Genomic DNA, 72,089 nt, shown 5'->3' with positions numbered 1-72,089 from the left:
CAAGCTATGTATGAATTTATCTGTAATACAAGAAGAACAAAGTATTTATGTTGTTAAATTGGTGATGATGATGTTTCCCTAAAAGAGCACTATGCTCCGTTTTCTTGGTAAATTTAGAATGAGATATTATATAATCGGAAGAAAAGATATAATGAATAATGGTCAGGTTTAAAGTCAAAAATTGAAATTTTAAGGGGAAAAATTGTTTTCCTAGTACAAAGATCTTAGTAGATTCAGAAACAGTATATTGCAAAGGATTCAATTTAGTCACATAAATTGATATCTCTGAACAGAAAACAGCCCTTTTTCAAAAATCTGTGTCAAACTTACTACTGTAATTCACTTAAATATGATGTCTAACCTCATCCTGATAAGGCCAGAAGCAAGTAATATTTGATTTCTAGGTGCCTTATCCCTTATTTTGTTATGTTTAATTATTATTATTTCAATTAATAATTTTATTAATTTGTCTCTCTAATTACCTTCCCAATGGGAAAAAAAGAAGAAAGCCCTCAATATATACCTTAAAAAAAAAAGGTTTAATTGACATCAGCTGATGGAAAGTTGCCAGGTGGCTAGCAACTCCCTAGAACAGAGGGAGATATAAACACATATAAGGTTTTACACAGCTTTAGGACAGACAGAAAAAGGTTCAGTAATAGGGACCGGTTTTCAGGTCATTTGGTGGGTGGAAGGAAAGAATGCCTTAATTTTGGAGTAACCTTGGTGTCAACCAAGATCAGATCTATTCTGGGTAGGGATGTTTCCCTATCATTAATCTCCTTAGAACATCTGAATGTCTATGTGGAACCAGAGGTCTAAAATAGTTGTAGCCTACCTTTGAGATGGAATCAGGCTGGCTATATTTCTTTGATCTGTAAGGTACCATTTGGGTAAAGATGTCTCCCTCAAACTCATAGCACACAGGTTTGTGCATTTTCTTCACACAGTCCAAACTCCTGAATTTAATAGGTGAAAAACCTGAGGTCCACAGTGGGTTAAATGACTTGTTCATGGTTACATAAGTAGCAAAGGACAAAGGCAGGATTTGAACTCAAGATATCTAACCTCATCCACCGGGTTAGTGATAATAGAGCCATATATTTAGAGATTGGACAGGTAGATGGTACAGTGGTTAGAGTGCTGGTCCTAAAGTCAGTAAGACTTGTTTTCCTGAGTTCAAATCTGGCCTCAGACACTTACTAGCTGTGTGACCCTAGACAGGTCATGTAACCCTATTTGCCTCAGTTTCCTCATGTATAAAATGAACTGCAGAAGGAAATGGCAAACTGCCCCGATATCATTGCCAAGAAAATCCCAAATGGGGTCACGAAGAGTCAGAAATGACTGAAAAACATTTTACGTATAGATAGATATTCCTGACTGAAATTTCCATGTTAGGCCCTAAACTTAATAAAGGCAATAGAAGCAGGGTAAAAACTCAAGTGTAAAATCCAAAAGCCATTATCGACCATTAACATTATAGCGCAGATCAGAAGAGTTCAGTAGTACCCTAAGGGAATTGGGCACAGGACAAATGTGATTTAATCATAAATTTATAGACTCATAGATTTTTGCAGCTGGCAGGGAAGGAAGTAGCTTACAGATCATCAAATCCAAGCCCCAATCATGCAGATGAGGACACTGAGGACCCTAACAGGGAACTGATGCCCAGGAACACTGAGAAAGTCAATAATAGAGCCAAGAGCCTCCCTCCAGTAACATGACTCACAATCTAGATTTCTGTCTCTCATGTTGCCTGAGGAAAGATTTTGAACATAATAAACCAAGAAGGGAAGCCTTTAGTGGGAACCTGGAAATTCAGGGGAGAGCATAAAGACATTAGATGCTCTTAAGCAGGGACTATTAAAAAAAAAAGTAGGCAAGGGCTTGAGGGGGAGAAGGAGACATCAAAGACTGACATTCATGTCCTCTAAAACTTCTCTCAGGAGTAATAGTGTAGAGTCTGGGGATTCGGTATTAGGAGAGACAGAACATTCCTTTATTTATATCATGAGACACTTGTAAGGAAAGAACAGGGACTGACCTTCTTCATAGGGGGTTGTTCTCTCATCTTCTCACTGTTATCTTCCTACCAGCAGCAGATCAACAGCTCTATCTTTAGCCACAAACCATGTCCTGGAACATTTAAACCTTTCAGCTCCGGCACTTTGGAGGCCTGTTATATTTCATAAGGCCTGATATTTTTAGGTAGTCCCAACATCTCTTCATCTTTCATCCTGACTACCTTCTTATCTGTTCTATCTTCCCTCTCCCCACACAACCTCTCATTCCCCTTTGCTAGTTCTGAATCATAATCAAATAAGTATTGCCGTTGCTATTGGAATGGATATATCAGTCTACTCACATTTGACTCCACTAACTATTTCTGTGACTTTTTAGACCAAAGCATCCTATCACCACTCCCTACAGGTGCCCCAGTGAGTAGAGTCCTGGTTTCAGGAGGACCTGAGTTCAAATCCTGCCTCAGACACTTAGTACCTGTGTGACCCTGGGCAAGTCATTCAACCTTTGTTTACCTCAGTTTGATCATCTGTAAAATGGGGATAGTAATAGCACCTGTGTCCCAGAGTTGTTGTGAGGATCAACTGAGGTAATATTTGGAAAGCACTTACCACAATGCCTGGCACATAGTAGGTGCTATAAAAAGTTAGTTTATTGTTAATGTATTTGTTGACTGTGAGTTCCTTGAGATCAGGCACTGTTTTTTGCCTTCATATCCTCAATGCTTAGCACAGTGCCTGACACATAGTGGTTGATTAATAAAAGTTGCTAACTGATGGATTAACCCTATTTAGAATATATGTTCTTGGAGAGAAGAGACTGGCTTTGCTCGTATTAGTTCTTAACAAAAAAAAAAGTACTAGGTAACAGAATAGATACAGTTTTGGACTTAGAGTCAGGAAGACCTGAGTTCAAATCCTACTTCAGACATTTAGCTATGTTACCCTGGGTAAGTCACTTGACCTCTCAGTTTCCTCATTTGTAAAAGGAATGATAACAACACATATTTCATTAAGTTATTGTGAAGATCAAATGAGATAGCATATGTAAAGTCCTTTGAAAATCTTAAAATGCTATATATATAAATGCTACCTGTTATTTTTCATTCATCCTCTCTCTCCCTTTGTTTCATCCACTCATAACAGACTACAGAAAAGTATGTTACAGACATAAGAGTCCTAACTTTGGATGACCTGGGATGGAATACCATGCTCTGATGCTTATTATTAACTTTGTGACTTCAGGCAAGACATTGTTCTAGTTCTCTATTTCCTCAACTATAAAATGAAAGGGTTAGGCTAGAAATGACCTCAAAGGTCCTATTCAGCTCTAGATCTATGGTCCTGAGTCAATTCACCTCAGCCTTTCGATGCCATCCAATTCAAAAAAATTATCATCCTTTGTAAAATATGAGGATTGATATCTAAGAGATATCTAGGGTTACTTCCAATTTTATAATCAGGAATGTATTCCACCATTTTAGGAAAAGACTCCCTTGTTCATTATTCTCCTGACAGCACATAACAAGAAGGAGAAATTAATCAAATAGGATGTGGCCTCAGATAAAAGTACCTTCTATGTGGCTCTCAGTCACTCTTCATTCATTCATTCATTCATTCACTGAAGCAAGTAGCATTTTTCAGTGCTTGTGCATACCTAGAACTTTGGTTGTGGATAGGGGAAGATCATTTCCTTTCTTTATTGCTTAGTCATCGAGATAAGACTTGTTTTCATAAAAGAAGAGAATAAAGGCAACTGCTTTAATTCATACTATCTATCAAGTGTCAGCCTAAGGATGGGGTTGGGGCTGGGAAAAGGAGGAGGAGAGGAACCAACAGAAGGCTAAGAGATAAGAGTTCTTGTGTCTGCCCAGTAGCTGTATGACCTTGCTCATGTCTCTTAACCCTTGACCTCAATTGAATTAATTTCAACTATAAATCCCTTAAAGTCAGAGACGTGTTTTGTTTCATCTTAGAAACTCCAGTCATTAGTGTAGCATCCCCCATACCAAAGAAATAATATCATGTTAGTTTAATTCAACCAAATTTGTAAAGTGAGGGAACTGGTACAAAGAATCATTTCCATCCAAAACTTTATGATTTTTTGGATGGAAATAAAAATGATATCCACAACACAACCTTTCTGAAGCTCATCTAATTAGTTCATGGATGCTGAACATATTGTTTAAGCTTTTTGGCTCTCTAATTTTGCTTTAGAACCATAATCTTAATTCTAAGTTGGACTGGATTTGTGTCAAAGGACCTGGTTTGGACTTTTTATTGTGCCACTTAATACCTGTGTGACTCTGCGCAAGGCACTTAAACTTTCTGAGCTGCTTCCTCATCTGAAAAAAAAAAGAAAGAAAGAAACGAGCAGATTACACTAGATGACCCTTCAGCTGCTTTCTGGCTTTAAATTTAGGGGTACTAACCTTTTTGTGTTTTACTTGTAGATGCTATCGGATGCCATTGGAATCATGCTGAAGCTCCTTTTCATAATATCTGAAATGTATGAAATAAATATGCTTACAATGGAAATCAATAATATATAAATACAATTATTAAAATGTAAAAAACAAAACAGTGTACAGAATCCTGCACTAAATCTACAATCCCATAATCCCTAAGGTCCTTTCTGGCTCTAACATATTGGAGATTTCATGAATAAGGTTTATTAGGGGTGGAAATAGACGACCTCTGAGGCCTTTTCCAAAACCGAGACTCTATGAAGCTATCATTTTATTCAGGATGGGAAAATGTAGAGGGCCAACTTTGGGGAGTTGGAGGGCTTAGGCCAGACCGGGTCTTACCTGCAGCTTGTACTAAGCCTGACAGCTATGAAACTCAGGGTGTCGGCTCACCAACCCCCTGTTCCGTCTTTTGAGAACAGGATGCAGGAAGGGAGGAAACGGATGGGGTATAGGACAGGACGCAGGAAAGAATGTAACAGACAAGGTACAAGGAAGTAAGGAAATCACTTAATTAGATTTGTACTTTTCATGAATGTTACTATTGCTTCATCCAGTACTATATAAGCCTGAGCCCTCAGATCAATAAACAGCGTTTGTTCTCTGCTGTCACCTGGCCCGTGATTCTTTCTCTCTTCACACTCTGCCAGCATCAGACCACAGCCGGGGAAGCAGGTGCTCCCGGCAGGAAAACTTGAGCTATATCTCCAAGTAAGTAAGGGACACAGATCAGCAAAGAGGTGTGAGGAAGCTCTAATTCTTTCTTCACCCCACCAGTGCCCTTTCATTCAATTTGACAAGCATTTAATAAATAACTGCTATGTTCTGGGTGTTGGGTATTCAAAACCAAAATTGAAATATCCCCAGCCCTCAAAAAGTTTACATTCTACTGAAGGTGAAAGTGGGGGAAATTATGTAAAAATTGAATAAATATGTCTATGTGTATAATATAGGTATGTACACATTTTTGTTTATGTGAGTATGGAGAGAAGAACAGTGTCCTCCTTTTCCCCCATTGGTAAAAAACTGCTCTTCCTCCTATTGCATTAATTTTAGCTAGAAGAATGGTTATGCTACCCACCCTCAGAAAGACTGTGCCCTAGGAGAATGAATAGAGCCTCTCAAAAGAAAAGAAGCATTGTTGAACTTGAGGAAGGGCACTGTCTCTTCAGAAGAATAGGAGGCTCTTCATTAGGCGAGATTTAGCTGCCTTGGTACCTGTGTGCTAATAATGAAAGGAACTTCCCTACCAATGTACTTAAGCAGCACAATAAAGCATCTTTACTGACCAGCTTCACCACAGCTACTATTGATTCACTGGCATGTGCTCCCTCAATAGCAAAGTCTGCAGTATTTACTCCCAAAGCTTTCCCTTTCTCGAGGCTGTGATTATTCAATGTGAAATTCCTTTAACCTGGTGGAGTTTGTGCTGTTGCTAATATTGCAGTAGCAAATTATCAATCCAAATGATGATAACAGAAATCATTTCTCCTGTTGCATGATGTGTAATTGAATCTACATTCTGTCCTAGAAATTTTCTCTATATGTCTTTCAGAGGGACTACACAAATGGACCATAAAAGGGGGGGGGGAGCTGCCTGAGGTTGATGGTACAATTGAGCGGAATCCGAACCTTGTTGATGTTTCTTAGTTTCTATTTAAAAATTTGGTCTCATTTCTTATTAAGCCTTAATCACTGAATGGCTCTGCCTCAGTCAAACTGAGACCTGTTAAAGTCCTTAGCCTGAAAGAGTCAAGGTACACCACTTCGTACTGGGCCATCTCCAGTTGTCCTGATCCATATCTGGCCACTTGACCCAAACAGCTCCAGAGGAGAGAGTGAGGCTGATGATTTTATGCAGCCCTCCCTCACTTAAATCCAATTCACTTGCATGTCATGGCATCACCTCCCTGATGTCATGGTCTTCTTTGAGAATGAAAGACAAGGGGAGCTAGGTGACGCAGTGGATAGAGCACTGTCTCTGAAGTCAGGAGGACCTGAGTTCAAAGCCTCAGTAACACTTATCAATCCGGAAGTGACCCCGGACAAGTCACTTAACCCCAATTGCCTAAAAGAAAAGGAGAGAGAGGGAGAGAGAGAGAGAGAGAGAGAGAGAGAGAGAGAGAGAGAGAGAGAGAGAGAGAGAGAGAGAGAAAAGACAGCGAAGGACAAACAGCAATTTGAAAACTTACAAACAATGCTCTTTGGGACTTTATGGTTTCATTTGTTTTTTTATTGTTTTGTTTATTTTATTTTTATTTTCTTTCACTTTTAGAGAGAAAAGGAGGACACATTCATTTTTCCCCTCTCCTTTTTAACTTAAATTTAAGCTTACCAACATCTCAAGAGATCCTGACAAGGGCAACAAAAGTCAATGGCTCCCTGAGTAAAAATGAGAAAGAAAAAGATAATGTGGGATAATGGAAGTTGGTGGGTTTCAAGAAATCTGCACTTTGGATGAAAACCAAAGGGCATAATATCTTGAGAGGGAAGATCACATCAGTTTCCATCAAACTTTCATTCCTAATATTTTATTCTATCATATACTCATTAATACAATTATTTCAGCATCTGGCTGATTGGTTAATAAAAACTAGATACTACAGTATTTAGAATAAAGGAAGTTTTGTCCCACCATAGCCTGACTTCTACATTTTGGAACACTATGTTCAGAGATTGAGTCTCCCCTTTCAAGTGAGATATTGGCAAAGAAAATTAAGTAGGCTGATCACATAGCAAGAATGAGGGATAAGAGTTGGATTTTCTAGAAGGACTTGGAGAAAAAATATGTCCTATGAAAAAGCATAGATAGGTCATAATCTGGGCTACTTAGAAGAGAAGTGCCTACATCTGATGAAGCATAAAGATCCGTTAAAGTATGAAAGCAGCAGTATTGGAAAATTGGAATATTTCACCATGAAATGGGACTTGAGACAAGACCATATGAGGAAAAATTGAATGAACTGGAGTTGTGAGTCTAGAGAAGAGAAGATTTAAGAGTGATTGTGTTTGTTTTTAATGCATTAGTCCAGAGAGAAAAATTATGTGAGAATTGGAGGGAAGCATATTTCAATTAGAAAAAAGTCCTCAAAATCAAATATATCCAAAAAAAATAAGAGCTGCCTTGTTTGACAATGACTTCAGTATCATTAAAGATTCCCAAGCAGAGTTTTCATGACCACCTTCCAAGGGGGTGTTAGCAGATATTCTAGCAGGTATTTAGGGGTGTATGGATGTTATCTGCCAGATTTATATAAGGGAAGAATTTAAGGCCAAAGAAGATAAAAAGAGGATTACAAAATGCAAAATAATTTTGACTATGCAAAATTACAAAGGTTTTGCACAAACAAGACCAAGGCAACAAAAATTAAAAGTAAAGCAGAAAACTGGGGGAAATTTTTGCAACAAAGATCTCTGAGAAAGCCCTCATTTTTCAAATATATAGGGAACTGGGTCAAATTTATAAAAGTGAAAGTTATTCCTTAAATGATAAAGAATCAAAGGGTATTAACCAGCAGTTTTCAGACAAAGAAATCAAAGTCATATAAAAAAATGTTCCAAATCATTATGATTAGATAATTGCAAATTAAAACAACTTTGAGGTACTACCTCATGCTTATCAAATTGACTAATATTACAAAAAAAGGAAAATGATAAATGTTGGAGGAGATGTGGGGAAAACTGGCATACTAATGCATTGTTGGTGGAGTTGTGAACTTATCCAACCATTCTGGAGGGCAATGTGGAACTATGCCCAAGGGGCTATGAAACTGTGCATATTCTTTGATCCAGCAACATTGCTACTGGGTCTGTATCCCAAAGAGATTTTAAAAAATGGAAAGGACATATTTGTACAAAAATATTAATAGCAGCTTTCTGTGGTGGTTGAGTTGAAAATCAAAGGGATGTCCATCAATTGGGAAATGGCTGGACAAGCTGCAGTATATGATTGTGATGGAATATTATTGTACTATAAGAAATGACAAGCAATGTGATTTCAGAAAAAGCTGGACTTACATGAACTGATGCATAGTGAAGTGAACAGAAGGAGAATTTTGCAACAACAATATTGTTCAATGAAGAGCTATGAATGCTTTACCTATTCTCAGCAATACGATGATCCAAGACAATCTAAAAATCTATTTTGTTGCTTTAGGGAAAATAAAATGGAAGCTTCTAGAACTCCCTCTCTCCCAGCCCCCCACCAACATCTTTGCTTTCTTCTTTTAAAAAAAGATAGATAAAAAAGGAGAAAAACAGCCCTGTTGTATGTTTGTCCTGTGACTTTATGGAAGGAAGTCTAATCTAGATATGAAATCTCCTCATGTCTGTTGTGACCATTTAAAGACATAATAATGAACTGGACTGTTTACAAAATAAAAAATAATGGAGGAACAGTTTTCCAAAGTTTTTTGTTGTTGTTGTTGTTGTTGTTGTTGCTGTTGTTGTTGTTCAGTCCTGTGCCTGGCTCTTTGTGACCCTATTTGGGGTTTTCTTGGCAAAGATAGTGGAATTGTTTGCCATTTTCTTTTCCTATCATTGATAGGAGATCCTTAATATTGATCCATGGTTTTCCTTGATATTGATCCATAGTTTTCTTTCTCTGCTTTGTCTTTCTCTGGTTTAACTATCAAGACCATGTTTTCATTTTAGAAAAATATTGGAAGTGTGTTTTCTTATTATTGCACAACAGTTCATGTAGCACTGGAATAATTGTTCTTTGAATGTTTAGGAAAAAATTTACTTGTAAATTCATATGGTATTGGAGAGTTGTTTATTTTTTCCCTTTTGGAAATTTCTTAGTTCCTTATTCATTTTCATTTTCTGGTAATGAGTAGTTTAGATAATCCAACTTTTTTACTTTGTTAACTGTATCTCTTATATTATTGTAGATATCCATTTCCTTTAAATCATCAGATTTGTTAACATTCAGCAAATTTGAGTAAAATTGTTTCTAATAATTTGCTGTGATTCTGTGATGGAAAGTATTTGGCTTTCTTTTCTTTTTAAAAATTGGGTAAGCTAGCTACATATTTGTTTTTGTTTTTAAAAAAATCTGTTAGCTTTTCCAATTCAGTGGCCTTTTATCTTCACATTTTATTAATCTCTTTAGTTTTCACAATTTCTACTTTTTTATTTAGTTGGAGGTTTTTTTATTAGTTGTTGCAATTTATTTTTAATTATGTGTCCAATCAATTGATTTGTCCTTTGAAGTAACATTTTCATCCTTCAGAATTCCCTTAGCTGCATCTCTTAATTTTAAGAAGATTGTTGTATTTTTCTTATTTCTTTGATGACATTTTCTATTATTTCTATAATTTGTTCTTTGGCCCACCAGTTTTTGGAAATTTGTTCTTTAGATTCAAACTACTTTTTAATTCTTTCTTTAACGGCCCACTTTTGAAAATAATTTTATTGCATAGTGGTCAGTAAATAATGTTTAGTATTTCTGTTTTTCTACATATTTGGTAAAGTTTTTATAACTAAATGCATGGTCTTTTTTTTTGTAATAGTTATATGTATAACTGAGCATACTATGGATTCTTTTCCATTTCCATTTCCATTCAGTAATCAGCAGATACCTATCATTTTTAATTTATCTGAAATACTATTCAAGTCTTATTTCTTGTATATTTCTGGTTAAATATATAAGTTTGAAAGAGATACATTAAGGTTTCACACACAATAATGGTCATAACCTTGATTATGTCATAACCCATGAATATACCATCTCCATGTTCAAGAATATTGTCTTTTTACTTCTCCCTCTTCTTCCCTTAACATAATACTACTCCTCATCTACACTATGCCCTCCAATCCAATTGAAGGGTCAGCCTTCAATTCTCTCTTGAGTCATCCTCCCTACACTAGCCATTCTCTCCTACCTTCCTCATCTTAATTCCTTGGTGAACCAATTTAATTCTGTTTCCTCCTCTCTTAAATCCCTATTCTCTCCCTCCCTTATCATATCACCAATTACACCCAGCCAATCCTCAGCCTTGGATCACTTTCATTGTACATCATCTTCACCCCTATACATGTGTTGTTGAAAGATGGTGGTGAAAATCATGTAATCTTTCTGACAAGGTTCACTACAAATTTTCTGTCACATAAACTCAACTGGGCCCTTATTTCTGCTAGGCAATGTACTACCCTTATCAACTCACTATCCCACTTCTGTAAAGGCTCTTCCAAACCTCTTCATCCCTCCTCAAACCTCTTATGGTTCCTCTCTCCCATTCTCTCAGCTGAGAACCTTGCTTCATATTTTACAGGAAAAAAATGAAGCCATTTGCCATGAAATCCCTCTTCTCCCCTCTTCCTTACTTCCTACCACTCAGGTGCTTCCTGCCACTTTCTTCTCATTCCCTCCTATTTCACATGATGAAGTGACCTTACTGTTTACCAAAGCTAACCCCACTATCTGTTCAAGTGATTCCGTTTAATCCTGTCTGCTCCAACAGATTCTCCCCCTGTTATCCCCACTCTTTCACTTATTTTTAATCTCTCCCTCTCTACTGGTTCATTCCCCACTGCTTATACATGTTCATGTCTCCCCCATCCTGAAAAAAATAATCTTCATTTGAGCCTTCCATCTTTGCTATCATTCTATATCACTTTTGTCTTCTGTAGCTAAACTCTTCTTTTACAATAGGTGGCTTTGCTTTCTCACCTCTCACTCTCTTCTTAACCTCTTGCAATCTGGCTTACAAACATATCATTCAACTGAAACTGCTCTCTCCAAAGTAACAAATGATCTCTTAGTTGCCAAATCCAATGGCCTATTTTCAATCTTCATTCTCCTCAAAGTCATACTGTTGATCACTTATTCCTCTTTGATAGTCTCTTCTCTCTAGTGGGACACTGTTCTCTCCTGATTTTCCTCCTACTTATTTGATCACTCTTCCTTTTTCTCCTTTGTTTGATTCTCCTCCAGATCAGGTTCTCTAACTGTAGAAGTCCATCAGGGTTTTATCCTAGGCCCTTTTATTTTCTCCCTCTATGCCAATTCATATGGTAATCTCATAAGTTCCTATGGCTTTAATCACCATTTCTATATTGATGAATCACAATTTTACCTATCATGCCCTAACCTCTCTTCTGATCTTCAATCTCATACCTCCAACTGCCTTTCAAGAATCTTAAACTGGAAATTCAGTAAGCATCTTAAACCCAACGTATCCAAAATAGTACTCATTATCTTTCCCCAAAACCCTCTGCCCCACCTACCTTCCCTATCACTGTAGAGAGTACCTCAGCCTCACAACCAAAGAATCATCTTGTATTCCTTGCTACTCCTCACCTTCCATATTCAAGCTCTTGCCAAAGCCTGCTGATTTCACCTTGGCAACACCCGTCCAAAATATTTCCTTCTCTCCTCTGATGATGCCACCACTCTGGTGCAGCAGTTCATCATCTCATGCCTTGATTTTTGCAAAAGCCTGCTGGCGGGTCTATCTGCCTCAAGTCTCTCTCCACTCAAATCCATTCTCCATTCAGCTACTGAAGTAATTTTCTTAAAACATAAGCTCAATCATCATACCACACACACACACACACACACACACACACACACACACACTCACTCAATAAACTCTAGCATTTTCCTATTGCCTCCAGGAGTGTATACAAATGCTCTATTTGGCATTCAAAGTCCTTCATAACCTAGCCCCCTCCTACCTTTCCAGTCTTCTGATACCTTACTTCTTAACACATACTCTTTGATCCAGTGACACTGGCCTCCTTACTGTTTCACAAATATGACATTTCATCTCTCTGACTCTGGGCATTTTCTGTGATTGTACATCATGCCTGAAACACTCTCCCTCTACTCATACTAATCCCTGGTTTCTTTAATTCCCAGTTAAAATTCAACGTTTGACAGGAAGCCTCTTAATTCAAATCCTCTTAATTCCAGTGTTTTCCTTCCTTTTTCCTTCCTTAATTTTAATTATTTCCTATTTATCTTTTGTATAGCTTGTTTTGTATATATTTGTTTGCATGTTGTGTCCTCCATGAGACTGTAAGATCCCTCAGGCAGGGCCTATCTTTTGCCTCTTTTTTTCAATCCTCAGTGCTTAGCACAGTGCCTGGACATAGTAGGTGCTTAGTAATTATTGTAGTTTTATTATTTCTCCCTCAAATTTTATTAGTGTTTCCTTCACATATTTATAGATTGTTATTAAGTGAATATATATTATTGATATTTACTCTTTAGGTATTGTTCTTTTAAATATAGTGTAACTTACATTTTTTTATTCAAATTTATTGTGCCCTTATTTGAAATCATTACCACTAACCCTGTTTTTTTTAAAGAAACTAGTTCTTCATTTAATTCTGTTTGACTCTGTGTTTCAGATATGTTTCTTGCAAACAAAATATTATCAGATTTTGCTTTCTAATGTATTCTATTCTCTTCCATTTTCCTGGTGAGTTCCTCCAATTCATATTCACATTAATGATTTCTAATAGTATATTTCTCTTCATACTGTCCCTCTGGTATGGTTTTTTCTCTTTTTTTCCCAATTTCTTCTTCACAGGTAAGAAGGTGGTAGAAAAGAGGGAATTTGTCTGATACTTGTGATCTTCTAAGTAAAATGCTTGTATTTCACAGTTAAAACTTAAAAGGGAATTCTTCCCCTCTGTTGCAATATTTCTCTGTCCGTTCTCTCACCTGGGATCCCAGGTTTTACTCTTTACTTTTAATCCTACCTTGATACTCCTCCCTAAAATATTCAAGTTTCTTTTGATTATGACAATTCCCATAACCTACTCTGTCCTTCATTTTAGATCATTCTCTCCTATCTCTTTGTTCCCCTCCCCTTTGAGTTTAATGTGTGTATATAACAAAATCTTCATTGGTTTGTGGGAAGAAGTATGATGAAAATATAGGTATATGTCTAAATTTCTTCAATTTCTCTTTATCCAATTCAGTTGAGAATGACATCATGAAATGCCCATTCTTACACTCCCTTCTTTCACTGCTTAATCTTCATCTTAGGCATACATATTAGAAAACAATAATTTCCATCCTTTTCTTCCTCCATTCCTGCATTGTCTCACACTTTTTTTTTTATCCTATGGCCACTAAAGTACAACAATGCCACAGACCCTGTTATTTAACTTTTCTCTTTTTTAAAAAAGATTCATTAATTTATTTATTCTTAGTTTTCAACATTCACTTCCACAAGATTTTGAGTTCCAAATTCTCTCCCCAACTCATCCCTCACCCAACCCCAAGACAGCATGCATTCTGAATACCCTTGCCCCTAATCTGCCTGCTTTTCTATCTCCACCCCGCTTCTCTTATCCCCTACCTCTTCTATTTTCCTGTAGAGCAGGAAAGATTTCTATATCCCTTTGCCTGTGTATCTTGTTTCCCAGTTGTATGTGAAAACAATTTTTAACATTTGCTTTCAAAACTTTTGGTTCCTGGGGGTAGCTGGGTGGTGCAGTGGATAGAGCACCAGCCCTGAAGTCAAGAGGACCTGAGTTCAAATCTGGCCTCAGACCTAACACTTGACACTTACTAGCTGTGTGACCCTGGGCAAGTCATTTAACTCCAATTGCCTAAAAAAACAAAACAAAACTTTGGTTCCAAATATTCTCCCTTCCTCCCTCTCCACCTACCCTCATTAAGAAGGCAAGCAATTCAATACAGGTTATACTTGTGTAGTCATGAAAAACACTTCCATAGAAGTCATGATGTGAAAAACTAACTATATTTCCCTTCATCCTATCCTGCCCGCCATTTATTCTATTCTAACTTTTGACCCTCTCCCTCCTCAGAAGTGTTTGCTTCTGATTACCCCCCCAAATCTGCCCTCCCCTCTATTATATTCCTGCTCTCTTATCCCCTTCCCCTTTATTTTCCTGTAGGTTAATATAGCTTTCCATACCCAATTGAGTGTGTATGTTATTCCCTCCTTAAGCTAAATCTGGTAAGAATAAGATTCATTCATTCCTTCTCACTTTCCCCCACTTCCCCTCCACTGTAAAAGCCTTTTCTTGTTTGTTTTATGTGATGTAATTTACCCTATTCTACCTCTTCCTTTCTCCTTCTCCCAGTATAATCCTCTCTCACCCCCTTAATTTTATTCTACAGATATTACCCCTTCATCTTCAACTCACCCTGCACCCTCTATCTATCAATCCATCTATACATATAATTTTTCCCCTCCAACTACCCTAATATTGACAAAGTTCTCATGAGTTACAAATATCATCTTTCCATGTAGGAATGTAAATAGTTCAACCATAATGAATACCTTATGATTTCTCTTTCCTGTTTACCTCTTCATGCTTCTCTAGAGTCTTGTATTTGAAAGTCAAATTTGCTATTCAGCTCTGGTCTGTTCATCAAGAATGATAGAAAGTCCTCTATTTCACTGAATGTTCAATTTTCCTCTGAAGGATTATACTCAGTTTTGCTGGGTAGGTGATTCTTGGTTGTAATCCTATCTCCTTTGCCCTCCGGTATATTATATTCCATCCCCTGTGGTCTCTTACTGCAGAAGCTGCTAAATCCTGTGTTATCCTGATTGTGTTTCCACAACACTTAAATTGTTTCTTTCTGGCTGCTTGTAATATTTCCTCCTTGACTTGGGAACTCTGGAATTTGTCTACAATATTCCTAGAAGTTTTTTTGGGGGGATCTCTTTCAGGAGGTGATTGGTGGATTCTTTCCATTTCTATTTTACCATTTGGTTCTAGAATACCAAGGCAGTTTCCCTTGATAATTTCTCGAAAGATGATGTCTAGGCTCTTTTTGATTGTGGCTTTCAGATAGCCCAATAATTTTTAAATTATCTCTCCTGGATCTATTTTCCAGGTCAGTTGTTTTTTTTTTTTTCCAATGAGCTATTTCACATTGTCTTCTATTTTTTAATTCTTTTGGGTTTGTTTTACAGTGTCTTGATTTCTCATAAAGTCAGTAGCTTCCATTTGCTCCATTCTAATTTTTAAGGAAGTATTTTCTTCAGTGAGTTTTGGACTTCCCCTTCCATTGGCCAATTCTACTTTTGAAGGCATCCTTCTCCTCATTTGCTTTTTGGACCTCTTTTGTCATTTGGGTTAGGCTATTTTTTAAGGTGTTTTTTCTTCAGTATATTTTGGGGTCTGCTTTAGTAAGCTGTTGACTAGTTTTTTTCATGATTTTCTTACATCACTCTAATTTCTCTTCCCAGTATTTACTTCTCTTACTTGCTTCTCAAAATTGTTGTCAGAACAAAAAATATTTTTTAAACCAGAAACTTTGAATTTTGATTGATGTTTCTGGGAGATTTTACTTTTGGATTTCTTTCCAGAAGTGACTGGTAGATTTATTCTAGTTTTACTTTATTCTCTGGTTTTAAGAGTTTGGGGCAGCTTTTATTTATAATTTCTTCAAATATGATATCCAGACTTTTTTTTTAATCAGAGTTGTCAGATAGTCCAGTAATTTGTCACCTTGAGCAGGGTTTTCCACAGTTACGTGTGAGTTGTGTGTGTGTACATATAGCACGCTTTCTCTCTCTCTCTCTCTCTCTCTCTCTCTCTCTCTCTCTCTCTCTCTCTCTCTCTCTCTCTGTCTTTCTGTCTCTCTCTACATATATATATATATATATATATATATATATATAATCTCTTCCTTTTCTCCACTTTTATAGTTTTCTTTTCACATATCTTGTTGTCTTATTGAGTTGCTTTCTGTGTAGCCCATTCTAATTTTCAAAGAATTCTGTTTTGTGAGTGAGGTTTCCTTCCATCTGTTTCTACCATCTATCTATTTTGCTTGGCTTTCTTTCCTCCTTTCTGTATCTCTTATTTTGTTTTCTCCAAGTACTCCTACAGCCTTTGTAGCCAGCACATTTTTTTTTCCTTTGAGGCTTCACCTGGACTTGTGCAGTTGCTATCCTTTTGCAGATTTCTCCTGGGTATTTCTCAAACTAAAGTATTTCTTCATTTGGAATTTTCCTCGGTTTGCTTATCATCACAGACGTGTTCTAGAAGTGCTTCCCAAATGAATATTAATGGCAAGGACTGACTGGTCCTGAGCACAGTGGTCCAGACCCTCTCTTTTCACCAAGGGACTTGAGGCTGCTTGGTTGCTCACTTCTGCCTGGGTATTCCAAATTGTAATGGGGCTGCAGGACCTGGTGTAAGCTCTGCCTAGGGTCCTTTTTCCTCTTTCTTGGCTGAGAGGATACTTCTATGTTGGGTTCCTGATACAAGCTTCAAGGACTGTTTGACTAGATTTTACCTATAGCCTTTTTCTCATAGATGGGTTTAGGCCGATAGTACCATGCTGAACCCTACCTGGAACACTTTGAGTCTGCTCTCTCTGGTAGTCTACAATTGCGTTCAAACGCTAAACCCAGGGCTGGCCCCAGGCTCTGTATGGCTCAGGGCAAGAGTACTGGCTGGACTTCCCTAGCATACTCCAAAATCATTCTCCTATAGCTAGCCTCAGGCTGAACTGGAGTTGGGATCTTCTTATCTCAGACTGCAAATTGTGAAACTTCCCAAAACCTCCAGGGGTAGCCTGTGATTTGCCCCCTGCTCTTCACCTCAACTTGCTCTGCTTTCTTCTGCCAGGATCTGTGCAGGACTCTGGGGGTTCAACTGTGGATTCCTGGACTGGATAGGGGATGCTAGAGGTAATTCTTTCTACCTCTTATTAGAGTGGAGCATCTTTAATCTCTTATAGATGTTTTTGGGAAAAGAGCATCTGTGATCCTTGGAATCCATTTTCCTATAATTTTGATTGCCTATCTTTCTAATCTAAGTATGTAGCAGTAATGGATTTTTAAAAACCTGCAGAATCAATGGCTTTTGAAATGCAATATGAAAGGTCATATAAAAATAGCTGGATTTTAATTTTTTCTTATCAGAATATTCTCTTTTATAAAAGAAGAGAAAAGAAAAGGGAAAAAAATTTCCAATGCAATAATACAAAATGCTGTCATTCAATCCCATGTACACTACATGAGAATGAATAAGGACTTTGAATGTTTTTCAGCTACTTTTGATGGGAACAATTTTATTTTAGTGAATGATGCTCATATCCTGGATATTGTTGTGGTTGTGTATTTTTTTTTGTTCTTGTTGTTGTTACATATGTGAATGTTATTCAGGTAATAAACAAGGGATGAAATGGGGCTGCAATGCTGACCAGTAGGTGGTTCTTAAAGCCTTGTCTGGTAGAACTCTAAGCTCTTTACTGATTCATTCTCCACTCTCTTCTTATTAGCTGCCGTATTCTCTATTGCATATAAATGCTCCCAGGTCTCCCCCATCATTAAAAATCTTTTATTTTACCCTATCACCTTTTCAAGCTGTTGTCATATATCTCTTTACCCTTTCACAATCAAGCTCTGAGAAAAAGATTGTCGGGATTTATTGCCTTAACTCTCTTCTTACTCCTCCACACCTTGAAATATGGCTTCCAGTATCATCATTCAATTGGAATTGTTCATTCCAAAAACGGCTATGACTTCTTAATTGCTACATTTAGAAAACTTTTTTCTCAATATTCATCCTTTTTTAGCTCTCTGCATCGTCTGACACTGTTGACCAGGTTCTTCTGAATACTGTATATTCTCTGAATTTTCATGATACTGCTTTTATAATTATTTCTAATTTATCATTTTTGTACACAGTTGTTTGTATGTGGTGTCTGCCATCAGACTCTGAACTCCTTGAAAGCAAGAGACTGCTTTATGCCTTTCTTTGTATACCCAATGCCTAACACAGTATCTGGAACATAATTAATTAATTGCTTAATTAATGCATGTTGACTTTACTTGCTCTTTTTTGATTCTTCTCCTACCTGCTCCTTCTCAGTTTCTTTTGATGGATCATCATACATACACTCTTCTCAAGCCATGGGTGTGCCCCAAGGCTCTATTCCAGGACCTCTTCTCTTTTTTCTGTACATTCCCTGTCTGGTGACCTCATCGGGTCTCATGGGTTCAGTTAACATAACCATGTAAATTACTTCCCAATCTACATACCGATCTTCCCTTTCTCCCCTAAATTCTAATGTTTCATCATTAATGTTCTATTAAACATTTTTGATTAGATGTCCCTAAGGTATCTCAAATTAACATGCCCAAAGGGGAACTTGTCTTTTCCACTGAAAAAGATAAAATAAAAAAAGATAAAAATAATTAAATGGAAAATTTCAATTTTCATTGAAAATTATAAAATCAAAAATAGAAAAAATAAAAATTACCTTATACTTATTTGGTGAAATAGATACATACACATATATATGTATATATATACCACATACAAATAAACACACAAAGACACACACATGCATGTATGTGCACATACATATGTTGTCTTCTCTGAAAAAAAAAAGTGAAGTCTTTAAGGACAGGGCCTGTTTATTTTCTTTGTATTCAGAATACCTATCATGGTGTTTGACTTGTAGCAAACACTTAAATGCTTATTGATTGATTGATTCAGCACTTATCTTTGTTTACTTTACCATTTGCTGAATCATAGGAGCCTATATTTAGAGCTAGAAAGAACTTTAGAGGTTATCTAATCCACTCCAAATAAGGAAACTATGGCCCAGGTACTATGTCCCTTCCTTCACTTACTTATAAACTTTTTTAACACTATACTTCACCAGCCACTGATCTAACAAACACAAAATCTTCCTTCATTTTCTATCCTTCAGTAAATTTTTAAAAAGTGGAATATAATGCCTACACATGCAAAGAGAGAGAGAAAGAGAGAGAGAGACAGAGACAGAGACAGAGACAGAGAGAGACAGAGAGAGAACTAGGAAGGCTCAGACAAGGACGGTAATATCAATAACTCACTCTGCAATCTAGATATCAAAATCTTTAACCATTGTTTCCAAAACACTGGATAATCAGCCAGCACAGGACAAGGATGAGGGTATGAATTATTAGTATGGTTGTTGCCTAATTCTTCATTTCTATAGGGAATAAAGTCATAAAGTTCACGATGCTAATAACAAGTATTGTTACTGCCCACCTTGTGTACTATCTGTGAGAGTTCACCTTCTCCAGACAGAAGAGGTGATGGTAATTCAATGGGAACAAGTTTCCAATGCAATGGAATGGGAAAGAAACTGTCATCAACAAGTGATCATATGTTCCCAGCCTCCTACAAATGAATGAAGCCAGACTTCTTTTTGAATGACTCATGATAAAGGTATTATCTACCTTACACCAAGGGAATCCAGAAGTTATGAAATTTTCTACTAAGTGAGAATGTGAGCAGTAGACCAGAGCCCTGTCCCTCTGACCTCAGGCAGAGATGAGATCTGATTTTTTTTGAGGGGGGGGATTTTTTCTTGTTTGTTGGTTTTGTGTAGTCTCTAATTGGTGGGAAAATTTTGCTAGATGGTCAAGAAGGGCTTTTTTTTTCATTCTCTTTGGTTGATTGATTTTTAAGTTAAGGCCCTCACAGATAGGACTTGTTTTCCTTTGGTGGCTGAAAGAGGGAGCAGGTGCTATTCTGTCACTCTGATGTGAAAATGATGACCTTGAGAGCTTTTTTCAGGGTACACCATGTGCTGCCTCCCAAGTTCAGATGTGTAGAGAGACAAATAGATAACATTTATGCAGTTCCAGGAAATGGAATATTTTAGTTACTGGTCCAGAGAAGGGCACTACCCTGTTCTAATAGCATTGACATTGCTGTCTGCTGTCTGATATTTTCAGCAAACATTGCATCCACTCTGAGTTTTTTTTTTTAGCTTTTGCATTTGAGATGACTAGGATATGGAATCATTTTAGGTGAAAACTTTATTTCTGGTAGTAGCAGCTTTGGTTTTTTGTTTGTTTGTTTGTTTCCTCCCCAGTGACACTGTTAGTATGTTTTCTGGCTCACCTTCAATGAAAAAGGTAGAACAAATCTTTTCCCTCTTCCTCCAAACAAAATATGTTTGTTTTGTTTTGTTTTGTTGGTCTTCAATTGCAAAGAGTTTCAGCCACTCACACAAGAATTCTATAATAAGAGGGCAAACTTATTGCCTTTGACAGAGGTTTAAAACCATTGACACTCACGTTTCTGTGAATCAACATCCTGACTTTATACAAATCTTATTTGAAGATGTGCTGGTGGATGATCTTGAGCCCTTTGCTCAAAAACAACAGATCACATTTCATTTACAAATGAAACCATCAGAAAAATGACCTTAACTGCTCTTCTACAAAAGCTTCTTCTTCCAAGAGAGAATTTGCCTAGTTCTCTGGAAATGTAAAAAACAAAAAATTCTTTGCTGCATAAATATGGGATGTTGATATAATAGGGAGGAAAAACATGGACCAGCCTTCATAAACCAGACTTTACTTACCTTCTGGTTTACACATGATAGGATGTGCTGGCTATTCTGAGATAAGGCCAAAAAAAGTTTAGAAGCAAGATTTTTGACATTAATCTCATAAGCTTATTATGAAGGGGAAAAAAAGATGCTGTCTACTAGAACATCTTCTGACCTTTATCATCACCGCCAGTAAAGCTCTCTTCCATGAGTTTTAAATTAGTTTTTGAGATTTCCTCATATAAAATTAAACTTCAGACCACCTTTTGTTCCTTATTCTAAGTCCAACTGCTGCCCTGCAGGGGTACTAATGGCTTCTAAACCCCTAATAGTAGACAGTTAAATTACACTTGACATCCATTATCTTTTATTTCCTCTTGGTGATATTGGATCATAAAAGAGTGCCTCCTACAAGACTTGAAGCAGCAATCATTCCTTATACAATTACCTTCTATATTCTACTTGATTTCTTTCTTTTTAAAAATCAGATGGAATTATAGGTGCACTTATAGTTTAAAGGATATATAAGCCATTTAAGTTCTCTTCTATTGCTTTTAAACTAGTTTCTGAGTTTTCTTTGAGCAACAGAAAACTTTCATTTCTCTTCTGCTTCTCATTCCAAACTCACCTTTTGTTCTGTAGGGATAATACTAGCCACTAATTACCCAGAATATCAAAATCCACTTTTACAATATATGAAAATGTAGTAGTCATTTGTGTCAAACTTCTCTCTAACTGAAACTGAGAACTAATTTTTTTTTTGCCTTATTCTTTCCTCCTTCCCAGATTAGTTCTCCAACTGTCTGAGGGCTGAAATTCTGATTTTCCTTTTATAGCACTCACACAACAGGCCGTCCTTAGGAAACAGAGTATTGGAGAATTATCATACTTTGTGTTTCCCTAACATACAGAAATCATGTTAAAATAAATATAAGGGGGGCAACTGGGTGGTGCAGTGGATATAGGACTGGCCCTGGATTCAGGAGGACCTGAGTTCAAATCTGGCCTCCAGACATATAACACTTACTAGCTGTGTGACCCTGGGCAAGTCACTTAACCCCATTGCCTAACCCCAAAATAAATGAATGAATGAATGAATGAAAAATAAATAAACAAATTAATTAATTGATTGATTGATTAATATTAGGGATAACCTTGAATGGAAGTCATACTATGCGTAGGGAAGTTGAAATGGGTGTTCTAGTGTCATTATGGTAGGATTTATATGCCAACTCTATGTACAAAAATCTAAGGCTCAGCTGGATCCAAGGGGTCAGAGTAAAAGGATTTAAAGGAGCCAACCTATCTTCCCAAAACAATGACAACAATAACAAAAAGTAGCACCAAGAAAAAAAAATACTTTAAAAAAGCAAAACAAAGTAAAAATCAAACAAAATTTTTTTTAAAAAGGATCAAAGAAAAGGAGAATCCTGGTATAGTTTAAAAGGACAATACAGCAGACAATATTATATCAGCAAAAATTTTTTTATAAATGAAGATAGTAAACAGAAGACAGAGGGACATCTCAAATGGGCAAAAACACACACTTCATAGAAGTTAAGCATGAATTAGAAGTGCTAAGATAATAATAACACCAAATAAATGAAAAGCATAAAAAAAAGGCTTAATCACACGAGGAAACCAATTGGGGATTAAAAATAGAGCAAATGAAAACAATAGAAGGAAAATGAAAGAATTATAATTATTGAGAATAAAAAACATCAAAGAATCTATAGATGCAACCATTAGTAAAGTGACTATGTTGGAAAATATGATTACATTTAATTGAGAGGAGCTAGAAAAAAATACAGGTTTTGAAATTCACTAAATTATCCAAATTGTTGGAAAATATTCAAAGTAGCTCTCTAAGACAGAATAAGTACTCATCTGCATGAATAGAAGGGATTTCCTCATCAAGAGCATACAAAATCAATAAAATCACGGGTCTAGTCCAAAACAGGTAGATAATGGATGCCTAGAACCATGTTACAGACTGTAAAACAGATAATGATGCAGAATTCTCATGGCTACTGATATCATTGAGAACTTGGAAGAACCAAAAAGTCTAGACAGTCTATTTAAGGAGATTATCGAAGAAAATTTTCCAGAATTTGAGAAAACAATAGACAAAACATATAGAAAGAATCCATAGGGCCCAAACAAAATAGAATCCAAAGTTTAAGATGACTAAGCACATGACATTTAAACTCTGACATTATAATAAGTTTTTAAAATACTTTGTTGGAACTAGGAGTACAGAAATCATTGCCCAATGAGCATGATTAGGAACACAGTGGACTTTTTAAGGCTGACAAAAGAATATAGGAATAATTGGAATGCAGCCCTTACAAAATGAAGAAGCATTGCCATGAACTAGAATTACTTATCCAGCAAAGCTGAATACAGAAGCTGAGGATTTAAGAAGCAGATATGCTTTGAAAAAATTACAAAAAGACATATCCACTTGAAGGAAGCATTTGAACAATAAACAACTCTCAAACAAAAAGATGAGTCAGAAAAACACTGCACACTTCTGAAATCAAGATAAACCTATTGTTAATGTACCACTGGCTTCACAAACAAGATGTGAGAGCCCTCAGAGCACTATACTGACTGCATTACTAAAGGCTAGAGAAAAATGTTTCAGAGAAGCGGACAAGAAAATAAAAACAAAAATGGCCAACAAAAGTAAGAGTAGTACAGTGTAATCCTAAAATGAAGTTGCTATTTTTAACAAAGAAGCCAAAGTTAAAATTTACTTCATTGTCATTAATATAAGCCAGAATAACTTTGATAAAAAAAAAAACTAGTTCTTTCAGATTTGGAATAATAATAATAGTGAGTAAGAAAGTATTCACTCTCTTCTAAAAGAATGAACAATGAAAAAAACATAAACTTCATAATTGCAATGCTAAAAGTCTATGACAAACTCTCCAACAGAAACATCCCAAAAGAGATTTAAAAACACAATCTAACAATGAGCTGCTTTTAGGAAGCATATTCAGTCTAGAAAGATGTAATTAGTTTTATAGCAAAGGTGGTCTAAAATTTACACATTTCCAAATTACGAAAAGTATGAGAGGTACTAATTGATATCAGGCAGATTTAAATTAGAAAAAGCAAAGTATCAAAAGAGGTAGGCAGACATAATATGATGTTAAAAGGTTCTATATAGAGAATATTTCAATAGTAAACATAATACATATTCATCTAATAATTCTGTAACAAAATTCAGCTTTATAAGAAAAATAGATTTTTACAAAAAGAAAATATAGAGGATTATTTCAACTCCCCATTTTCATTACGTGGCTATCCCAATAGAAATTTTAAAAAAAGAAATCATACAAGTAGAGTATCAAATAAACTAAGTAGAATAATAAATGGCAAAAACAAAAAGACAGCTAAGTGGTATAGTGCATAGAATGTTGGATTTGTAGTTGACTTCAAAGCCTAACTTGGTCATTAGCTGTTTGGTTCTAGGTAAGTACTTAAAAAATCAGTCCTACTTTCCTCATGCATAAAATGGAGAAAATAATAGCATCTACCTTAAAGGGTTATTGTGAGATATTCATCAAGTGCTATATAAATGCTAGTTATTGATTATTAAATCTAATAGATATATAGAAAAATCAGTGGAAAATATAACAAATAATATTTTGACCTTTCCACCAGAATTCACAGAACTTAGAAAAAATCATATATTGGCTATGGAGAATATATCAGCAAATATAGAAAAGTAGAGATTCTATACACTGTGTTAATAAATAACAAAGCACTTACACTAGTATCAAATAAAGATGTAGAGAAGAAAATCTGTATGCCCACATATCAAAGTCATAATCTGTTATGCATATCATAACTTGTCTACAACTTCTAGCTTCAGAAAAATACCCAAGTCACAGAGAGATTAAATGATTTCCTCAAGGTCATATAACATAAGTGCCAAATATGGAATTTGAACCTAGGTTTTCCTGACTCCAGCTTCAATGTTTTATCCCACTACCCTATACTGTTCCTATACTCTACATAGGAACAAGACAAAAAAATTCATTAAATTATGTTTGGGCACAGGATCCTATTATTTTAAAAAATCAGAAATTTCATAAAATGTAATGATACAGTTATAATATATCAAAATCCATAGTATGCTATAAATCAGTACTCAGAGACATCCATAGCCTAGAATGTATGCATCAATAAAAAGAAAGAAAAAAGAAAAAGATAATGAATTAAGTATATTCTAAATATATTTAGGCAAAGAATAAATGAATTAACCAAGTGAAAGTAGGAAAAAAATCAATAACTCAATCAAGAAACATTAATTAAGCAATTACTATGTGTCAGACACTGTTCTAAGCACCAGAGACAAAAAAAAAAGAGGCATATGACAGCCTCTGCCTCGAGGATCTAACAATCTATTGAAGAAGAAAAATACTAACAGTTATATGCTATATAGAAGATAAATAGGACATAAGCATCAGAGGGAAGGCATTAGAATTAAGAGGGATTGGGAAACTCTTTTGTAAAAGATGAGACTTTCATTGGTTTTTAAAGGAATTGAGGGAGGTCAATAATTGAACCAGAGGAGGGAGAGTATTCCAGACATGAGGGACAGCCAGAGACAGAACGTCCTGAGCCAGGAGATAGAGTGGATTGTTTGTGAAACAACCAGGAGGCATATGTTGCTGAATTGAAAAGTACCTGTCAGGGACTAAGATGTACGAACAGGGGGAAAGGTTGGAAGGTACTGTGTTATAAAGGACTAAATGCCAAATGGAGCATTTTGTGTTTGCTCCTGAAGGTAATAGGGAGCCACTGGAGTTTGTTGAATGAGACAGAGATATGGTCAGATCTGTGCTTTAGGAAAATTACTTTGGTGGTTGAATGGAAGATGAATTGGAGTGGGGATCTATCTAATGTGGATAGTTCCACCACCAGGCTCTTGCCATAATCCAGTAGTGAGATGCGGAGGAGCTACACTAGAGTGGTAACAGAATGAGAGGAGAAAAGGATGTGTTTTCAAGAGATGTTGTAAAGGTGAAATTGACAGGCCATGGCAACAATTTGAATATGAAAGTAAGAGATAGTGAGGAATCTAGAATAACATCTAGATTGTGAGCTTAGGGAGATAGTGTTATCCTCTATAGTTGAAAGATAAGATAAGGAGGGAAAAGTGTAATGGGGAAGATGAATCCCATTTTAGAAATATTGAGTTTAAGATATAAACTGGACACTCTATTTGATATGTCTGAAAGGCAGGTAGAAATGTGAAATTAGAGATTAGCAAAGTGATCGGGGAAGGAAAGATAGATTTGAGAATCATCAGCGTAGAGATGGCAATTAAATCTATGAAAGCTGATGAGATCACCAAGTAAAGGAAGAAAAGAAATCAGGGCACATGTAAATATGATTGATATAAATAAATAAGAAGGAGAAGAGAAAACTTCAGAGCTGGTAAAACTGAAAATAAAAGAACAATTAAAATGATAAATAAAACCAATAGTTATTCTTTCAAGATTAAATGATATAATTGAACTAAAATCAATAAACAAAGAGCAAATCTAATAACAAAAAAGAAGGCAAACCTGAATTCCCAAACTGAGAAATAAGGAAGGAAAGAACACAGAAGAAATCAAACAAAATAAAGAATATCACCAGAGATTACTATACACAGACCTATGCTAATAAACTGGGAAGTTATAAGAAATACATTTTACCTGCAAAAATATAAAATAGAAATAACAAAACAAGAATTGAATAGCCTAAATAGACCAATTTCAGAAGTCAGGCAGGCCAACAAAAGTGTTTTCCCTCAAAATGGTACAATCCCCAGAGAGATTCGTAAGCAAATTTTAGGAAACTCTTAAAGAACAAGCAACTTAAATACTTTATAGACTATCTTAAAACATAGAGAAAGATGGGAGGCTACCACTTTTGGGGGGACAGCATGGATTGATACTTATACCAAACAAAGGTAAAGCTAAAAACAAAATACAGACCAATATTATTCATGAATAGCAATACAAATAATAGAATAAAATATCTGCAAACAGGAAGCAGAAATATATGGGGAAAAGTTATCTGTAAAGACCAAGAAGGGGGTAGCTAAGTAGAAAACTATGCAGAACACTTCGTCTCAAATCAGGAAAACCTGAGTACAAATCTGACCTCAAACACTTACATTTGAGTGACCTCGGACAACTTACTTAACCTCAGTTTGACTCAGTTTTCTCATCTATAAAATAGGTATAACAAAGCCCTTGTTTTCCAGGGTTGTTATTGGGATAAATTGAAGAAATATTTGTAAGGTATTTAGCACAATGCCTGGCACATAATAGATCCTAGATATATGTTAGTTATCATCATCATTATTATTATTAAAATCATCATATTCCCCCTTCCCACTACTTCTAGATTATCCAAGGTGGTGGTAGTAGTAATTACTGGCAAGGAAATGGAGATACAGGAATTAAATGATTTATCCTTCTTCCTAAAAGCTGAAGTTCTTGTTTCTAAGTATTCCTTTCCAAGAACTGGCAACAGAAGGTAACCAGAGACTGTTGCATTTGATTTAAGGACCCCTAAATCAAAGGAGCAGGGGCAAGGTGGGAATATGTCCAGATAAACAAGAGATTGTTCCTGTCTTTAAACACTATTTACCCAGGATCCTTCTATAACACCCTCTGCTTATTTTCAGTCATACCTGGGATGGCCTATACATTCAGAAGCAGAGGGCAACAGCTGAGAGGAAAACAGAGTCTTCAAGTTAGGAACAGATTTTTCATGTACTGTTCTACAGAGTACTTAGTGCCCCCTGCCCAGGTTGTGACTTGTACCATGAAATTTTATTGTCCTTCCTGAAATTCTGTCCACATACTCAAGTACTAATCAAGTGCTTAACAGTATTTTGCTCAGGAACTCTGGCTTCTTATTTTAGTGTATACTCGTTGTTTATCCTTGGAGTGTGTTAAGCCCTAAAGATGCATTATTGCAACAGTGAGGCAGGTTTGCTTTTCTCTGGTAAACAAAACACAACAACAAAACCCACAAGCCTTAAAAGCATTTATTTTGCTATCAAAACTAAACTGTATATTCTATAATGACTGCCATTATATAAAGCTAAATGCATCCATAAAGTTACACATTTACAGTAGCATAGCTTCAACTAAAAGCATCTTGACAAATATATTGAATGGATGGATGCCTTTGTCTAGAATCATAAGGCAAGCTACCATCACCACTTCTCTCCCCTCTGCATCCACTGTGACCAAAAGTGTAACTGTAAGTAACACATCAAAATTATAAATGCCATTTACACAAGAAAATACTATAAAGCAAGGATTCCATTTCAGAAGCTACTGAAGAGGTGACAGGCATTCTATCTTCCCTCCTAAGGCATCCCAGGGATTATCAAATAGCAATACTTAAATGAGTGTTATTTCCAGGGAAAGAACCACATTAAGTGAACAAGGGAAAATTGTACAAATGGATAAGAGCTTTTCTACCACACCTAGTATCTTCTTATCACTATCTTGGCTGAGAACACCTTTGAACATATTCCTTCAAAACCAAGTTTTATGTGCTTGTTATTATCTAGTCCAGTTATTCCTGTACCTCTGTAGCTATTTTTAGTGTCTTATTTTTCTTGTGTGATCTTTCTCATGGTTGTTTTAAAAAATGCTCTCTGATGATGGTTAAAGCTGAGAAAGCATTGTCAGAATTCAGCTAGTTTTAGCCCATGGAAAATGTTCCATTTTAAAATTTTTTATGATTATATGGTTTCTTCCCTGAAAAATGTGATTCAGGGGTCACACAGGATGAGAATGTGTAGAAGGATTAAAATCTGTAACAGTGGATGAAAGATTTTCACACTGATAAAATCTGGGATCTATTCAAGTAAATGTGGTTGCTATAGAATTTGTCCTTCATTCCCCTCCAATAGGCATCAACATTCTCCAATAAACCATAAGCAAATTAAAGAGACAAAGATTATGTTTTTTTATCTCTTTAGTCCTAATACTACTTAATACAATGTCTAGTGTATATAAGGTCTAATAAATTGTTATATTAACCGAAAACAAAAGGTAAGATTCTTGGTGTAAAATGTAAAGCTTTATAAAAACAGGAGTTATTGCTAATTAATTGTGTCTTTGGAAATGTCTTCACTATAAATCAATCAATAAACGTTTATTAAATACTATATTTCACTATGTTTTGCCAATTGCTAAAAATACAAAAAAGGCAAAAGTCAATCCCTTCCCCCAAAGAGCTTAAGATCTAATGAGGGAGATAATATGCAGAGAAATATATACAAAAGAAACTATATACAGGAGGATATGAGAAGGTACTGGAATTAAGAAGGGTTAGGAAAGGCTTCCTGTAGAAATTGGGATTTTAGTTGAGACTTAAAGAAAGCCAGAGAGGTCAGTAGTTGGAGCAGAGGAAAGCATATTGCAGGCATGAGGGACAGGCAGAGAAAACGTTCAGAGTCAGAGAGATGAAGTGTCTTGTTCATGGAACAGTCAGGAGGCCAGTGTCACTGGATAGAAGGGTACACATTGGGAAGCAAGGTGTAAGGAAACTGGAATGGTAGGAGGGAGGTAGATTATGAAGAGCTTTGAATTACAAAGAGAATATTTTTCACTTGATCCTAAAGGCAATAGAAAGCCACTGGGTTTGATTGAGTAGAAGGGTGATATGGTAAGAAAATCACTTTGGTGATAGAGGAGGGAAGATAGATTGGAGAGGGGAGAGACATGAGGTAGGCAGACCCATCAGCAGGCTAAATGCAATGATCTACATCTGAGGTCCTCCGTTAGTACTGGCCAGGTCACTCAAATCCTCACTAATACTTCTGCTAGTGTTGATATTTTCAGGTGAGTATTTGAAAGGTAGGTGTTACCTCATTTTATATATACATACATACATACATATATATATATATATATATATATAATATATATATATATATATATATATACTCACAGATATATATGTGTGTGTGTGTGTGTGTATGTATGTATATGTATATCATACAATAACAAAATTACTTATAGCTACACTGAAGACTTGCTATCATTGTCTTTACAGAGACAGCTGGGTAGCATAGTGTTTTGCTTACAGTCAGGAATCTTTTTTAAAAATTTTCCTTCATATATTTGCTAGCTGTATGACTGTGCACAGACCATTAAACTTCAGCTTCCCTCAGTTTCATCCTCTGTAAAATGAGGATAATAATAGCATCTACCTCCCAGAAGTGCTGTGAGGATCAAGTGAGATAATATATGTAAAGGAATTTGTAACCTTTATGGCACTATATAAATGTTATCCATTATTATTGTTGTCTATGACACAAGATCACCTTAGATGTGAAATTTCATATAACGAAGTTCTTTTTGCACTATGATATCTAAAACTCCTGGGAGAAGCATCATGAGAGAACCACCTTAATTTAATCTTCAACTCTACCAATAATAACATTATAACAAGATCCCAATGTACAGGTATCCGCTCTTTTTTGTACATGCATACAGGAAGATTTTTTATATTACAAACTTATTTAAATGGACTGTTAATATCAATTACCCTGAAATATCAACTTAAGGTGTTTTTCATTTAGAATAAATCACTTATTTGGAGGTCTAAGGACCTGGGCTATAATATAATCTCTGTTACTATTCTGTGCCTTGGCAGAAAAATTATATTTGGACAGCCACCATAATTCCCACTAAATCTATGCTCTTGTGTTCCTATGGTGATGTGTTGGGTAGTGGCACCTACTGGTGATTTATGACATTACAAAGGAGTCCTGGCAGCCAGACTAAATACTCTGGCTGAAAATTTTAATTCAATTCAATATAGATTTGTGAAATATTTGTTGTTTTTAGGGCCAGGTGCTAGGGGAGAACCAAAGTTTACATAAGATATTGGTCTTGCCCTCACAAAACTTGTGGTTGCATGGAATGAAGAAAATTTTAAAAACACTTTCAATTCAGCTCAATTCAATAAACACTTAAGTGCTTATTTATGCCGAACAACAACAACAACAACAAAAATCTTCTTATAGTCTAAAGCCTAAGAATACAAAGCAATGGGATCCCCAAATTTGTGAGAAATTACTGTGATTATGATGTCTAGGGGAAAGGAGCTGACAATAGGAGAAGAGAGTTCAAAAGGGTTAAAAAAAATACTGTGCTCATTTTAATGGACTTCCTTGACCAAAGTTTTCAAAATGTTTTATTTTGTAAGATTTTTGTTCCCATAAGTAAATGAGGAAAGACCTTTTTTTTAACTGAAATTAAATTTATAGGTGGCTGCTCAATAACTCTTCTGTAAATCAAGGATTGGCAATCTTTCCAAAGTGATATGCCAAGGTCCTGACTCCTGATGTACAGATAGAGAAGGTAGTTTGATTAAATGAGTGACAATTTAAATGTGCTTATTTTTGTTAAAATTTTCTTCATATCTTATGCTCATATACCGCAATTGCTTGAGTTGAATATTACTGTACTTAGAAAAATGTGTTTCATGGAGCCATAATCTCATCAATATGGGTATCCTGGAAAAAGTATACATTTCAAACACAATCTAAACCCTTGCGATTCTATTCTAATAGTAATGCTGACAAAGGTAACTTACAATTCTTATGCTATAACAATCAAATAGATACTTTACAGAGCTCAATGAGATAAAAATTCATGTGGACAAACAAAATATCTAGGATCTCAAGGCAAATAATGAAAAAAAATGTAGGAATGAAATGGGAATAGCACTTCTAGACATCTAACTATATTATAAAGTAGTAGTCATCAAAACTATTTGCTATTGTTTAAAAAAATAGAGTTCCTTCTCTATAATTATTGATTTCCTTATCAATGGGATGGTCTTGCTAAGGGAGGATGAGAAATAATAAAGCTCAATAATTCAGTGTTCAAAACCCATGAAAATATAAATTACTTAGGAAAAAATTCCCCTTTGGCAAGAACTGAAAGGAAAACTATAAAGCAAAAGGATAAGAATTGAGATTAGATGAACAGTTTATACTATATTACATAATAAATTCAAAAAGGATACTTGACCTGGATATTAAAGATCATAGCATAAAGAAATGAAAAGAGAAGGAAATAATATACCTGAAACAGATATGAGTAGGAGATGAATTCTTAGCTAAATGTGGGATAAAGGCAATTACAAAAGATAAAATACATAATTTTGATTATATGAAATAGAAAAGTTCCTGTACAAACTAATATAATGAATCTAGCATAAGCTAGGATGTAGTAAAACAGAAAAAAAAATTGTATCATATTTCTTGTATAAGTTTGGCTATATGCAGTATATGAACAACTAACAGAAATATATAAAACCAAAAACTATTCCTCAGGAGACAAGTGCTGAAAGGATATTGATAAATGCAAATAAAAATTACCCTGAGGTTTCTCTTCACAACTGAAAAACTGACCAAAAATGACAAAAAATGGAAATCATTGATATTGGAAGTGTTCTGGGAACATATTAATCCATTGTCAGAGGACCTATGAATTAAAAAGACTATTTTGAAAAGCAATTTTGAATTTTGCAAATAAAGTGATGCAAATGTTCATGGCCTCTGACCCCAAGATTCCATTACTTGGCATATATGCCAAGAATGTCATTGACAAAAAAAGAAAGTCTCCTTGTATACATTAAAATATTTATAACAGCACATTTTGTTATAGACAAGAACTGGGGAGGAAAGTAGATTTCCCTTCAGTTAGAGAATGGCTAAACAAATTGTGGCACATGAATATAATGGGAAAGTATTATCCCCTAAGAAATGTCAAATACGATTACTACAGAGAATTATAGAAGACTTACATGAAGTGATGCAAAAAAAAAAATAGAAAGCAAAGCTGAGAAAAAATATACACAATGAATACAATGATGTGCAATGGAAAGAACAAAATTATAAAATAATAAAAACTGAATGTCTCAAAATTACAAAGGTCAAGAATATCCTGAGAGAAAAAATATAAGAAGATACCTCCCTCATCCCCCTCCTTTACACAGAAAGGATATGTTGATTGCATCTTGTTCAGGGAAGGGAAGGGAAGGGAAGGGAAGGGAAAGGAAGGGAAGGGAAGGGAAGGGAAGGGAAGGGAAGGGAAGGGAAGGGAAGGGAAGGGAAGGGAAGGGAAGGGAAGGGAAGGGAAGGGAAGGGAAGGGAAGGGAAGGGAAGGGAAGGGAAGGGAAGGGAAGGGAAGGGAAGGGAAAAGGAACTGTGTTGCCTAACTGGAAGTGGCCAGTTGAGTCCAAAGTGGGGCAGCTTGTCCTGCTCACAGGTTGTCATTTGTCCTTTGTTCTTGGAGAGGACCATGGCATGAGGATGGTGGTGCCATAACTTGCAAATGGATTGGATTTAAGTGAGGGAGGGCTGTGCAAAGTCACTAGCCTCACTTTCTCCTGTGGAGCCATCTGGTATTAGATACAGAATAAAGAGATAGGTCAGTGGAACAGACTAGACAAGGGAGATTCAGAATCAAACAAGCCCAACCCAGTGTTTGATAAAGTAGAAAACAAATTGTTTAGGGGAAAAAAACTACCCACTTTTTTTAAACTGCTAGAAAAGCTAGAAAACAGTCTGGCAGAAGTTAGGCTTAGACCAATACTTCATACCACACTCCAGAATACATTCTAAGTGGATACCTGACATTAATATAAAAGGTCTTACAATTAAAAAAAACTGAAATAAATCATGTACCTCTTCCAGTTATACCTAAGAGATATATTATTAACCAAAGAGATAGAGGTAAATACAAAAGATAATATGGATAACATTATTTGAAACTCAAAAGTTTCTGTGCTGACAACATTAACGTATCTAGAATAAGAATGGAAGTTGTAGAATGAGGGTTTGATATCTGAGACATATAAACATTTAATAAACCTATATAAAACTAATAGCCCAATAGAAAAATGAACAGTTTTCAGAAGAACTTCAAAGTATTTGTGACTCACGAGAAAATGTTCCAAATTCAAGTAAGAGAAATGCAAACTGAAAACAACACTGAGGTTTCAGTTCTCAGAGGCCAGATACATCTCCATAATGTCAGAATATTGGGCCAAAGCTTTGCCTTCTAAAGGGGAACATTGCCTTGTGGCATTGTTGACAGTCTTTGTGATATTTGGGGGGAAAAGAATTCAGGAATAAGTATTTATTACTTCTCCCTATGAAGAATACTAGTCTATTCCACAGACATGGAAGAAAAAGTCAAACTTTGCTTGGGAAGGGGACAGTAATCAGAATCCTTTCTTCTCAGTGCTTTTGAAAAAATTACCATAAAAAACCATTACTTTCTTGTAATCCATTTGAGTGTCTGACAAAAGGTAAAATGAGCAATTCAAAGAAACCGTGCTAGTATCACAAATGAAAAAGTTTCATCTTTGAAATAACATAACTTTTATGAAATATTAGCTATATCTCCACACAGAGCAGCAAATAGAATCTTATACCAGCAAGAGAACCAGAGATTCTGAAAAATTGTTCATCTGCCAAAATCCTATTTGCCACTGAAAGCTTAACATTGTAGAACCAAGAGAAATTTGTGGTCCCACAGATACATTTTAAAGAGACAGCAATCAAAAATAAGGAATGAAAAGGATACATTGTTAATGAGGGAGATTCAGGAGTTAGGAAAAAAAAGCTAATATTAAGAGAAAACACTAAAGCTAAAAGGCAATAGGTTACACCCAATTAGCAATCACAGTGGTCTAAAAAAAGAGAATGTTCAGAAGATGGTGGAGTGAAAGCAGTGACTTGCTTAAGCTCTCCCCCAAACCCCTCCAAATACTCATAAAAAATGGCTCTAAACAAATTCTGAAGCAGCAGACCCCACAAAAAGACAGAGTGAAACAAATTTTCAGCCCAAGACAACCTGGATGATTTATCAGAAAGGTGTATCACGCCGGGCTGGGAGCACATCGCGGGCACGCAGGCCACAGAAAACCTGGAGCAGGCCTCAGATTACTGAATCGTGGGCAGCTGTGGAGGTTTCCAGACTCCTCAATCCACTAATGCCAAGGACAACTTAGAAGGTCAGTGGGAAAAGTCTGTTTCTGTCGGTGGTCAGAGAGGAAGGCGGGGTCTCAGCTCCACTCCCCAAGAGCCTGGCCCTGGGGGGGGGGGTAGCTGCTTCCCGAGCTTCCAGCCCACAGACTGAGGGGGAATTCAGTGGCTGATCAGAGAGGGACTGCAGGGATCTCTTTGCCAGTGCTGAGGCAGGAATCTCTTGCTTTGCCCGTGCTTGGATTTGGGTCACAGTTCTGGGCAGCAGTGCTGGGGTGAGGAGGAGTGCTATCATGGTGGAGCTTGTAGTGGCTGTGGAGAAGGACCCCTCCTCACAGTTACAGGACAGAAAGGAATACTTGTGGCCACAGACCAGGAAAGGAGTAAACACCTCACCCCTTATCATACCACCTTGGAAGAACTGAAAATTTACAGGTCCCTACAAGTATCTCTGAAAACAGCAGCTACACAGACCCCTGAAGCTTGGGACAATACATTCTCCACATTGGAAGCAGACTTTTACCTTAACAAAGAGTTTAAAACTCAAGTAATTGTCTGGGATCATGAGCAAGCAGAGCAAAAAGAGTCAGACTATATTATCTTACTTTGGTGAAAAAGAAGATCAAAATATACAACCAGAACAAGACAACAAAATCAAAGCTCATACATCCAAAGCCTCCAAGAAAAATATGAATCAGTCCCAGGCCTTGGAAGAGCTCAAAAGAGATTTTGAGAAGCAAGTAAGGGAAGTAGAGGAAAAACTGGGAAGAAAAATAAGAGTGATGCAAGAAAATCATGAAAAACAAGTCAGCAGCTGGCTAAAGGAGACCCAAAAAAATACTGAAGAAAATAACACCTTAAAAAATAGCCTAACCCAAATGGCAAAAGAGGTCCAAAAAAGCCAATGAGGAGAAAAATGCCCTAAAAAGAAAAATTGGCCAAATGGAAAAGGAAGTCCAAAAGATTACTGAAGAAACTACTTCCTTAAAAATTAGAATAGAGCAAATTGGAAGACAGTGACTTTATGAGAAGTCAAGACACTGTGAAACAAATCCAAAGGAATGAAACATTAGAAAACAATATGAAATATCTCATTGGAAAAACAACTGACCTGGAAAATAGATCCAGGACAGAGAATATAAAACTTATTGGACTATCTGAAAGCCATGATCAAAAAAAGAGTATAGACATCATCTTTCAAGAAATTATCAAGGAAAACTGCCCTGATATTTTTAGAACCAGAGGGCAAAATAGAAATTGAAAGAATCCACAGATCTCCTCCTGAAAGAGATCCCCAAAGGAAAACTCCTAGGAATATTGTAGCCAAATTCCAGAGTTGCCAGGTCAAGGAGAAAATATTACAAGCTGCCAGAAGGAAACAATTCAAGTACTGTGGAAACACAATCAGGATAAGATTTAGCAGCTTCTACATTAAAGGGCCACAGGCATGGAATATAATATTCTGAAGAGCAAAGGAGATAGAATTACAACGAAGAATCACCTACACAGCAAAACTGACTATAATCCTTCAGTGGAAAAAATGGTCATTCAGTGAAATAGAGGACTTTCAAGCATTCCTGATGAAAAGACCAGAGCTAAACAGAAAATCTGACTTTCAAATACAGGACTCCAGTGGAACACGAAGAGGTAAACAGGAAAGAGAAATCATAAGACTTATTAAGATTGAACTGTTTACATTCCTGCATGGAAAGATGATATTTGTAACTCATGAGAACTTTGTCAGTATTAGGGTACTTGAAGTAAAAAAAAAATTGTATGTATATATATATATATATACATATATATATGTATATATATATATATATATATATATGTAATAATAATATATATACATATATAGATAGATAGATAGATAGACAGATAGATAGATAGACAGATAGATATAGATATAGATAGATAGATAGATAGATAGATAGATAGATAGATAGATAGAGGGCACAGGGTGAGTTGAAGATTAAGGGGTCATATCTGGAGAATAAAATTAAGGGATGAGAGAGGATGATACTGGGAGAAGAAAGGAAGAGGTAGAATGGGGTAAATTATCTCACAAAAAAAACAGAAAAGTCTCTCACAGTGGAGGGGAAACAGGGAAGGTGAGAGGGAATGAGGGAATGTTATTCTCATAGGATTTGGCTTAAGGAGAGAATAACATACACATCCAATTGGGTATGGAAATCTGTCTTACCCTACAGGAAAATAGGGGGAAAGGGGGACAAGAGAGCAGGAGGGTGATAGAGAGCAGGACAGATTGGGAAAGAGGGTAATCAGAAGCAAATACTTCTGAAGAGGGACAGAGTCAAAAGAAAGGATAGAATAAATGGGAGAGCAGGATAGGATTAAGGGAAATAGAGTTAGTTTTTCACATGTCTACTAAGGAGGTGTTTTGCATAACTGCACATGTGCAACCTATATTGAGTTGCTTGCCTTTCAATGAGGGTGGGTGGGGAGGGAGGAAGGGAGAAAATTTGGAACTCAAAGGTTTAAAAACACATTTAAAAAAATGTTTTCACATGCAACTGGGAAATAAGAAATACAGGAAATGGGGTACAGAAGTCTATCCTGCTCTACAGGAAAATAGAAGGGGAAGGGGATAAAAGAAGGGAGGGGGGAGAGATAGAAGAGAAGGCCGACTAGGGGAAGGGGTATTCAGAATGCATGCCATCTTGGGGTGGGGGAGGGGTGAGAAATTTGGAACTCAAAAACTTGTGGAAGTGAATATTGAAAACTAAAAATAAATAAATATATATTAAGAAAAAAAGAGAATGTTCATTGAGTAATAAGCTAAAAGTAATAAACAAAATCAAATCCCAATAGTTTGCTATAATTAGCAGGTAAGATTAAAAAACTGAGGCTGAAACTCTTTCCCTAGAAAAGAAGTTCTTTGCTCTTTAGGTAAAGGAAAAAAAATCAATAACTTCAGTCAAATTCCTCTGAAGCAATGGTTGCCTCCCTTTTAAACCACAGGTGGCAGGCAGAACACAAGAAGCTTTAAATGTGGCTTTGCCACCAAAGCCTTATTTTTGGCAACATTTCTGACAATAGTAGCTGAACATAGCCCCAGCAAAAATGTGTTCCTTAGGAATGATTATCGATACAACTTTCTTACCTTCAGGTTGGGTATATTGTCACAGCCATGGTGTAATTTGAAGGGCTGCTAGGAAGGCTGCCCTTCCATAATATATCTCCCCTGAAGTTCTCCATTTGTAGATCATTTGAATTAATATCTATCTTTATATTGGTTAATATATCAAACCTGACATCTGCCTTACTGTGTGTTAGTTTAATCCAATGATTCCTGTCAAATTGCTAAATGAAATTAGTTGTGTTCATAACCAAACTAAAGGCAGACAGGCTTTTTATTGAAGGTTAGAAAGCAAATGCAAAGGTCAACAAGAATATTTCATAGGATAATAGATTTAGATTTGGAAGAGATCTTAGAGACCATTTGTTAATAATAGTTAGTGTAATGGGACTTTGGCTCATTCTCATCTCACCTGAGATAGGGGGACCCATGTGGAAAATGCCAAGGACCTGTTTCTGGGAAAAGGTATTTCTCTGCCAAGGAGAATGTCCTTTGGAAAAGAATGGACAAAATGAGTAAAAAGACTAATGTAAAACTGGAATAAAAGATTAATAGGAATAATAAAAGAGTACCTAACTGATCTTGATAAGTTCAAGTCATCTTATCTACCCAGTTAACGTAGAAGCTTAGATATTGAAGGAATTGGTATATGTAATCACTGAGACAATTTTAGGGATATTTGAAAGATTATGGAAATAAAAAAGAGATGAAGAAGATCTAAAATTATCCCAATACTCAAAGAAGGAAGAAACAAATATATGTCTTCAAAACATGGACCAGGAAGCTATCTGTATTCTTTTTATCATCATAAAGATGTTTAGTAAACATCTAGAAGAGGAGGCAGGGATCAAGATAATCATTGTGGCTTCATCAAGAATATGAAATTTCAAAATATGTTTCTTTCCTTTTTTGAAAGAGTTATTAGACTTGTAGATTATAGGAATGGTGTAGATATAGTTTACCTAGATATTAGCAAAGTATTCAGCAAAGTCTGTCATACTATCATTATGGACAAATGGAGAATTTTGCACTACAAAATAGTGCAACATATGGATTCTCAGTCATTAATGAACACATCAGAGGAAAAAAGTCCTTTGTGGAATGTATGAGGTATCTATTCTTGGCTCTGTTCTGCTAAACATGCTTCTCTACACATACACAGCATCCTAGGACTATCCTTTAGGGAACTGTCCAATCTGACTTTGGTAGGGGTTTTATATCTGTACAATTATGCATGTTGATTGCTGCAGATTTAATTACTGCATGTTTAAATATACTTGTTTACAATCCCACATGTTTTGTTCATTTGTCTATGCTATGTGTTATAGCAATGTTTTAATTGTTTTGTCAATTTTCTATTTGCAGATATGCAGACACTTGTAGTTATCCTGTTTTTGTTTAATTATGATCCTATTGATAATATTATCATGCCTGTCGAATTTTTCTTAGTTAGATGTTCTCTGCTCTGTCAAGTAAGATAATATTTGTAAGTGCTATATCTATACTTATACCCTATTCTTCCCCTTCCTCCTTGATGTTTGTGATAAATTGCTCTGTACTGTGCATTTATATGTACTCTAGAGCTCTGTATATATTATGTCTGGTATGTAATTTAGACACTGTCAATGAAGCAGCCTTTCAGGTAATTGTTTTGCATAGTGATGTGGCTTTTATATGGACTTCTAAAACATGTGTTTTCTTTGTTGGGACACTAGAAAAACCACCTTTGTTGTTTAAAGTGCTAGTGTTAATAGTTATGCTGTGTATTTACAAGTTTCACATTTACCCAGACTGTTTTACAGGGGCCCCAAAAATTTTAGTCCAGGGGAGAAATATAACCTCCCTATCCCTCCCCTCCTCCAATCCCTCTGGCATGTTGAGCAGTTCTGACAAGGTGAGATCTGTGACACTGCTTAAGGAGAGATATCTCCTGATTGAATGAGAGCTCTCTGAACCTGTTATATGGTGTATTTGTAAAGACCCAGACCTCTATATTACACATAATCATGGATTTTCAGAAGATGGTTCCCCAACTATCCACATAAGTTCCCTGAGTATGCTGCCAGGACTGAGTCCTAATGGACAATCTCATTTTAGAAATGTTAAGCCTTAGCAATGGAATTCAGAAAGTAAATTCACAATTATAAAGCAAAAGAACCCATATATACATATATATATACACATACATACATACATATATGTGAAAACAGATAATGATTTTTATGTTAATTACAAGTTCAATAGGAATCAACAATGAGAGAGAGAGAGAGAGAAAATTATGCACTTATATAAGGATTGTGCTTGGGATATGGATAAAAGCAAGCAAGATAGTTTCTGAACTCAAGGAACTTAATTCAAACAGAGGAAGACTGGATATATAAGGAAGCTGGAAATGGAATGAGGATTAGGGATACATGCAGTAGCATGGTTTGGAACTCGTGGCCAGAAAATAATATGGAGATTTGGTTCTGAGCAAGAGAGAGGAAAGGGAATATGCATTTATATAGTGCCTACAACATCCAGGCACTGAGCTAAGTACTTTAAAAATATTATCTCATTTGATATTCACAACAACCCTGCAAGGAAGATGCTATTATTATTATTCCCAAGAATCTGAGATTAAGTGACATGTCCAGGGTCTCTGTGCTATGTGGCTGCCTCAATATCGCCTAAGATATTCTCAATGGTCAAGTCTAAGACTGAAGTTGAGAGGAAAGGTAGGAGAAAGAATGAGCTAATGGCCAGAGTACAGGCAGCATGGTATGGAAATGTAAGATAGGGCAGCAAAGAAGCCTAATGCGATTGCATTAGGAGAAAACTGGTATGCAAAAGGAGGGGAGAAATAGTCTCTTCATACTCTGTCTCAGTCAGCTAACATATGTTTAGTTTCAGGCATCACACTTTAGAAGGGATAAGTTGAAGATCATCCAGAACAGGATGACCAGGATCTGAAGGCCCTTCAGATCATGACATAAAAGGAGGGCTATTTAACCAGAAGAAGAGAAGTGTTAGGTTGAGGTATGGTTAGAATGATTGCCATCTTCATGAGTTTAAAGGGATGTCCCTGGGAAGAAAGATTAGAATTGTTCTTCTTGGCCCAAAAGAAAAAAAAAACTAGGAATAATAAATATAAGTTACAGAGAGGAAGATTTAATTTTTGATTCAAGGAAAATATTCTAACAATTAGAGATGACTAAAAGTAGAATGAGTTTTCTCCCTTTCATTAGAGCTTCCCAAGCACAATTTAACATTTTTGGTGGGGGTAGGGAATATAGTTCAGTATGTTGCTGAGGGGATCTTTATTAAGGTAAGGGTTGGGCTTGATAACTTCTAAGGACCTTTCCAAATCTGAGAGTCTATGATTCTTTCATTTGACAACAATTGTACAATACCTGAACCTGATACTAGTAGTGGCCCTGATTTCTTAGTCATTCAATAGTCAAGGAATCACTTTCAATGTATCCTTATGGTCACTCAGACCCAACTCTAATTCTCCATTCTCCAACCATCCACACTCTTCTCATTTGTAAATGTGTTATACCACAGGGCCAGCTCCTAAAGTGACTATTCTACCAACCACCATCATCAGGATAATGGGTCAGGAAGTGTAAAATGTACTGCAGGCAACTATTTAGCACTCTGAACTCAGACAAATTGTTATCTCTTCTAGATCTATCAGATGTGATAGATCAGAGTACTAAAGTCAGGACAGAGAAAATGCAGTAGAGAAAAAGGACTAGAAGCTGAAATAAATCTTGTCTTAGACAGGAAGTGGTGTTCTATATACTATTCTTTCTCTAGCCAGAACCGGTGATTGATTTCCAAGAGCTAATCAGCTCAGGTTTCTCCAATTCAGCAATTTTCCCAACCTGGGAAATTCAGACAAGTTTAATTAGGTCTTTTTAGTTAATCTTGTACCTGTACAAAGAAATACCAGCAACTAAGCTGAGTGAGCCCCTCCTTTCTGATATTGTCCTTAGAATAAGTTGGCTCAATCATCTCTTTTCTGGAAAGCAGGTAAAGACTTTGGTAGATCTACTTCCTATGTCTTTATTTTAGCTAGTGGCTAAAATGTGATTTTTGTCAGTCAACCAGCATTTATTCAAGAGATGATTAAGGATGCAGTGGTAAGGCATCTGGGTCTTGGAATAATGTCATGTCAAAGAGCCCCAATTTTTCTCAAAAAGAAAACAGTTAAGTGACAAGAATTTCTCTTATTTTCTTATTAATTTATTTATTTTTAGTTTTCAACATTCACTTCCACAAGATTTTGAGTTCCAAATTTTCTCCCCATCTCATTCCTTCCCCCACCCCACAATAGCATGCATTCTGAATACCCCTTCCCCTTAATCTGCCCTCCCTTCTACCTCCCCCCTTTCTCTTCTCCCCTTCCTCTTCTATTTTCCTGTAGGGTAGGATAGATTTCTATACCCCATTGCCTGTATATCTTATTTCCCAGTTGCATGTGAAAACAATTTTTGACATTTGTTTTTAAAACTTTGGGCTCCAAATTTTCTCCCTTCCTCCTTCCCCACTGTAATCAAAAGGATTATGTATTGCACAGATTCAATTTAGGTTCTGATCTCAAGATATAATGACACATACTCAGGATAAACTTAACAAATAATCACATTTATTTACAATGATTAATAATGATTAAAAAACCACACAAGCAATAAAGATAAGAACAACATTCAATTCAATAAGTAATAATGAACATTAAGGAAAGAGGGAATAAGAAAAGAAAGGATACACACTCACTGACCAGGCAAGCTCAAATACCCATAGAACCAGGGAGACTGGAGACAGCCCAATGGGTCTGGTCAGGGAGACAATAGGGAGCATCCTTCCATGGGACACAACAGAGTCTGTGCACATGATCTGCCTCTGGCAGAGAGTTGGTGTCCCTATCTCTGCATCAAAGTATTCCAAAAACCCCTTTCCAAATAACCCCTTTTATATCCACATAAACCAGGTAAAGACAATCTTGATATTTTGTTTTATGTATGCATCCTTGGTGAGCTCATGTTCAGGCATGCACACATCTTTATGTTGGGTCATGAGGCAGTTACACCATTAGGTCATGAGATGGTTACACAGGGGGCTGGGGAGGATCTATCCTCCTCAGTTTCCCTTACACCCACCTACCCTCATTGAGAAGGCAAGCAAGATGTCTGGTCATACAAAACACTTCCATAGTAGTCTTGTAGCTAACTGTATTTCCCTTCATCCTATCCTGCCCCCCCATTTATTCTATTCTCTCTTTTGACCCTGTCCCTAGTCAGAAGTGTTTGCTTCTCATTACCCCTCCCTCAATCTGCCCTGCCTTCTATCATCCCCCCATTCCCTTATCCTTTCCCCCCCTATTTTCCTGTACAGTAAGATAGATTTCCATACCTAATTGAGTGTATATGTTATTCTCTCCTTGAGCCAAATCTGATGAGAATAAGATTTACTCATTCCCTCTCACCTTTTCCTACTTCCTCTCCACTCTAAAACTCTTTTCTTGTCTGTTTTATGTGAGATAATTTACCCCATTCTAGCTCTCCCTTTCTCCTTCTCCCAGTATAATCCTCTCTATCCCTTAATTTTATTCTCCAGATATCACCTTTTCATCTTCAACTCACCCTGTACCCTCTATCTATCTATCTATCTGCCTCTCTATCTATCTATCTATCTATCTACATACATACATATAATTTTTCCCTCCAACTACTCTAAAACTAGCAAAGGACTCATGAGTTACAAATAACATCTTTCCATTCAGGAATGTAAACAGTTCAAACTTAATAAGTCTCTTATGATTTCTCTTTCCTATTTACCTCTTCATGTTTCATTTGAGTCTTGTATTTGAAAGTCAAATTTTCTATTCAGCTCTGGTCTTTTTATCAAGAATGCTTGAAAGCCCTCTATTTTACTGACTGTCCATTTTTTGCCCTGAAGGATGATACTCTGTTTTGCTGGTTAGGTGATTTTTGATTTTAATCCTATCTCCTTTGCCTTCTGTAATATCATATTCCAAGCCCTCTGGTCCCTTAATGTAGAAGCTGCTAAATCTTGTGTTATCCTGATTGTGTTTCCACAATACCTGAATTGTTTCTTTCTGGCTGCTTGCAATATTTTCTCCTTGACCTGGGAACTCTAGAATTTGTCTACAATATTCCTAGGAGTCTTCCTTTGGAGATCTCTTTCAGGAAGTGACCAATGGATTCTTTCCATTTATATTTTGCCCTCTTTCCTGTGACAAGAATTTCTTAAGCACCTCCTATAGACCAGGGGTTACAAATGCCCAAAATAAAATGACTCCTACTCTTAAAGAGCTTATGTTATATCATGTAAGGAAATTATTATACATAAGTATATACAGAATAAAAATAAAGATAAAAATGCAAATAATACAAGGTAAGCAAATGCAAGATACTTAGGGAGATAGGGCACTAGCAGTTAGAAAGAATTAGGAAATATCTCATGTAGAAGGGAATCTTTACTTGGATCTTGAAGGAGAAAAGGAAATCTGTGAACAGAAGTAAGGAAGGAGTACTTTATAGCCATGAGAAATGGCCAATGTAAAGCACAGAGATGAAAAATGGTGTCACATGTCTAAGGAACAGATTGATGGCCAGTTTGACTGTGTTACAGCCTTTAGGATGATGAGTAATGTGCAATTAGAATGACTTGTAACCATGAACTTTGCCTATTAATGGAGACTGATCCTTAGGCCATTCATTGAGTAGTATCAAGCAAGCCTATCCATAGCACCTAAAATACCCAAAGGGGAGGGAAGCATTGACATCACTGGGCTTCCCACATTTTCAGAGATTAATCTTGAAGAACCCAAATAGTAGAACACTCGGGGGTAAAGATGCTGATGCAACCAACATGAGCATACTCTCCTCCAAACCTAGGAACCCATCAGAATATGAGCTGCTTTTCTGGGTAACCAAAAAAAATCCAAGGTTCCCAGACAGTGACCATCTTCCAACTGTTGAAAGGAAAATTCAGCCTTTTTCTTCCTAAAATCCTGCACCATCTTTCACCTCCATTTGCCCATAATGATGGAGGAAATGGGTCTATTCAGGCCATACCAGCCAATTCTGTGTAAAGGCTAAAAGGTTTACAATCTCCCTGCTGTCTCTGCATTGAGTATGCACATTGGCATCAATTTCCCATCTCAGTGTGCTCTTCTCTTGGCAAGAAATGTTGGTTTAAAATTATATCAGAATAAAATTTTTCTTGGCACACTCTAGCTAGAGGCACAGTTACTGGGTTGGTAGCCAACACTCTAACAACTGGTATAACAGCTGTGAGTATTTCATCCCTCATCTGTATGAGAGGTAGACAAGGGCTACACAGAGACATGTTACATTCTGAAAGAACACAGTGTGATAAAACACTAAGTTATGTAGCTTACTTTTTTTGAAATCAAACACCTGGACTTTGTTAAATATGGAATGGACTATTCTAGACAGTACAATTTTATTCAAGGACCCTTTAACGATCTCATCAGCAAGTCCTAGATTGGTGGGAAATCTATTCACTAGTAGAGTGTTTAAAAAAATCATTTACTATGTTTCGCTTCAAAGCATTTTGGATTTATAGTTTCAGAAAGAACAACACTGCAGTGTTTTTGCAATGCTGACCATATTAACATTACAGTGTCTATAAAAAATGCATTGAAAGATTATTTTAGCACTCTGTAGGAAGGCAAGCAGGAAATAAGCATTTATTAAAAGTTTACTCTGTGCCAGGCACTGTGCTAAGCACCAGGGATACAAATACAAGAAAAGAAAATAGTCCCTTGACACTTGTATAAGGATTTACACTCTCATGGAGAAATGACAACATATAAAAGGGAACTGAAAAGTGGGCATCAGTTGGCGGAACTTGGTGGTGAAGTCTGGAGAGGCAGAAGCACAACATGAGGGGAACGAATCATAACTAGCCTGTGCCCATCCCCAAAATAGAAGTCTCTAGAAGAATCTCACCAAAGGAAGAAAAAGTTTGGCATGGTAGAGGGATCTTCCAGGGTGAGGAAACAGCTGAGTTATGGCGGTGAAGTCTGGAGAATCAGGTTGTATAGAAAATCTGAACATCTATTCTAGCATAATCTCTTGAGGTTGTCTTATCAAAACATGACTGAATAAAAACTTTCTTAACCAAAATTTAGAGACCTTTGAATAGATAAGTATATTATATGAAGTTTGAAATAGCATGCAGCAGTGGAAGAAGCTAGTCTCAATTTGGCTTGGAGTCTCAGCCATGCCATTTGCAATTTGGGTGATTTTGATCAAGTCTCAAACTCTTGGATGCTCAGATTACTCATATGTAAAGTGAGTTAGTTTTCATCTAGGAGCTCTCAAAGGCCTCTTCCATCTCCACCCTTTGGGATTCTGCAAAACAATTGTAGCCTAAACAGTCACTCATACATCAGCTGGAATAACAACACAGGAAACCCCAAACTGTCAAGCAAGCTCTTGGAATGCTGAGGGATTAATTTCCCATTCACAAATGAATAATTTGTATTGACCCTTTGAACATGCATTTTCTTTTTCATCTGGTTCTAACAGTGAGGAATGAGTTGTTGTCCAAGTACTCTTGACAAATTAGATAAGATTCACTGAAAACAGGATGATATTTATGTTGGCACAACCCTGTTTTATTGACTAGATAGGTTGGAAGAGAGGGAAACTTTTTATCTTTTCCTGTATGCTCAAGAGGTTTTTTTTTCTTTTTTTTCTTTTTTATTAAGCCAGAGATCTGAAAAGTCACATTTCTGAGAAAGAGTAGGACATCTGAGAATGATATCAAGGATACACAGGGAGGTGGCTGGAGCAGGCATATGGAAAAAAAGAAAAGCTGTCAATGAATTCAATCAATAAGCATTCTTATCATTTATACTCTGTTATCATAATATATTGTTTGCCTTAAAATTTCCCCTCTTCCAAACTCACCTATTTTTTCCCAAGTTACCACCATCCTCCATACTTCCTAGTTCCTAACTTTGACATTATCCTGGACTCTTTACTCCCCTTCATCCAATATATCCCATCAGCTGTCAAATCTTGCTTTTCCTACCTTCACAACATCTCTCATCTCTAACCCCTTCTCTCTGCTCACACAGATATTACCTTACATCAGGCCCTTATCACTCATCTAGATTTTTGCAGCAGCCTCTAAATTAGTCCACTTTACTGAAAGTCTCTCACAAATTCACTCCTTCCCACATACTTTAACCAAAGTAATTTTCTTTAGACACAGATCTGACTATGCAATTCCCCTTCTCAATCAACTCCATGGCTTTCTATTGTCTCTAAGATAAAATAAAAACTGTTCTGTTTTTAACATCTTTTTTTTTAAACATCTTTCACAACCTGGCCCCAGAATATGTTTTCAGATTCATCAGATGTTTCTCCCTCTTCCATGCCCTCTGCAATTCATCCAAAGTGGTTTTCTCTCTGTTTTTCACCCACAGCACTCACTCTTTGATCTCTGTGACTTTGAACTAGCCATCCTATATACCTGGAATTTGCTCTCTCTGTATATTCACCTCACAGAGCTCTTCTTTTTAATATGCAACTAAGGCATCATGAAGCCTTTCTGTTTTACCCTCAGCTGCTAGTGTCCTTCCTCCAAAACTATCTTGTATTTAGTTACTTTGACATGTTTGTATTTGTTCACTTTATATTTGTGCTGTGCATATTTTATGTGCTTGTATTTATTCAACTTGTATTTGTGCATTTTTGTGTATTATATGTATTTTCATTATGTATGTATGTGGTTACATGTATTTATGTGTACAAAAAGTAGATACCAATGCAAGATCATAAGAATTGCTTCATTCTTGGTAGTTATGTAAGCAGTGTCTGATACTGTGCTTAGAATATGATAGGTATTTAATACTTATTAATTGATTGATTGAAGGCCTTGAGAATCAAGAATGTAAAAGTACTTTTGATATCAGCTAACAAGCATTTATTAAGTGCTTACTATATGTCAGGACCTGTGTCTGGGTAAGCAAAGGTAATAATGAAAGTCTCTGTTCTCAAAAAGCCTACATTTTAGAAGGGAAGGGAACATGAACAAAATAATAAGAACAAATATAGATATGTATGTTAAATGTTTATTGATTGACATATCTAGGTCATAGTTCATATCAACTGAAAAAAATAGATTCAGCTTGATTTTGTTGGGGAGGTTAGCAGATGGTGGAGGGCAGATAAGGAAGCCTTCATGTTGATCAGCTTAACTTGATTATGACTTTTATTCCTTCCTCTCCATCCAGAAACCCTGATTCATCCCTTAAAGGGCCTGGTACAGCTGAAGTGCTGGCTCAGAGAGCAACTGCATAAGCTAAAGGAAGGTCAGTCAATGTTAGGGGGCGGTTACAATGCAGTTTAGCTTTATCCAACCCCATTCCCCCTCTACATTTTATTGTAAATCACCCATCTTCAGGATACAATTGTTCTGGCCTTTCTGGGTTGATATGAATTTGTCTTTAAAACAAAGTCTTTAAAATACTACCGTCACTATTGACCAGTTGTGGGTAACTGTTATAATCATCAAATTGCGAGAAGCTTTTCTCAACTGAATAATTTCTCTGGGCAGAATGCTCCCCATTGGGTGCCTAAACATTAAGAATTAATGCCTTTTAATGATGAGGTACTCCTATTCAAAGAAGGTCTGGTAACAATAATTCTACACATATAATAAGGGGCTCAGCCACAGATTGGCTATTTCAGTGAGTTTCATAACTTCCACATAATTCTGGTTTGGGAAGAAGTGGTATTAATGCAGATATTTAAGGTAAGACTGAAGGAGAAGTTAAAGGTCCTTTTCATGGATTACATGGTCCCTTCAAGACTCAGTTGGGGTGACATAATCTCTCTCTCTTTCTCTCTCTTTATACATATATACATCTATATGTATGTGTGTGTGTATATATATATATATATATATATTTACATATATGCATATATAAATAGATTACATAGGTGTGTGTCATAATCTCTATACATATATGTTAATGTATATATAAATATACATACATATAATGTATATGTGTGTGTGTGTGTGTGCATGTATGTATGTATGTATCTTTCTTATGGAATGTAAGGTCCTTGAGGGCAGAGACTTCCATTGTTGCTCTTATTTCCCCAGCTCATAGTAATCACTTAATAAATGCTTTTTTGATACCCAAAGTAGTCACATTCTTGATTCTTAAGAGCTTCAAATAATTAATTGAATAAGAAAAGAATGGGGATCCATAGTCCCTCCCAATCTTTGGGAGCCATAAAGAGTCATATACTTCCTAAATAACTATCTAAAAAATGCAGGTATCAACCTCCCACTTGGGGAGGGGCATTCACTAATTCTTTGGAAAATAAAATTAACTCGTATTAATATGAGAATTATTAGTGATCAATGGAAAAGATCCCCTTACAACAAGCAAAGGATAGAATAGAGAGGAAGGGATAGTGGAAAGAGAGACAAACCCAAATAATGATAATTCTCAATAACAAAGTTTCATATGTTACTGCAAAACAAAGTACTGTGTATGTATGTATGTATATGTATATCTTTGTGTGTATATGTCTATATATGCATGCATGTCTGTGTGTGCACATACATATACACACACATACACACATAGACATACACATGCACACAAACATACACATACACGCTTAATTGTAGCCGGGGGGGGGAAGGGAAGAGGAAAAAAGAACAAAGTAAAAAGTGCACAGCAGAAAAGAAAAGAAAACTTACAAGGAAGCAAAGAAATAATGGACAGCTCTCAACACAATGCATAGTACTTATTTTATAGGCTTTCTTGAAATGGAAATTTATTGCTATATATTTTGAATCCTCTCTCATGTTCTGCTGTGCACATGACAATGCATTTTTTTTCTTTTCTTATTTTTATATAAGTTTAAAATAAAAACCTTTACTGGAAAAAGAGAAAGAAAGAAAGAAAGAAAGAAAGAAAGAAAGAAAGAAAGAAAGAAAGAAAGAAAGAAAGAAAGAAAGAAAGAAAGAAAGAAAGAAAGTAAGAAAGAAAGAAAGGAAGAAAAAGAAAGGAAGAAAGAAAGAAAGAAAGAAAGAAGAAAGAAGAAAGAAAGAAAGAAAGAAAGAAAGAAAGAAAGAAAGGAAGAAAGAAAGGAAGAAAGAAAGAAAACCAGCCTGGTAAGAGGATTGAGAAGATGATGGAGTATGTCAGAAAATAACAACCTTTCCAATTTTCTCCCACAAATGAGATAAAACATTGCCTCAAAGTAAATTTAGAGCAGCAGGAATAATTAAAAGCCAGGGTAAAGCAGTCATCAGAGAACCTCAGGAAAGACCTGCCCTCCAAGGGCGGAGGTTTGGCCTGAGTGAAGTTCATACATCTCCAGTCAGACTCATCTGAATCAACAAACAAGCCCTGGGGCTGCTGATTGGTGGGACCTCAGAACTTTCACCTTGTACACCATGCGGGAGTCAGACAGCTGAGAAGGGAAGATGCTGGTTGCACAGCCGAAAACAAAAGAAAACTTAGAAGGAAGGAAACAGAAAAGCAGGATAGCTTTGAAAATGGTGTGTAGTATTTGTTACATGTTTTTTTTTTAAAGTAAATGGTGTGGAATAGAAATTTATAGTTTTATATTGAATCATCTTTTTTATCTTGTGCTGTATACATTGAACTGTACTTTTTTTCCCTTTTTAAGTTCAAAATGAATAAAAATTAAAAGTAAAGACAAAAAAAAAAAAGAAAAAAGAAAACCAGCCCATCAATTGAAGAATGGCTGAACAAGATGTGGTATATGATTGTGATGGAATACTTCTGTGCTATAAGAAAAGATGATCTCAGTGATCTTAGAAAAACATGGATAGACTTGCACAAAATAGTCAAGAGTGAAATGAGTAGAACCAAGACAACATCATACAGAGTAATAAAAATATTCTTTGAAGAACAACTTTGAGTAAAAGTCATTATTTTATACACACACACAAAATTGTTGTCTAATGGTAGTCATCTCTAGGGTGGAGGAAGGAGAAAAAAAGGGGGGGAAAGTACCTGATAATTTTATTATGTATTTAAAAGCAATAGAAATTTGTACATAATTGATTTGCAGTTTCATGTGCAATCATTTTTTATTATGGTGTTATGGAAATGCTTGTTTTATTCCATAAATTAAAAAGAAAAGAAAGAAAAAAGAAAAGAAAGTCAGCCTGTACTTTTGTAATTCTTGGTTCACATATCACTGAATTCTAGTTTACAGTATCTTAAGCATAACTTTGCTAGCACGTGAAATGAGCATAATTGTATAATTTGAACATTCTTTGACATTGCCCTTCTTTAGGATTGGGACATAAACTGATCTTTTCCTACCCAGTGGCCCCTGCTGAGTTTTCCAAATTTGTTGGAAAATTGAGTGCAGCACTTTAACAACATCATCTTTTAGGATTTTAGCACAGCTGGAATTCCATCACCTCCTGTAGCACTATTGTTAGCAATACTTCCTAAGGCCCACTTGGCTTCCTTTTCCAGGGTATCTAATGGTGGCCATCTCTAGGCAGGGTTGGGGGTGGGGGAAGGAGGAAGGAAAAAAAAGTTAGATGATAACTTTATTATATGTTTAAATAGAACAGCAAATTGTGCATAATAGACTTGCAGTTTCATGTGTAATCAATTTTTTTTAAAAATAAATCTGTTACGGAAATGCTTGCTTTATTTCTTAAGTTCAGAATAGAATAAATAAAATTTTAAAAAGAAGAAAAAGGAAAGTTTTAAGGAGGTGGTCCTTCAATCCCATCACCATGCAGATGGACTCAGTTTTTGATATTCAATACCTTCTCAGCACCTTAACTTGCCAGTCAAATTGGAGTATTGAAAGGAAGAGCAATAAACTCCTAAAGCTTTCCTTTATAAGAATGCTTTTCAGCTTCCTTTTATGTGTCGTCTTCACGCATTAGATTGTAAACTCCTTGAGGGTAAGGACTGTCTTTGTTTTTCTTATTTGTAGCCCTACTTGGCCCATAATAGTCACTTAATAAATGCTTGTCCAATTGAATTTCTGGAAGAAGGGAAAAGGGGGAAGGGAGAAGGGAGGAGGAGGAGGAGGGAGTGGAGGCTTCTAAAACCATTATCATTGGGTTACTGACTTCATTGCTCAACATTTTACCTATCTTGGGAGAACACTTTCATCTTCCTGGCTATATGGGGATATGCTGATAAATGTTTAACAATTGGCTTCCAAAAAAATGCATGTTTAATTAAGTTTAATTAAAACTTTCTCCCTTACTTTTTTTTTCAACCACAGACAAAATTTATTAAAGATCCGCCATATTAGCCAGACTCTTAAGGAATCTGAACCTTAGCAAGCTATTGGTTAGATTTTTTAAGAATCTGAGCAGTGGCTAGATTATAAGAATCTGAGCATCTTAATAGAGACAAAATGGACTTTATATACAGAAAGACTGTGGGAGGGATCTAGGAGTGGCCAAGTAGTTTGGGCTGACTGGAGGAGGGGTCTAAAGAGGATCTGGATGGGAATGGCCAGTAAACTAAGGTGAACAGAACTCCTGAGACCTGGACTGCAAGGGAGTTTAGCTAGGATTAAGGGTGGGAAATGGCCTGGGACCATAGGGAGGTAAAAAAAAAAGGAGGAAGAGGCTAAATTAATTAGGAGATTAGGTTTAGCTACCATGAAAGGCCAGTTGATGGGATTACAGCCTCAGGTGAACAGAGATTTGGCCAAGTGAGAAAATCCAGTGTTTTTCCTTCTTGGGGTCTAGATCCAATCCAAATCATTCCCCCCTCAAACAAATGGTACACAAATTCCTTTGGGGTAAGGGGTGAAGGTCTCAGCTTCTGAAACTGCTTCCTGCTGGCAAAGGGTGTAGAGTTGTCCCTACCTCAAGAGAGTCCCAAAGAGGTTGACTGGAACTGAGCACAGGCTGCATCCAAGGAATAATGGGGGGACATTGGCTGGTACCTGTTTGCTATCAATTGCAGGTGAATCACCTGTAGTCTGGACAACACACATCTGACAGAAAAGACTGCAGAGTCCAAATAACAGGATAAAACATCCTTAGCTCTGTTTGTATTCAGATAATTCAGTTTTTCAACCATGCTGTATCAAATACACCTCATAGTCAGACTTGGGAACAGCCAAGTGAGTAACATTCCTTTTCAAGGGAACATAATGGGGAAACTGAGACAAGAGGATCCCATCTTAGACTGAGGCTAAAATTGTCCTCTCAGCTTTTCCCAATGCTGACTTCCCACCACTATCACATTCTCTCTGAATAGCTTGTGGAATTTCTCATATAATGGATTATTGATTTGTCAATGGATTATTATGATCCATTAGACAACTCAAAATAAAATCCTATGAGCTTTTACCTCAAACAACAAGTTTCACTAATCACAGTTTAGGAAAAACTTTTCCAGGATTTACATCTCAAATTTAAATTTGTCCTGGTATAAAGAGCCAATCATTAGAGATTATTTCCACATACTTGCAAATTCTCTGGAAGACAAAACCCAAACAAGCTTTTTGGCAAGTTTACACATTAAAACAATAACCAACAATAGCCTAATTATTTTAGTAGTAACCAAATTATGAAAAGTTGCTTGACATAACTGATACAAAAAGTTCACCAATTTAAAACTTGAAACAAACCCATTACCAATCAGGTGACTTCAATTTTGTTAAACGCATTTCCAAATTATTTCACACAGAAAATTAATATCTCATCATTAACAGTTAAAACTACAACTTTAAAAGGGTGTGCTTACCCAAGTTCAGAGATGCCAGCTTCTATACCTTCAGCAGGATGTGCTGAACCTGGGTGATGCTTCCAGGCAAAAGTTGCCCTAGGGCCCAAGGCCAGTAAGGCCCATGCAGTAGCTGCTGCCTCTAGCCCATCCTTCCTTTCCCCAGGTGGGGGAGGATGAAATCAAAGGTGAGGGGGGGGAAGAGTGAAACTCTCTTCTATGAGAGGGGTTAACAGATTAACTCTTGACTTAAGGGAAGAAAGTGACCAGATTATACAGAGTTTTGAAACACTCCTTAATGATCACGAAACCTCCAGAATCTGCTAAAATGTTTTTAGCTGTTCTGACTTTTCCCTGTAACCTCCATGAAGGAGGATTCAGAGGTATAGAGGGGAGTAAGTAAACCTCAGGGAATCAAAAAAAAAAACAACTGTGGTTTTCCCAGTTCCCTAGTGCCCAGAGAATTGACAGAATTGAACATACGCTTCTGGATAGGGTGTTGTCCTTGTCCTCTATGCTGAGGAAGGTGTACCCAAGTCCATGCCTGGAACTGAATTGGTGGGCTGAGAGCCTGAGTGCAAGACAGCTTCGTAACTGTCTGCCTGAAAAGCACCTCCACATCTTGGTGTTTGGAGAGCAACCCCAACTGCAGAGGAAGAAAGGGGTTAAGAGGGGAGGTAGAGGCTTACATACCTTCCAGTCTTGGCTGGAGAAAAACTTGGAGTTAGGCAGTTTCCCTGTACAAGCCACCAAAATGTTGAGGTTAGGGGGTTAGGGGTGCTGGGACCCCAAAATCACAACATGCAGGTCCTGTCCAAAAGAATTCAACCCAAGCCTTCTTTTAGCCAGGGACAAGGTTTATTAAAGATCCACCATATTAGCCAGACTCTTAAGGAATCTGAACCTTAGTGAGCTATTGGCTAGATTCTTTTAAGAATCTGAGCAATGGCTAGATTATAAGAATCCAAGCTCTCCATCACTTTCTTAAGCCAAAATAATCAAGAAAACAATAAATCAAGTCCTGATTTATAGTTTTCCTATTGCTGAGGTAGAAATAATCATACTGCAAACATAACAATTGACTCTTATAAGCCAATAAGAGCTGGCTTCAGGTGATTCCCTGACTATGGATTATCTCTTCAAATATGCCACCAAATTCCATGTAACAAGCTATCTTTGTTGTTATAAGAAATGATCCATCTTCATGGTCTTCCCTAACAAATTATGAAGAGGGACACCTAGTTTACTTTCAGTTTCTGTTGATGGAGCTGTGAATTGATCTCCAGCCTTGCTGAAAGCAATATGGAATACACCCCCAAAGTCACTAATTTTCCATGTCCTTTGACCCAGCAATGCTGCTGCTTGCAATATACTCCTAAGAGATAAAAGAAATGGGGAAAGAATTGATATGTATACAAATATATATGGCAGAACTTTTTATGGTAGAAATGAAAACAAATTAGGTGCTTATCATTTGTGGAATGACTGAACAAATAATAGAATATTTTGGATCCATAAGAAAAGACAAAAGAGACAGATTCCAAGAGACATGGGAAGATTTAAATGAACTGATGCAGAATGAAGTGAGTTAATGAGGAGAAATATTTAAACAATGACTACAACATTGTAAAGGAAGGAGCTTTAAAAAGACAAGGACTCTGATGTAGTAAACTACAACATTTGCAAATGATTAATGATTAAATTAGCTTCACATCTTGTGAAAAGGTGAAGTTTTGGAGGTACAGAATGAGACATACCTTTTTAAACCCAGAAACCACAATTCTTTTGCCTATCCTTTTGCTACAAGTGATGATTTTATGCTGAGTTAGGGGATGGAGACTTAGGGAGAATAGAGAAGGTAGTAATAATGACATAAAAATGGAAAAAGAAAAAGGAAAAGTACATAATAAAATATTTTAAGATGCACAGAAATGGCAGGATGAATGCAGAAGAGGATACAAGCAAGCAGGGAAATGTCAGAACCACCAATATTTAATATGCATTAAAGAGAATGTAGCTTTAAGTATGGAACGTTATGGTTTCATGTTCAATCCCAATTTTTGGCCTTCTTTGTATATGGAAAACTGATGTTTTATGATGTTCTAGCAATCTAGTTTGTAATAAAAAATGATAGTTGGTGAGTAGGTCAGGTCAATAGAGCCAAAGTCTGTAGCTCTCTTCTCTATCTTTTCAGCATGACATTTGGACTCTGCCAGTACTGTCTTAGACTTTGAGTGAGGAAAGAAACTGGATTTCTCTCTTCCCTGTTTCCCAGCAGCACTTTTGATATGTTGATGTACATTTCACTCAGAGGGTGCTCTGTCTAGTTAAAATTGAGATGGGATCTTAGAGCCCTGACTCCCCGTTCTGCTTTATGTTTCTTTCCCTAAGTACAGGTCACTAAAGAGGGATCTGGAAAAATGGACATGTTCAGCATGAACTGACATTGTGTGGTTCACCTGGAGACATCTTGTGGAGATAAAGTCAAAACAACAAGCACTTAATAAGCATTTACCCTCTATGTGTAGGGCATTGTGCTAAGTGCCAGGGGTATATAACTATCTGTCTTCCCTAGAATGCCAAAGGTGAAAGTCATGTTGGTATTGCTCCCTGGGTGTGGGTCAGTTTTCCAAAATTAGGTTACAGTCAGTAATGATAAAGTCTTTATGAAACAGCTGAGGGTCATCTCTCTTGATCCCATATAGTTCCAAGATCCAGCTGCCCTACCAATCTTGGAAACATGTGGGAAGTAACAGCTACTGTTGAAAACAACCTTGATGTTCCAGAAGCAAATTCTGTCAAATTCCAGTGTAATTTTGCTTTCTTTTCATCCATTTTTTTATCTCATTTTTTAAGACCTTGTCCTGTTCAGAGTAAATATAAGTCAGATAGACTTTTTTTCCCCCAATAAGTCATTGTTATGAGACATTTCATGAAGGAAAAAAGCTAAAAGTCACAGGAAATTTCTACACTGGGCCCTTGTCCTAAAGATACATGATAGCAATTCATAGTAGTGTTGTGACTTGTGGATGGTATTTTCCTATTATTCAGAGTAAAGTCCTTTCTGTGTCATTAGAATTATTAAAATAATTTAGTTTGTGAAAATGCTTACACAAATCTTTCTTGATAAGAAGTGTTTACTTGTGTGTGCATTATAAATGCTTTTTAAAAAAAAAAAGTAGGAATATCATGACCAGCCAACTGAATACTTGGTAAAGAAATTGAGCTCTCCAGTGTACAGATGTTATCAAAAGAAGTGATGCCAGAGGGGAGGGGAGGGGGGAAATACTGTCATCTGAAATAGTATATTATATATAATAAATCATTATATTTCTAGTAATATGAACTGGAATAATGTCACATTAATCTAAAATGAGAAAAAGTTGTTGATTTATAATAGCAAAATGCTATTTAATGTGAATTTTATTTTATTTTTAAGGGCCACCTGGAAGCTGTTAGCTATTTAATAGATGTACTCATGAATATTCTGTGTTCTAAATTCCCCTTAATGGCCCAGTTCATTATTTGCATGAAGCATCTACTGTCTTAGTTCCGTTACATTTATTTGAGCTCTCAGTCACCTTTCCTAAAAGTAGAACAGCATAAGATTAATGAGTTTGAGACACAGATAATGTGTTCTCCTTTATCTATGAATATGATGCTACTTACTCAACAGCAGTAAGGCAAGAACTTTTGATTGAATATCCAGTAGTAGGGATGGATTCATGGCAGTCCATCCAAATTCTCTGCCCTAGTTGTCTTTGTAACTAATGGTTCACACTTGCAAGATAAATGGCTATGGTGAAGAGAAGCATCAGATGTTGTGGAACAGAGCCCAGCTGAGAATTATGATGACAACAGTTCCTCACATTTACTCAATTTTTTATTCCTTCCAAAACACATACACATTTGTTATCTCATTTAACCATATTATATAAAAGAGCAAACATGATTCTCCCCAGTAACAGATGAAGAAATTGATATGGAGAGCTGGAAAGTGCTTTGGCTGAAGTCAAGCAACAGAGGTAGGATTAGAACACAAGACTGTCAACTCTTGGTTTAGTTTTCTGGAGAGCAGAGCCTTGGCCTCATGGATGTCATGCTATAACCAGCTGAACCACTTGGTCACTTAACCCTCATGTTAATCAATGATATGACTAATCCAAATAACCCTAAACCACTAGGCTTTTTTTTTAAATAAGGTTTTGAGGAGTTATATCTAGTAGGTACAATTTTTTCTTCCTCTAGTTCTATGCCTACTTCTCTAAGGGTCAAATTCCAATTTCAGTTTAAGTAGGTAGGGAGTGTACAGTGTCATGAACATACGGGTCCTCAAAATATGAATTGATAATGCTAATTAAGAATAGAATTTTTGGCAGAATGAATGGTAGATAGGATGAGAAAAAAAATGTCACAGCTACCCTGCAAGTTGCATAAGTTAGCCTTAAAGCACTAGCCTCATTTCTAATAGTATATCTGAATTTATTTTATTTTGGTTTTGTTAGTTTTATTTTTCAAATAAAAATCAATTTTCTCTTTCTCCTATCCCTACCATGGAAAAAATGTAAAAGGAAAACAACTCACATGATAAATATACATAGTCAAGCAAAATAAATTGCCATACAGATCATATAAAAGAAAAACCTCACCCTCCACCCTGGTTCTGTCACCTGTCAGGAGGTAGTATCCCTAAATTTAAGTAAGATATTTAGTAAGATTTAAAATGTTACTAACCATTTCAGCCATTATATATATGTCATCATCTTTGTCTCACACCTTTAAATTTAAGACAAAACTTGCTAAAGAGAAATGTAAAATCTGACACATTGAAAATAATAAACAGCAAAAGTACAGCAAAGGTGCAGTTAATGTTAAAATATTTTGGGGTTTGGGCTATGATTTTAATATTAGTCAAGAGTGTTACATGGTTTCCAGGAGAACTAATGCTCCTAGGATACACCTAAATAAGAAGAGTGTCTAGGTCCAAACCTGTGATTTCACTGGCATAAGCAACATCTTTAGCAATTACCCTTTTATTTATAGTCTTAGAGATTTGTCAGAGTAGTGATAAGTTGCAGTGACTTGTCTACAGTCTTGGAGTAAATATATACGAGAGGCAGAATTTGAAGCCAGGTATTCCCTACTCTGAAGCCAGTTCCTTAGCAATTATACCACTATCTTAGTACTCGGATAAAGGAACAAAGGAATGACAAAGTGCATAAGATTCAAGAAGCATAAAAGGGTAAAAGAAATAAAAGAAAAAACATAAGAAGCTCAATAAAGTCAAACCTTACTTTCCTATATAGGAAGATAATGCACGATATTCCTAAGAATTTTATCATTATTAGAACTGTTAGAAGCTCTATGTAGATGGAAGACTGATGAGTGAGTCTACTATATTAGCATGATCTCCCAAAAAATGAAGGGGTGAAAAAGAAGAATGGACCAGGAGAAGGGGAAATGAAGAGAAAGAATGGAGAAAATTAACTCACCAAAAAAATAAGGTACACAAGGAAGACCTTTTACAGGGGAGGGGAGAATGAAGGGAGCAGACTATGCTTGAACCTCATCCTCATCTGAATAGGGAAGAACATATATACACATTCAGTTAGGTGTAAAAATCTATCTTGCCCAACAGGAAAGAGGAGAATGTGATAGGAGAAAGATGGTGATAAAAGAAAGGAGACTGGATTAAGGGAGGCAGCAGTTAGTAGCAAAATAGACTTCTGAGGATGGACAGGGTAATAAGGGAAAAGAAGCATAAACTAGGATGGGGAAAATGCATAGTTAGTGATCATAATTGTGAACATGAATAGGATGAACTTACTTATAAAATGGAAGTGGATAGTGAAATGCATTATAAGCCAGAATCCAATAATAAGTTGTTTACAAGAAGCACACTTGAAATAGAAAGATAGACAGAGTTAAAATAAAGGACTGCAGCAGAATCTGGTATGCTTTAGCTGAATTTAAAAAAAAAAAAAGGTAGTGGTGGCAAGAATAATCTCAAACAAAGCAAAACCAAAAATAGATCTAATTAAAAGAGGTAAGTGAGGAAATTGAATCTTGCCAAAAGGTACTATAAAAATGCACTAATAGCAATACTAAATATATATGCACCAAATGGCATAGTATACAAATTACTAACAGAAACATCAAATGAGTTGGAAGAAAAAAGGATGATAAAACTGTAATAGTGGGTAACTAGTAAAACTATACTCAAATTTGCCTCCTCAAAGCTACATAAATCTAACTACAAAATAAATAACAAAAAAGTTGAGGAGATGAATAGAATTTTAGAAAAGTTAGATATGATGGACCTCTGGAGAAAACTGAAGGAAATAGAAAGGAGGAGACTTTTTTTTCCCTCAGCTGTAAATAGCACCTTCACAAAAACTGGCCATGTATTAGGACATAAAAGCATAACTAACAAATGCAAAAAAAGTAGAAATATTGAATGTAACCTTTTTGACCATAATAGAAAAAATGCATTAAATAAAGGGCTGTGGAAACATAGATTAAAAATTAATTGGAACTGGAAAAACAAAAGGTCAAGAATATCGAGGGAGTTGGAGACAGCAGATATAGAATTGGAATATTTTCCTTCTACCCATATTTAGCTTTAATTTTTTAAACTATTGTTAGCTTGGTAACTAGTAGATGAAAAAGCTATTTTGTTTCAAATACTGCTGGCCATAGGTTCTCACTATCTCCTTTTCTGCTACCCAATGAAAGGGAGTACATTTGTATTGGAGTTACAGCTTGTGAATTCCTTGGGTAATCAAATTTCTCCCCTGTTATCCATATGCACATTAAGTAGGAATTATGAGAATTTAGGTGTTAGAGAATTATTTTTTCCTTACATATATTATATTTGGTAAAAACAAGATTGGCTGTGAGTCACAGACAGCCTTTTTTTTTTAATGGATAAGTGCTCATGTAGTTTATTATAAAATATTCATTGGTAATGAATTGCCAAATGTGTACTCCCTCTTTGTTTCTAGTAGATTTGAGTTTCTTCTGTTAGTTCCTATTAAAAAAAAACAACAACAACATAAAAATCTTTCAAGATTTTCTATGACTTCAAATTTATGTTTAAGTGGGGAGGAGAAAGGGACTGGTTACAGTATTGAAAAAGCAAAGTCAAGGAATAATCTCTCTTTAAGTGGGAAATTTGAGGATCCATAGTTAAATTCTTTTTCTATATGCTTTATAGCTATCTACTGTGCCTAACATGATGCCTGTGTGAGGATTACATTTAGTCAGCTATTCATATGACAAGTGAAAAAATGCCTTTGTCATAACAATAAAATATTGTCATCTTCCTGTTTGGAAAAAAAAAAGAATATCAAGGGAATTAATGAAAACAAATGTAAAAGAAAGTGGTCTACCCATACCAAATATCAAAATGTATTTTAAAGAGGTAATAATCAAAACAATCTGGTACTTACTCGCCAATAGAGGGGTGGATCAGTGGAATAGATTAGGTACATAACACACGGTAGCAAATGACTATAGTAAACTGATGTTTGATAAACTCAAAGACCCCAGTTTGGGGGACAAGAAGTCATTGTTTGACAAAAACTGCTGGTAAAACTGAAAAAAAAAGTATGGCAAAAACTAGATAGAGACCAAAATCTTATACCGTATACCAAGAGAAGGTCAAGATGGGTACATGATGCAAACATAGAGGGTGATACCATAAGCAAATCAGGAGACCCTGTCAGATCTATGGAGAAAGTAAAAGAACAAAACAACAACAACAACAAAAACACAACCAAAGAAGAGAGAGATAGTATTTCAGGATGTAAAATGAATAATTTTGTTATATTAAATTTAAAAGACTTTGCACAAACAAAACCAATGCAACTAAGATTAAAGGAAAGCAGAAAACTAGAAAGCAATCTTTACAAGTGTCTTTAATAAAGGCCTCACTTCTTAAATATGTAGAGAACTGAGTCAAATTTATAAGAACACAAGTGTTCCTTCAAATGATAATTTCATTCAATCAAAGCTATCTATAGTCATATAAAAACTCTCTAAATCATTTTTTCCCCTTTTTTTGGAGGCAATTGGTGTTAAGTGACTTAACCAGGGTCACAGAGCTAGTATCTGAGGCCATATTTGAACTCAGATACTCCTGTCTCCAGGGACAGTACTGTATCCACTAAACCACCTAACTGTCTCCTAAATCACTGTTGATTGGAGCAGAACAAATTAAAGCAACTCTAAAGTACTACCTCACATCTATCAAATTGACCAATGTGACAGAAAAGGAAAATGATAAGTGTTGGAGGGGATGTAGAAAAACTTGGACAGTAAAACTTATTGGTGAAGTTGTGAACTGATCTAATCATTCTGGAGAGAAATTTGGAACTATGCCTAATGGGCTATCAAACTGTGCACACCCTTTGGTCCAATGATGCCATGACTAATTCTATAACACAATGAGATTTTTTTAAAAAGGAAAAGGATATATTTGCACAACAAATATTTATAGCAGTTTTATTTGTAGTGACAAAGAAATGGAAATTGAGAGGAGGTTTATCAACTGGGGAATGGCTGAACAAGTTGTGGTATATGATTTTAATGGAATACTAGTGTGCTAAAAGAAATGATAAACTGGCTGATTTCAGAAAAGCCTGGAAAGACTTACGTGAATTGATACAAAGTGAAGTGAGCAGAACCAGAAGAATGATGTACACAGTGACAGCCATAATGTATGATGATCACCAGTGAATGACTTAGTTATTATCATCAATACTAATTCCACTATTAAACAAATTATTTGGAGTAAGTCAAAAAAGGGATCCTACTGAATACCTTTTATGAAACAAATATGATACTGACACCTAAACCAGGAAGGGTAAAAACATTAAAAAAAAGTAGACCAATTTCATTAATGAACATGGATGCCAAAATTCTCATAAAATATTAGCTAAATGATTACAATAGATTACAAAGATTATACATTATGACCTAGCAGGATTTATAACAGGAATGCAGGGATGTGTTGACAGGAGGAACACTATTAACAGAATTGATTATATCAATGATAAAAGTGTTTTTAATCATAAGATTATATCAGTAGATACAAAAAAACCTTTTGATAAAGTACAACACTCATTTCTATCAAAACACTTGAAAATACAGGTATTAATGGATTTTTCTTTAAATTGACTAAAAAAAGTATTCATCTAATATCATCAGCAAACACTATTTATATTGGGTATAAGCTGGAAATCTTCCAAGTAATATCAGGTGAAAAAAAAGAATGCCTGCTGCTACCAGTACTGTTCAATATTGCATTAGAAATTCTAGCAATAATAATAAGAGAAGAAAAAGAAGTAGAAAGAATCAGATTAGGGAATGAAGTAATAAAATTATCTCTTTTGGCAGATGCTATCTGTAGCCAGAGAAAGAACTGATACTTGGAAAATCCCAAAGATTTCACTAAAAAGTTAAATGAAATTATTAATAATTTTATTTTTTTTAATTTTTAGACAAACACTAAAACTTAAACACATAATAAGAAAAGAGAAAGAAATATTATAAACTTAAATACAAAATAAGAAAGAAAAATACATGTCATGTCCACAGCTGAACATAGGAGAGGATTCAAAATATATAGCAATAACTTTTCATTTCAAGAAAGCCTATATATTAAATATTGTGTGTTTTATGTTAAAATCCATCTTTCCTTTGCTTCCTCATAGGTTTGCTTTTGTTCTCTGCTGTACACTTTTTACTTTGTTCTTTTTCCCCCTCCCTCCCCCATAGCCACTATCCCAAGGCTGTAATTGAGTATGGATATTTTTATATATAGGTATTGATATATACATACACATACATATATACATATACATACATACATAAACACATACTTTCCCTAAGAGATGCTACTCCTAATCTTTGTTTTTACATTTGTGCATATCTCTTTTTTCCTCTCTCCTAACTCCTCTACTTTACTTCTACCAGCTACTTTATCCTCCTATTACTTAACCTTTCCCCACTCCAGAAACCCCTCCCTATCTTCCTATTCTCCTAAATGTAAATACACTTCTGTACATTCCTTTGAGCTATTACATTCCTGTCCCCTCTAAAGATCCATCCTTTATCCTCTCCCCCCTCCCTATCCCCTTAGAATTGTATTTTTTTCTAAATTTAGATGACTTTTATACTCTTCTAAATGTGTATGTATTTTACCTTCTTATACCCATTCCCCATGAAAGTAGGTTTCCAGAACTACAGCTCCCCTCCCCCATCTAATTCCACTGTATTTTTTTTCTTTCTCTTGGACCTCATTTGTAAAAGATAATTACTCTTTTAGCTGTTCTTGAATGGTTTTACTTTTTGAAGTCATATCATACTTAGGTTTACCCCAATCTTTCTTGTAAGTTACCTATTTACAGAAAAAATCTTAGACATAGGTTTTACATTTTTCATACACAAAAGGTAAACATTCAGTCCTTATTTAGTCCCTTGTAATTGGTCGCTGCTATGTATCTTATATTTCTCTCAGCTCTTGTACGTCAAATATTCTATTAGTTTAGGGTTTTGTTTGTTTTTAATAAAGTCCTGAAAGTCTAATAATTGATCAAATGTCCATTTTTTCATTCAGAATTATGCTCAGTTTGCTGGGTATGATATTTTTGGCAAAAAGCCCAATTCTTTTGCTCTTCAATATATAGTATTCCAAGACCTGCAATCTTTTAGTGTCTTCACTGCTAGGTCTTGTGTAAGTCTAACTGTGGTACCACCATATGTCAATTTTTTCTTGTTGCTCATAATATTTTGTCCTTGATATAGGAGTTTTGAAATTTGACTGCAATACTCCTGTGAGTTTTCCTCATATGATCTTTCAGGTGATGATTGGTGGATTTCTTCTATTTCTACTTTCACCTCCTGTTCTAATGCTTTATGGCAATTTTCTTTCACTATTTCTTGTATTATTATATCAAGATTCTTTTTTTATCAGAACTTTCAGGTAGTCAAATTATTTTTATGTTTTCTCTTCTTGCTCTGTTCTCCAGATTCATTATTTTTCTTATTAGATGTTTTATATTCTCTTCTGTTTTTTCTGTTTCTTTTTCATTATATATATATACATATATATATATATATATATATATATATATACATATATATATATATATACATATATATATATATTTTTTTTCTTCATCTCTTATAACTCCATTGGCTTCCCCTTGCCCAATTCTGATTGTCAAGGAGTCATTTTCTTCCTTAAGTTTCTGGATCTTCTTTTCTAATTGGTTGACTCCATTTTTGTAATCTTCTTGTTTTTCTTGTATTATTCTTACTTTTCTTTTTAGTTTTTCCTCAATTTTACTCATTTGATTTTTAAAGTCTTTTTAAAGTCCTTCAAGGAATTATTTTTAGGCAGGTGACCATTTAACATACTTTTTGGGGTAGAAGAGGGTTTCTTTGTTTCTTTACTTCAATATCCTCCTCTGAAGATGAACTCCAATCTTCTCTATTCCCGTAATAGCTCTCTGTGGTTCGGTTCTCTCTCCTTTGTGTAATTTTTTTTGTAATAATTTAGTTTTTATAATCACCTGTAATCCTGGGGCATGGGGGATTGTGCCTCTGGAATCTGATCCCTTTCAGTTCTCCCTTCTGACCTTAAACTCAAACTAAGACCTCCAGCCTCCTGTAAGTACCCACAGCCAGATTTATACCACCCCACTGCTTCTACACCCACTGGGCATGTTCTGGTTCCTTCTCTCTTTCACCATATCTCCACAGCACAGCTGGGTCTGGTGTTCCTTGTCAGCAGAAGTTTCCTAGATCTTCCCCAGGTCAGATGCCCAACTCCCCTCACTGTCCTGGGGGTAAAAGTTCCTGTGGCTGGGATGGCAGCATCCCAAATCATCTAACCCCAGGGCTTACCACAGTCCCCAGTGTTGAGGTATTTACTATTCACAAGGAAGAAATTTCATCCTGGCATTTTTCTTCATATCCTCTCCAATTTTCCCACAACCCTGTTCTGCCCCTACTCCTGTTTGTTTTCACAGGCTCTAGGTTCACCCAGAGGTACTATTTTATCTGTTTTGTAGAGAAAAATCTTGAAAGCTTGAAATATTCTGACCTACTTGGCCATCTTCTCAGAATCTTCTAAAAATAGTTAATAATTTTAACAAAGTAGTAGGATATAAAGTCAATCCACATAAATCATTAGCATCCCTATACATCCCCAAGAAAACCCTGCAGGAAGAAATAGCAGAAGATACCCCCATTTAAAATGACTCTAGACAGTATAAAATATGTAGGAGTATACCTACCAAAACAAACCCAAGAATTATATAAACAAAATTATAAAAAATGTATACAAATAAAATCAGACTTAAATGATTGGAGAAATACTAATTGTTCATGAGTAGAAAGGGTCAGTATAATAAACATGAAAATTTCCTCTAAACTAATTTATATATTCAATGCAATCCCAATTGCCAAAAATTATTTTTATTGAATTAGAAAAACAATCACTAAAAATCCACTGAAATGAACAATTCCTTAAGAGTAAAATTGGCCAAATGGAAAAGAGATTACAAAAGCTAATTTAGGAAAATAACTCCTTAAAATTAGAATTGGGCAAGTGGAAGCTAATGACTCTAGGAGACAGCAAGAATTAATCAAAAAAAATCTAAAGAATGAAAAAAATGGGAGAAAATGTAAAATACCTCATGGGAAAAGCAACTGACCTGGAAAATAGATTGAGGAAAGACAATATCAGAATCATTGGACTACCTGAAAGCCAAAATCAAAAGGAGAACATAGACAGCATTTTTCAAGAAATCTTATCCAGGAAATCTTATCAAGGAAAATTGCTCTGATGTCCTGGTACTAGAAAGCAAAATAGGCATTGCAAGAATGTACTGATCAACTCAGGAAAGAGATCCCAAAATAAAAATTCCAAAGAACATTATAGCCAAATTTCTGAACTACCAGGTCAAGGAAAAAAGTACTACAAGTGACCAGAAAGGAACGATTCAAATATGAAGGCTTCACAATCAGTACTACACAGACTCGGCAGCTGCAACATTAAAGAACTGCAGGTCATGGAATATCATAATATTCCAGAAGGTGAAGGAGCTAGGACTGCAACCAAGAATCACTTACTTGGTGAAATCAAGGATAATACATCAAGAAAAACAGTCATTCAATGAAATGGAAGGATTCCATGCTTTCACGAGGAGAAGACCAGAACTAAATGAAAAATTTGACCTCCAATATCAAGACCCAAGAGAAGCATAAAAAAGTAAAAAAGCAAAAGAAAACATAAGGAATTCAATAGAGCTAAACTATTTACATCCTTCCACAGGAAGATGATACCTGTAATTCTTAAAAATTTTATCTCTAATACTACAGCTAGAAGGAATATACATAGACAGTGGGTACAGGTATAAGGTGAATTTGAGAGAATGACATAAAAAATTAAGGGATGAGAAATAAGAGTACACTGGGTGCAGAAGGGAGAGGTAGAATGAGATAAATTATTTCACATGAAGAGGTGTGACAGACTTATTATACTGGAGGAGAAGATGGGAGGGTGGGTGACAAACATTGTTTGAACCTTACTCTCATCAACATTGCTTCAAAGATGGATTAATATACCTAACAAGGAAGTAGGAGAAGAAGGAATTAAGTAAAGGGGGGAGGAGGACTGACAGAAGTGAGGGAAGATAGGGGGAGATAAGAGACAGAAGCAAAACACTGGTGAGGAGAGAAGGGAGGAAAGGAGAGAGAATAAACAGGAGAAAGAATAGGATGGAGGGAAATACACAGTTAGTGGTCATAACAGTGAATATGAATAGGATGAACTCTCACATAAAATGGAAGCAGATAGCAGAGTGGATCAAAAATCAGAATCCTATATTATGGTGTTTACAAGAAACACACTTGAAGCAGTGAGGCACACAGAGTAAAGGTAAGGGGCTGCAGCAGAATCTACTATGCTTTAGCTGAAGAAAAAAAAAGGGAGGGGTAGCAGTCCAGATCTCAGACAAAGCAAAAGTAAAAATAGACCTAATTAAAAGAGGTAAGGAAGGAAACTATGTCTTGCTAAAAGATACCACAGACAATGAAGCAATATCCATACTAAACATATATGCATCAAGTGGCATAGCATCCAGATTCTTAAAGGAGGAGTTAAGTGAGTTACAGGAAGAAATAGACAGCAAAACTATACTAGTGAGGGACCTCAGATGTCCCTTCTCAGAACTCGATAAATACAACTACAAATAAACAAAAAAATAAGGGGCTAAATAGAATATCAGAAAAGTTAGGTATGGCAGACCTTTGGAGAAACCTGAATGGAGACAGAAAGTAATATGTCTTTTTTCTCAGCAGCACACGGCATCTCCACAAAAAATGACCACCTAATAGGGCATAAAAACCTCAAAATAAAATGTAAAAAGCAGAAATACTAAATGTACTCTTTTCAGATCATAATGCAACAAAAATTACATTCAACAAAGGGCAGTGGAAATATAGATTAGAAATTAATTGGAAACTAAATAATCTAATCCTAAAGAATAAGTGGGTCAAACAACAAATCATTGAAACAACTAATAATTTCATTAAAAAGAATGACAATAAAATCGTCACTGTTTGCACAGAACAAGAACTCATACCACATACCAAAATAAGGTTGAAATTGATAAATTATCTAGATATAAAGGATGATATCATAAATTAGAGGATCATTGAAAATTTACATGTCAGATCTATGGGTAAGGAAGAATTTATGACCAAAGAAGAGATAGTGAGGAACAAAAGAAGTTAAAAGGATAATTTTGATTACATGAAATTAATATTTTTGTACAAACAAAATCAACGCAACCAAAATTAGGACAGCAGGAAACAGGGAAATAATTTTAAAGCAAGTTTCCTTAATAAAGGTCTTACTTGTCAAATATACAAGGAACTGAGTCAAATTCATTTTTTTAAAAGTGATTTCCCAATTGATAAATTGTCAAAAGATTTCAATGGGAAGTTTCGAGAAGAAATCAAAGCTATCAATGGTCACATGAAAAAATAACTTATTATTGATGGATTGCTGTTGTTAGGTTGTTTTCAGTCATGTCTGACTGGGACCCCATTTGCAATTTACTTGGTGAAGATACTGGAGTGGTTTGTCATTTCCTTCTCCAGCTCATTTTACAGATAAGGAAATGAAGAAAAACAGGGTTGAGTGATTTGCCTGGAGTCATACATCTAGCAAGTGTCTGAGGCTGGACTTGAACACACAAGTCTTCTTGGCTCCAAACCAAGCACTCTATCCATTGTGCCACCTAGATATCCCTTTTGTTGATTACAGAAATGCAAATTAAAACAACTCTGAGGTACCATGTCACACACAATGAATTGGCTCACTTAACAGAAAAGGAAAATAATAAATGCTCTATAGGATGTGCAAAAATAGGGATATTAGTGCACTGTTGGTGGGGTTGTGAATTTGTCCAACCATTCTGAAGAAGAACCACCCCTCCAGCCCTGGAGTCAAGAGGACTTGAGTTCAAATCTGGCATCAGACACATAATAATTCATAGCTGTGTGATTCTGGGCAAGTCACTTAATCCCAATTGACTCACTGAAAATAATAATAATAATAATAATAATAATAATAATAATAATAGAACTAGCCCCAAGAGCTATAAAACTGTGTATACCCATTGACCCTGAAATATCACTGTTAGTTCTTCTATATACCAAAATGTTTAAAGAAAAAGGGAAAGGACTCATATGTGTAAAAATATTTGTAGCAGTTCTTTTTGTGGTGGGAAAGACTTAAAATTAAGGGGATGTCCATCATGAAAGAATGGTTGAACAAGTTGTAGCATATGATTGTGATGGAATGCTCTTTTGCTATAAGAAATGACAAGCAGGATGATTTCAGAAAAAAAAAACTTAGGCAGACACACAAACTCATGCAAACTGAAGTGAGCAGAACCAAGAGAACACTGCACATAGTAACAGTAATATTGTAATGATGATCAACTGTGGTAGACTTGACTACTTTGATCAATACAATAATCCAAAGCAATTCCAAGGAACCCATGATGAAAAATGTTATCCCCCTCTACAGAGAGAACCAATGAATTCTGAGTGAAAATTGAAGCATACTTTTTTTTATATTTCTTACTTTTTTCTCCAACTTGGCTAATATGGAGATATGGTTTATGTGACGTCACATGTATAATTGATATCATAATGCTTGTCTTCACATTGGGTGGGGGAAGGGTAGGAGAGAGAGGGAAAGTTGGGAACTTGAAATTTTAAGAAATTAATGTTAAAAATATGTAAACAAAAGAATAAAAACGGAAAAGATGATTAGAAATTCCAATCATTATAATCACAAATGGCTATTCTAGAACACTAATGATGACATATTACCCATCTCCTAATAGAGACATTAAGGACATCTTTTCCACTTTGATATTTTATTTTGTTCCAATTACATGAGATTTTTAAATATTCACCTTTTTAAATTTTGAGTTTTAAATTATCTTCCTTCCTCCCTCTTCTCCCACTCACTGAGAAGAGAAGTAATCTGATATAGGTTATGCATGTGTTGTCATGCAAAATATATTTGCATATTAGTCATGTTGCAAAAGAAAAAAGACAAAAAAATCAAGAAAAATAAAGAAAGTTTAAAGTTGTATGCTTCACTCTGCATTTAAACTCCATCAATTTTGTCTCTGGAGGTGGATGGTACTTTTCACCATAAGTCCTTTGGGATTATCTTAGGTCACTGCATTACTGAGTATAGCTAAGTCATTCACAGTTGATCATCATACAGAATTGTCTGTCAGTTTACAAAATAGTCCTTAAGAATCATCAGGGCATTCAAAGCAATAGATGATGGCCACTTGATGAGTATATAAGAGATAGTCCCATCACACAGAGGAACAGGGGTAGAGAGAGAGAAGAGAAAAAGAGAGAGGGTGATAGCATTTAATCCGTGCTTCTAGATTTCTCAGTACAGAAGAAGAGAGCTACTGGAATCATCAGTGAAGGTCTCTTCCAAGGAATTCTTTTCTTCCTTCTATTAGCAGAACCAGTAACATTAGTGATCTGGCTGGGAAGAGAGAAGGGAAAGAGAATAAGGATTTATATAGCACCTATTATGTGTCAGGCACTGTCCTAAGTACTTTACGAACAACTCATTTGATTCTCACAACCCTGTGAAGTGGGTACTGGCACTATCCACATTTTATGGTTGAGCAAACCAAGGCAAACATAGGTCAAGTGACTTGCCCAGGGTTTTGCAGCTAGTTTCTGAGGCTGGATTTAAGTCTTCCTGAATGTATTCTATGTATGGTACCATCTAGTTTCCTTAGGAGACAGAATATTAGAGAAGGCTTTAGACTTTCAGAAAATGATTAAATCAATATCCAAAATACACAGGATAAATTCAGAGTAACTCACTATGTTTCACAAATTCAGAAAATTCAGTTTCAATTTCTTTATTGGTACAGGTTAATATTGTGAATGTTGTTGTGGTGGTCATTTTTGTTCAGTACTTCAGTTGTATCCAGCTCTTCATGACCCTGTGGACCATACTGTCCAAAGGAAGTTTTTGGCAAAGATATTGGAGTGATTTGCCATTTGCTTCTCCTGCAGACTAAGGCAGAGGTTAAGTGACTTGCCCAGGGTCACGCAACTGGTAAGTATCTAAAGATGGATTTAAATTCAAGTCTTCTTTACTCCAGGCCCAATACTCTATCCACTGAACCACCTAGCTGCCTCCTAATATTGTAAATACACATGTCTAAATGTTATAGATCCTACATTCATGTTATACACATTCTATGTCAAATTATACCCATGTGATTCTATTTAGCATCCTTATAACATTCTAAAAAAAAAAGGACCCCTCCTTGGCCATTATTCTTCTATATGTCTGTCTAATCACATTAAAATGTAAGCTCCTTGGGACCAGAGATTCTTTTCACTCTTGCATCTGTATTCTTAATCCAACTATACTGCACTATATATACATATTAATAAATGTTTTTCCCATTCATTTATTCTTTCATTATTTTCACATATTATATTATGTAAGCAGAAAGCTTTATACATTTTCTTTATTCAAAGTTTCTAATATTTCAAAAGATGTTAAATCATTCTTCATCTTCCTTTCTTGGTGAATTTACTTTAAGTGGTGCTTGCCTGTCTTCAGGGTGTGCTGAAATGGCGATTTAAAGGACATGGGTACAATTTCAATTTTATTTCACATGGATATTTTATTTTGTCAGCTAAAGATGAAGATGTTCTTATCTCTGTGTAATCTCTTTATTTGTTTGGGAATTGAATTTTCTCTAGAAAATTCCAAATACTGATGAGACAGTCTGAAAACTACATGTTTCTTTGGCA

The sequence above is a fragment of the Phascolarctos cinereus genome, unplaced genomic scaffold, assembly GCF_003287225.1.
Source record: "Phascolarctos cinereus isolate Bilbo 61053 unplaced genomic scaffold, phaCin_HiC Scaffold_4;HRSCAF=312, whole genome shotgun sequence".
Classification (NCBI taxonomy): domain Eukaryota; kingdom Metazoa; phylum Chordata; class Mammalia; order Diprotodontia; family Phascolarctidae; genus Phascolarctos; species Phascolarctos cinereus.
Note: the sequence above shows the minus strand (reverse complement) of the source record.